Source organism: Protomyctophum parallelum (genome assembly GCF_964188405.1).
Source record: "Protomyctophum parallelum genome assembly, chromosome: 13".
In the NCBI taxonomy this organism is placed as follows: Eukaryota; Metazoa; Chordata; class Actinopteri; order Myctophiformes; family Myctophidae; genus Protomyctophum; species Protomyctophum parallelum.
The window spans coordinates 7,148,350-7,213,349 of record NC_139708.1 but is presented as its reverse complement, the minus strand read 5'-3'; the positions used below and the strand labels follow the sequence as shown (position 1 = coordinate 7,213,349).

At 44.7% G+C, this 65,000-nt stretch overlaps 1 protein-coding gene across 1 annotated transcript; it reads right to left on the bottom strand.

The window, feature by feature from the left end:
- Window positions 1-28,347: 28,347 nt before the first annotated feature.
- On the bottom strand, window positions 28,348-33,110 carry sox9a (SRY-box transcription factor 9a). The gene is made up of 3 exons (XM_083780259.1): window positions 32,239-33,110; window positions 31,370-31,617; window positions 28,348-30,967 (listed from the first exon to the last, which is right to left on the bottom strand). The coding sequence occupies exons 1-3, from the start codon at window positions 32,715-32,717 to the stop codon at window positions 30,213-30,215; spliced, it is 1,482 nt and encodes a 493-aa protein (XP_083636385.1). The 5' UTR covers window positions 32,718-33,110; the 3' UTR covers window positions 28,348-30,212.
- Window positions 33,111-65,000: the final 31,890 nt, after the last annotated feature.

Here is a 65,000-nt window from a genome sequence, read left to right as displayed (position 1 = left end):
ACATGGTTTACAGAGGTCTAGGGGTCTGGGGTCTACAGTAACACATGGTTTACAGAGGTCTAGAGGGTCTGGGGTCTACAGTAACACATGGTTTACAGAGGTCTAGAGGGTCTGGGGTCTACAGTAACACATGGTTTACAGAGGTCTAGAGGGTCTGGGGTCTACAGTAACACATGGTTTACAGAGGTCTAGAGGGTCTGGGGTCTACAGTAACACATGGTTTACAGAGGTCTATAGGGTCTGGGGTCTACAGTAACACATGGTTTACAGAGGTCTAGAGGGTCTGGGGTCTACAGTAACACATGGTTTACAGAGGTCTAGGGGGTCTGGGGTCTACAGTAACACATGGTTTACAGAGGTCTAGAGGGTCTGGGGTCTACAGTAACACATGGTTTACAGAGGTCTAGAGGGTCTGGGGTCTACAGTAACACATGGTTTACAGAGGTCTAGAGGGTCTGGGGTCTACAGTAACACATGGTTTACAGAGGTCTAGAGGGTCTGGGGTCTACAGTAACACATGGTTTACAGAGGTCTAGAGGGTCTGGGGTCTACAGTAACACATGGTTTACAGAGGTCTACTAGAGGGTCTGGGGTCTACAGTAACACATGGTTTACAGAGGTCTAGAGGGTCTGGGGTCTACAGTAACACCTGGTTTACATAGGTCTAGAGGGTCTGGGGTCTACAGTAACACATGGTTTACAGAGGTCTAGAGGGTCTGGGGTCTACAGTAACACAGTGGTTTACAGAGGTCTAGAGGGTCTGGGGTCTACAGTAACACATGGTTTACAGAGGTCTAGAGGGTCTGGGGTCTACAGTAACACATGGTTTACAGAGGTCTAGAGGGTCTGGGGTCTACAGTAACACATGGTTTACAGAGGTCTAGATGGTCTGGGGTCTACAGTAACACAGTGGTTTACAGAGGTCTAGGAGGGTCTGGGGTCTACAGTAACACATGGTTTACAGAGGTCTAGAGGGTCTGGGGTCTACAGTAACACATGGTTTACAGAGGTCTAGGGGGTCTGGGGTCTACAGTAACACATGGTTTACAGAGGTCTAGAGGGTCTGGGGTCTACAGTAACACATGGTTTACAGAGGTCTAGAGGGTCTGGGGTCTACAGTAACACATGGTTTACAGAGGTCTAGATGGTCTGGGGTCTACAGTAACACATGGTTTACAGAGGTCTAGAGGGTCTGGGGTCTACAGTAACACATGGTTTACAGAGGTCTAGAGGGTCTGGGGTCTACAGTAACACATGGTTTACAGAGGTCTAGAGGGTCTGGGGTCTACAGTAACACATGGTTTACAGAGGTCTAGATGGTCTGGGGTCTACAGTAACACATGGTTTACAGAGGTCTACTAGAGGGTCTGGGGTCTACAGTAACACATGGTTTACAGAGGTCTAGGGGGTCTGGGTCTACAGTAACACATGGTTTACAGAGGTCTAGAGGGTCTGGGGTCTACAGTAACACATGGTTTACAGAGGTCTACTAGAGGGTCTGGGGTCTACAGTAACACATGGTTTACAGAGGTCTAGGGGGTCTGGGTCTACAGTAACACATGGTTTACAGAGGTCTAGAGGGTCTGGGGTCTACAGTAACACATGGTTTACAGAGGTCTAGAGGGTCTGGGGTCTACAGTAACACATGGTTTACAGAGGTCTAGAGGGTCTGGGGTCTACAGTAACACATGGTTTACAGAGGTCTAGGGGGTCTGGGGTCTACAGTAACACATGGTTTACAGAGGTCTAGAGGGTCTGGGGTCTACAGTAACACATGGTTTACAGAGGTCTAGGGGGTCTGGGGTCTACAGTAACACATGGTTTACAGAGGTCTAGATGGTCTGGGGTCTACAGTAACACATGGTTTACAGAGGTCTAGAGGGTCTGGGGTCTACAGTAACACATGGTTTACAGAGGTCTAGAGGGTCTGGGGTCTACAGTAACACATGGTTTACAGAGGTCTAGAGGGTCTGGGGTCTACAGTAACACATGGTTTACAGAGGTCTAGAGGGTCTGGGGTCTACAGTAACACATGGTTTACAGAGGTCTAGAGGGTCTGGGGTCTACAGTAACACATGGTCTACAGAGGTCTAGAGGGTCTGGGGTCTACAGTAACACATGGTTTACAGAGGTCTAGAGGGTATGGGGTCTACAGTAACACATGGTTTACAGAGGTCTAGAGGGTCTGGGGTCTACAGTAACACATGGTTTACAGAGGTCTAGAGGGTCTAGGGTCTACAGTAACACATGGTTTACATAGGTCTAGAGGGTCTGGGGTCTACAGTAACACATGGTTTACAGAGGTCTAGAGGGTCTAGGGTCTACAGTAACACATGGTTTACAGAGGTCTAGAGGGTCTGGGGTCTACAGTAACACATGGTTTACAGAGGTCTAGGGGGTCTGGGGTCTACAGTAACACATGGTTTACAGAGGTCTAGAGGGTCTGGGGTCTACAGTAACACATGGTTTACAGAGGTCTAGAGGGTCTGGGGTCTACAGTAACACATGGTTTACAGAGGTCTAGAGGGTCTGGGGTCTACAGTAACACATGGTTTACAGAGGTCTAGGGGGTCTGGGGTCTACAGTAACACATGGTTTACAGAGGTCTAGAGGGTCTGGGGTCTACAGTAACACATGGTTTACAGAGGTCTAGAGGGTCTAGGGTCTACAGTAACACATGGTTTACATAGGTCTAGAGGGTCTGGGGTCTACAGTAACACATGGTTTACAGAGGTCTAGAGGGTCTAGGGTCTACAGTAACACATGGTTTACAGAGGTCTAGAGGGTCTGGGGTCTACAGTAACACATGGTTTACAGAGGTCTAGGGGGTCTGGGGTCTACAGTAACACATGGTTTACAGAGGTCTAGAGGGTCTGGGGTCTACAGTAACACATGGTTTACAGAGGTCTAGAGGGTCTAGGGTCTACAGTAACACATGGTTTACAGAGGTCTAGAGGGTTGGGGTCTACAGTAACACATGGTTTACAGAGGTCTAGAGGGTCTAGGGTCTACAGTAACACATGGTTTACAGAGGTCTAGAGGGTCTGGGGTCTACAGTAACACATGGTTTACAGAGGTCTAGAGGGTCTGGGGTCTACAGTAACACATGGTTTACAGAGGTCTAGAGGGTCTGGGGTCTACAGTAACACATGGTTTACAGAGGTCTAGAGGGTCTGGGGTCTACAGTAACACATGGTTTACAGAGGTCTAGAGGGTCTGGGGTCTACAGTAACACATGGTTTACAGAGGTCTAGAGGGTCTGGGGTCTACAGTAACACATGGTTTACAGAGGTCTACTAGAGGGTCTGGGGTCTACAGTAACACATGGTTTACAGAGGTCTAGAGGGTCTGGGGTCTACAGTAACACATGGTTTACATAGGTCTAGAGGGTCTGGGGTCTACAGTAACACATGGTTTACAGAGGTCTAGAGGGTCTGGGGTCTACAGTAACACATGGTTTTACAGAGGTCTAGGGGGTCTGGGGTCTACAGTAACACATGGTTTACAGAGGTCTAGAGGGTCTGGGGTCTACAGTAACACATGGTTTACAGAGGTCTAGAGGGTCTGGGGTCTACAGTAACACATGGTTTACAGAGGTCTAGAGGGTCTGGGGTCTACAGTAACACATGGTTTACAGAGGTCTACTAGAGGGTCTGTAGAGGGTCTGGGGTCTACAGTAACACAGTGGTTTACAGAGGTCTAGAGGGTCTGGGGTCTACAGTAACACATGGTTTACAGAGGTCTAGAGGGTCTGGGGTCTACAGTAACACAGTGGTTTACAGAGGTCTAGATGGTCTGGGGTCTACAGTAACACATGGTTTACAGAGGTCTAGAGGGTCTGGGGTCTACAGTAACACATGTTTACAGAGGTCTACTAGAGGGTCTGGGGTCTACAGTAACACATGGTTTACAGAGGTCTAGAGGGTCTGGGGTCTACAGTAACACATGGTTTACAGAGGTCTAGAGGGTCTGGGGTCTACAGTAACACATGGTTTACAGAGGTCTAGAGGGTCTGGGGTCTACAGTAACACATGGTTTACAGAGGTCTAGAGGGTCTGGGGTCTACAGTAACACATGGTTTACAGAGGTCTAGAGGGTCTGGGGTCTACAGTAACACATGGTTTACAGAGGTCTAGAGGGTCTGGGGTCTACAGTAACACATGGTTTACAGAGGTCTAGAGGGTCTGGGGTCTACAGTAACACATGGTTTACAGAGGTCTAGATGGTCTGGGGTCTACAGTAACACATGGTTTACAGAGGTCTAGAGGGTCTGGGGTCTACAGTAACACATGGTTTACAGAGGTCTAGAGGGTCTGGGGTCTACAGTAACACAGTGGTTTACAGAGGTCTAGAGGGTCTGGGGTCTACAGTAACACATGGTTTACAGAGGTCTAGAGGGTCTGGGGTCTACAGTAACACATGGTTTACAGAGGTCTAGAGGGTCTGGGTCTACAGTAACACATGGTTTACAGAGGTCTAGATGGTCTGGGGTCTACAGTAACACATGGTTTACAGAGGTCTAGAGGGTCTGGGGTCTACAGTAACACATGGTTTACAGAGGTCTACTAGAGGGTCTGGGGTCTACAGTAACACATGGTTTACAGAGGTCTAGATGGTCTGGGGTCTACAGTAACACATGGTTTACAGAGGTCTAGAGGGTCTGGGGTCTACAGTAACACATGGTTTACAGAGGTCTAGAGGGTCTGGGGTCTACAGTAACACAGTGGTTTACAGAGGTCTAGGGGGTCTGGGGTCTACAGACACATGTTTTACAGAGGTCTAGAGGGTCTGGGGTCTACAGTAACACATGGTTTACAGAGGTCTACTAGAGGGTCTGGGGTCTACAGTAACACATGGTTTACAGAGGTCTAGAGGGTCTGGGGTCTACAGTAACACATGGTTTACAGAGGTCTAGAGGGTCTGGGGTCTACAGTAACACATGGTTTACAGAGGTCTAGAGGGTCTGGGGTCTACAGTAACACATGGTTTACAGAGGTCTAGAGGGTCTGGGGTCTACAGTAACACATGGTTTACAGAGGTCTACTAGAGGGTCTGGGTCTACAGTAACACATGGTTTACAGAGGTCTAGAGGGTCTGGGGTCTACAGTAACACATGGTTTACAGAGGTCTAGAGGGTCTGGGGTCTACAGTAACACAGTGGTTTACAGAGGTCTAGAGGGTCTGGGGTCTACAGTAACACATGGTTTACAGAGGTCTAGAGGGTCTGGGGTCTACAGTAACACATGGTTTACAGAGGTCTAGAGGGTCTGGGGTCTACAGTAACACATGGTTTACAGAGGTCTAGATGGTCTGGGGTCTACAGTAACACATGGTTTACAGAGGTCTAGAGGGTCTGGGGTCTACAGTAACACATGGTTTACAGACGTCTAGAGGGTCTGGGGTCTACAGTACCACATGGTTTACAGAGGTCTAGAGGGTCTGGGGTCTACAGTAACACATGGTTACAGAGGTCTAGAGGGTCTGGGGTCTACAGTAACACATGGTTTACAGAGGTCTAGAGGGTCTGGGGTCTACAGTAACACATGGTTTACAGAGGTCTAGAGGGTCTGGGGTCTACAGTAACACATGGTTTACAGAGGTCTAGAGGGTCTGGGGTCTACAGTAACACATGGTTTACAGAGGTCTAGAGGGTCTGGGGTCTACAGTAACACATGGTTTACAGAGGTCTAGAGGGTCTGGGGTCTACAGTAACACATGGTTTACAGAGGTCTACTAGAGGGTCTGGGGTCTACAGTAACACATGGTTTACAGAGGTCTAGAGGGTCTGGGGTCTACAGTAACACATGGTTTACAGAGGTCTAGAGGGTCTGGGGTCTACAGTAACAGTGGTTTACAGAGGTCTAGAGGGTCTGGGGTCTACAGTAACACAGTGGTTTACAGAGGTCTAGAGGGTCTGGGGTCTACAGTAACACAGTGGTTTACAGAGGTCTAGAGGGTCTGGGGTCTACAGTAACACATGGTTTACAGAGGTCTAGAGGGTCTGGGGTCTACAGTAACACATGGTTTACAGAGGTCTAGAGGGTCTGGGGTCTACAGTAACACATGGTTTACAGAGGTCTAGAGGGTCTGGGGTCTACAGTAACACATGGTTTACAGAGGTCTAGAGGGTCTGGGGTCTACAGTAACACATGGTTTACAGAGGTCTAGAGGGTCTGGGGTCTACAGTAACACATGGTTTACAGAGGTCTAGAGGGTCTGGGGTCTACAGTAACACATGGTTTACAGAGGTCTAGAGGGTCTGGGGTCTACAGTAACACATGGTTTACAGAGGTCTAGATGGTCTGGGGTCTACAGTAACACATGGTTTACAGAGGTCTAGAGGGTCTGGGGTCTACAGTAACACATGGTTTACAGAGGTCTAGAGGGTCTGGGGTCTACAGTAACACAGTGGTTTACAGAGGTCTAGAGGGTCTGGGGTCTACAGTAACACATGGTTTACAGAGGTCTAGAGGGTCTGGGGTCTACAGTAACACATGGTTTACAGAGGTCTAGAGGGTCTGGGTCTACAGTAACACATGGTTTACAGAGGTCTAGATGGTCTGGGGTCTACAGTAACACATGGTTTACAGAGGTCTAGAGGGTCTGGGTCTACAGTAACACATGGTTTACAGAGGTCTCTAGAGGGTCTGGGGTCTACAGTAACACATGGTTTACAGAGGTCTAGATGGTCTGGGGTCTACAGTAACACATGGTTTACAGAGGTCTAGAGGGTCTGGGGTCTACAGTAACACATGGTTTACAGAGGTCTAGAGGGTCTGGGGTCTACAGTAACACAGTGGTTTACAGAGGTCTAGGGGTCTGGGGTCTACAGACACATGTTTTACAGAGGTCTAGAGGGTCTGGGGTCTACAGTAACACATGGTTTACAGAGGTCTACTAGAGGGTCTGGGGTCTACAGTAACACATGGTTTACAGAGGTCTAGAGGGTCTGGGGTCTACAGTAACACATGGTTTACAGAGGTCTAGAGGGTCTGGGGTCTACAGTAACACATGGTTTACAGAGGTCTAGAGGGTCTGGGGTCTACAGTAACACATGGTTTACAGAGGTCTAGAGGGTCTGGGGTCTACAGTAACACATGGTTTACAGAGGTCTACTAGAGGGTCTGGGGTCTACAGTAACACATGGTTTACAGAGGTCTAGAGGGTCTGGGGTCTACAGTAACACATGGTTTACAGAGGTCTAGAGGGTCTGGGGTCTACAGTAACACAGTGGTTTACAGAGGTCTAGAGGGTCTGGGGTCTACAGTAACACATGGTTTACAGAGGTCTAGAGGGTCTGGGGTCTACAGTAACACATGGTTTACAGAGGTCTAGAGGGTCTGGGGTCTACAGTAACACATGGTTTACAGAGGTCTAGATGGTCTGGGGTCTACAGTAACACATGGTTTACAGAGGTCTAGAGGGTCTGGGGTCTACAGTAACACATGGTTTACAGACGTCTAGAGGGTCTGGGGTCTACAGTAACACATGGTTTACAGAGGTCTAGAGGGTCTGGGGTCTACAGTAACACATGGTTTACAGAGGTCTAGAGGGTCTGGGGTCTACAGTAACACATGGTTTACAGAGGTCTAGAGGGTCTGGGGTCTACAGTAACACATGGTTTACAGAGGTCTAGAGGGTCTGGGGTCTACAGTAACACATGGTTTACAGAGGTCTAGAGGGTCTGGGGTCTACAGTAACACATGGTTTACAGAGGTCTAGAGGGTCTGGGGTCTACAGTAACACATGGTTTACAGAGGTCTAGAGGGTCTGGGGTCTACAGTAACACATGGTTTACAGAGGTCTACTAGAGGGTCTGGGGTCTACAGTAACACATGGTTTACAGAGGTCTAGAGGGTCTGGGGTCTACAGTAACACATGGTTTACAGAGGTCTAGAGGGTCTGGGGTCTACAGTAACAGTGGTTTACAGAGGTCTAGACTCTAGAGGGTCTGGGGTCTACAGTAACACAGTGGTTTACAGAGGTCTACTAGAGGGTCTGGGGTCTACAGTAACACAGTGGTTTACAGAGGTCTAGAGGGTCTGGGGTCTACAGTAACACATGGTTTACAGAGGTCTAGAGGGTCTGGGGTCTACAGTAACACATGGTTTACAGAGGTCTAGAGGGTCTGGGGTCTACAGTAACACATGGTTTACAGAGGTCTAGAGGGTCTGGGTCTACAGTAACACATGGTTTACAGAGGTCTAGAGGGTCTGGGGTCTACAGTAACACATGGTTTACAGAGGTCTAGAGGGTCTGGGGTCTACAGTAACACATGGTTTACAGAGGTCTACTAGAGGGTCTGGGGTCTACAGTAACACATGGTTTACAGAGGTCTAGAGGGTCTGGGGTCTACAGTAACACATGGTTTACAGAGGTCTAGAGGGTCTGGGGTCTACAGTAACACATGGTTTACAGAGGTCTAGAGGGTCTGGGGTCTACAGTAACACATGGTTTACAGAGGTCTAGGGGGTCTGGGGTCTACAGTAACACATGGTTTACAGAGGTCTAGAGGGTCTGGGGTCTACAGTAACACATGGTTTACAGAGGTCTAGAGGGTCTGGGGTCTACAGTAACACATGGTTTACAGAGGTCTAGAGGGTCTGGGGTCTACAGTAACACATGGTTTACAGAGGTCTAGAGGGTCTGGGGTCTACAGTAACACATGGTTTACAGAGGTCTAGAGGGTCTGGGGTCTACAGTAACACATGGTTTACAGAGGTCTAGAGGGTCTGGGGTCTACAGTAACACATGGTCTACAGAGGTCTAGAGGGTCTGGGGTCTACAGTAACACAGTGGTTTACAGAGGTCTAGAAGGTCTGGGGTCTACAGTAACACATGGTTTACAGAGGTCTAGAGGGTCTGGGGTCTACAGTAACACAGTGGTTTACAGAGGTCTAGAGGGTCTGGGGTCTACAGTAACACATGGTTTACAGAGGTCTAGAGGGTCTGGGGTCTACAGTAACAGTGGTTTACAGAGGTCTAGAGGGTCTGGGGTCTACAGTAACACATGGTTTACAGAGGTCTAGAGGGTCTGGGGTCTACAGTAACACATGGTTTACAGAGGTCTAGAGGGTCTGGGGTCTACAGTAACACAGTGGTTTACAGAGGTCTAGAGGGTCTGGGGTCTACAGTAACACATGGTTTACAGAGGTCTATAGGGTCTGGGGTCTACAGTAACACATGGTTTACAGAGGTCTAGGGGGTCTGGGGTCTACAGTAACACATGGTTTACAGAGGTCTAGAGGGTCTGGGGTCTACAGTAACACATGGTTTACAGAGGTCTACTAGAGGGTCTGGGGTCTACAGTAACACATGGTTTACAGAGGTCTAGATGGTCTGGGGTCTACAGTAACACATGGTTTACAGAGGTCTACTAGAGGGTCTGGGGTCTACAGTAACACATGGTTTACAGAGGTCTAGATGGTCTGGGGTCTACAGTAACACAGTGGTTTACAGAGGTCTACTAGAGGGTCTGGGGTCTACAGTAACACATGGTTTACAGAGGTCTAGAGGGTCTGGGGTCTACAGTAACACATGGTTTACAGAGGTCTAGAGGGTCTGGGGTCTACAGTAACACATGGTTTACAGAGGTCTACTAGAGGGTCTGGGGTCTACAGTAACACATGGTTTACAGAGGTCTAGAGGGTCTGGGGTCTACAGTAACACATGGTTTACAGAGGTCTAGAGGGTCTGGGGTCTACAGTAACACATGGTTTACAGAGGTCTAGGGGGTCTGGGGTCTACAGTAACACATGGTTTACAGAGGTCTAGAGGGTCTGGGGTCTACAGTAACACATGGTTTACAGAGGTCTACTAGAGGGTCTGGGGTCTACAGTAACACATGGTTTACAGAGGTCTAGATGGTCTGGGGTCTACAGTAACACAGTGGTTTACAGAGGTCTACTAGAGGGTCTGGGGTCTACAGTAACACATGGTTTACAGAGGTCTAGAGGGTCTGGGGTCTACAGTAACACATGGTTTACAGAGGTCTAGAGGGTCTGGGGTCTACAGTAACACATGGTTTACAGAGGTCTACTAGAGGGTCTGGGGTCTACAGTAACACATGGTTTACAGAGGTCTAGAGGGTCTGGGGTCTACAGTAACACATGGTTTACAGAGGTCTAGAGGGTCTGGGGTCTACAGTAACACATGGTTTACAGAGGTCTAGGGGGTCTGGGGTCTACAGTAACACATGGTTTACAGAGGTCTAGAGGGTCTGGGGTCTACAGTAACACATGGTTTACAGAGGTCTAGAGGGTCTGGGGTCTACAGTAACACATGGTTTACAGAGGTCTAGATGGTCTGGGGTCTACAGTAACACAGTGGTTTACAGAGGTCTAGAGGGTCTGGGGTCTACAGTAACACATGGTTTACAGAGGTCTAGGGGGTCTGGGGTCTACAGTAACACATGGTTTACAGAGGTCTAGAGGGTCTGGGGTCTACAGTAACACATGGTTTACAGAGGTCTAGAGGGTCTGGGGTCTACAGTAACACATGGTTTACAGAGGTCTACTAGATGGTCTGGGGTCTACAGTAACACATGGTTTACAGAGGTCTAGAGGGTCTGGGGTCTACAGTAACACATGGTTTACAGAGGTCTAGAGGGTCTGGGGTCTACAGTAACACATGGTTTACAGAGGTCTAGAGGGTCTGGGGTCTACAGTAACACATGGTTTACAGAGGTCTAGAGGGTCTGGGGTCTACAGTAACACATGGTTTACAGAGGTCTAGAGGGTCTGGGGTCTACAGTAACACATGGTTTACAGAGGTCTACTAGAGGGTCTGGGGTCTACAGTAACACATGGTTTACAGAGGTCTAGAGGGTCTGGGGTCTACAGTAACACAGTGGTTTACAGAGGTCTAGAGGGTCTGGGGTCTACAGTAACACATGGTTTACAGAGGTCTAGAGGGTCTGGGGTCTACAGTAACACATGGTTTACAGAGGTCTAGAGGGTCTGGGGTCTACAGTAACACATGGTTTACAGAGGTCTAGAGGGTCTGGGGTCTACAGTAACACATGGTTTACAGAGGTCTAGAGGGTCTGGGGTCTACAGTAACACATGGTTTACAGAGGTCTAGAGGGTCTGGGGTCTACAGTAACACATGGTTTACAGAGGTCTAGAGGGTCTGGGGTCTACAGTAACACATGTTTACAGAGGTCTAGAGGGTCTGGGGTCTACAGTAACACATGGTTTACAGAGATCTAGAGGGTCTGGGGTCTACAGTAACACATGGTTTACAGAGGTCTAGAGGGTCTGGGGTCTACAGTAACACATGGTTTACAGAGGTCTACTAGAGGGTCTGGGGTCTACAGTAACACATGGTTTACAGAGGTCTAGAGGGTCTGGGGTCTACAGTAACACATGGTTTACAGAGGTCTAGAGGGTCTGGGGTCTACAGTAACACATGGTTTACAGAGGTCTAGAGGGTCTGGGGTCTACAGTAACACATGGTTTACAGAGGTCTAGGGGGTCTGGGGTCTACAGTAACACATGGTTTACAGAGGTCTAGATGGTCTGGGGTCTACAGTAACACATGGTTTACAGAGGTCTACTAGAGGGTCTGGGGTCTACAGTAACACATGGTTTACAGAGGTCTAGGGGGTCTGGGGTCTACAGTAACACATGGTTTACAGAGGTCTAGGGGGTCTGGGGTCTACAGTAACACATGGTTTACAGAGGTCTAGAGGGTCTGGGGTCTACAGTAACACATGGTTTACAGAGGTCTAGAGGGTCTGGGGTCTACAGTAACACATGGTTTACAGAGGTCTAGACTAGAGGGTCTGGGGTCTACAGTAACACATGGTTTACAGAGGTCTAGGGGGTCTGGGGTCTACAGTAACACATGGTTTACAGAGGTCTACTAGAGGGTCTGGGGTCTACAGTAACACATGGTTTACAGAGGTCTAGGGGGTCTGGGGTCTACAGTAACACATGGTTTACAGAGGTCTAGAGGGTCTGGGGTCTACAGTAACACATGGTTTACAGAGGTCTAGAGGGTCTGGGGTCTACAGTAACACATGGTTTACAGAGGTCTACTAGAGGGTCTGGGGTCTACAGTAACACATGGTTTACAGAGGTCTAGAGGGTCTGGGGTCTACAGTAACACATGGTTTACAGAGGTCTAGAGGGTCTGGGGTCTACAGTAACACATGGTTTACAGAGGTCTAGAGGGTCTGGGGTCTACAGTAACACATGGTTTACAGAGGTCTAGAGGGTCTGGGGTCTACAGTAACACATGGTTTACAGAGGTCTAGAGGGTCTGGGGTCTACAGTAACACATGGTTTACAGAGGTCTAGATGGTCTGGGGTCTACAGTAACACATGGTTTACAGAGGTCTAGAGGGTCTGGGGTCTACAGTAACACATGGTTTACAGAGGTCTAGAGGGTCTGGGGTCTACAGTAACACATGGTTTACAGAGGTCTAGAGGGTCTGGGGTCTACAGTAACACATGGTTTACAGAGGTCTAGAGGGTCTGGGGTCTACAGTAACACATGGTTTACAGAGGTCTACTAGAGGGTCTGGGGTCTACAGTAACACATGGTTTACAGAGGTCTAGATGGTCTGGGGTCTACAGTAACACATGGTTTACAGAGGTCTAGAGGGTCTGGGGTCTACAGTAACACATGGTTTACAGAGGTCTACTAGAGGGTCTGGGGTCTACAGTAACACAGTGGTTTACAGAGGTCTAGAGGGTCTGGGGTCTACAGTAACACATGGTTTACAGAGGTCTAGAGGGTCTGGGGTCTACAGTAACACATGGTTTACAGAGGTCTAGAGGGTCTGGGGTCTACAGTAACACATGGTTTACAGAGTTCTAGAGGGTCTGGGGTCTACAGTAACACATGGTTTACAGAGGTCTAGATGGTCTGGGGTCTACAGTAACACATGGTTTACAGAGGTCTAGAGGGTCTGGGGTCTACAGTAACACATGGTTTACAGAGGTCTAGAGGGTCTGGGGTCTACAGTAACACATGGTTTACAGAGGTCTACTAGAGGGTCTGGGGTCTACAGTAACACATGGTTTACAGAGGTCTAGGGGGTCTGGGGTCTACAGTAACACATGGTTTACAGAGGTCTAGAGGGTCTGGGGTCTACAGTAACACATGGTTTACAGAGGTCTAGAGGGTCTGGGGTCTACAGTAACACATGGTTTACAGAGGTCTAGAGGGTCTGGGGTCTACAGTAACACATGGTTTACAGAGGTCTATAGGGTCTGGGGTCTACAGTAACACATGGTTTACAGAGGTCTAGAGGGTCTGGGGTCTACAGTAACACAGTGGTTTACAGAGGTCTAGAGGGTCTGGGGTCTACAGTAACACATGGTTTACAGAGGTCTAGAGGGTCTGGGGTCTACAGTAACACATGGTTTACAGAGGTCTAGAGGGTCTGGGGTCTACAGTAACACAGTGGTTTACAGAGGTCTAGAGGGTCTGGGGTCTACAGTAACACATGGTTTACAGAGGTCTAGGGGGTCTGGGGTCAAGAGGAGGGCCGTCAATGAACAGGAGTTCAGTGTTTTTCATCCATTAAGATCTCGAGGTGTTCATTAGGTTTGATTTAGTTTTAGTCGTCCTCTTCTGAATAAAACTCAATTTAGTTTTAGTCACATTTAATAGTCATCTGAAATGTTTCAGTCTAGTGTTAGTTGACTAAATAAGATTTACTCAATTTAGTCTTAGTTGACTAAATAAGATTTACTCAGTTTAGTCTATAGTATAGTTGCCTAAATAAGATTTAGTCAACTAAGATTTAGTCAACTAAATCCACAGTAGATTCTGTTGACCGTGACGGCGTTGTAACGCCTGCATGCCGTAACTAGCTGCATGCCGAAAATAGACCCTCTATCTCCAATAGTCCCTCCCTACAATTGAGTCTAGTCTAGTCTAATTGAGTCTAGTCTAGTCTAATTGTCAATATATGTTGTCCTAGTTTTGTTCATACTAGCTTAGTTCTTATTTAGTTTCCGGTGGTCGACGGATATTTTTAGTCATAGTTTTTACTTGACCAAATGAACCCCGTGGAGGTGGCGGGTGCCTCCCACGTGGAGGTGGCGGGTGCCTCCCACGTGGAGGTGGCGGGTGCCTCCCCCGTGGTCTGACAGACTGACAGAGGGCCTGGGAACGGGACTGTGCAGCACAGTTAAATGCTCAGTGTCGATTTTACACCGGTGGTGTTAAAAGTGGACACACACACACACACACACACACACACACACACACACACACACACACACACACACACACACACACACACACACACACAGTTTCACAGACAGGACAACGCAACTTTACAACCAAGAGAACAATTTGAAATACAGCATGCATGGCGTCTTTCCACAAAGACAAACATCACAAAACATGGAGTAGTTATATTTTGCCTTCTTCGCGTGCGTGCGTGCATGCGTACGTGCGTACGTGCGCGTGTGCGTTTATGTGTGCGGTTGCATATACGTAGTCTCCATGGCAAGAAATGAGCCCCGCTGGGTGCGTAATTAATTGGTTTACTGCCAAGTTAGACAGGGTCTGTCTCTCAGGAATCTGCATTTGGCCCTGAACTTTACTTTGACATGTTGGTTGAGGTATTAACTTATTTGGACAAGGGATTGAGTCTACTGGTTGTCCTATGGATGGAATGGTCAAACAACGTGGGGAGGGAGGGATGTTTGAGGTGCCGGGCCCCATGTGCAAAGAAACAGCAGCTCTACAATACCACCGACCGGAGCCTTAGGCTTTACTGTATAGCTGCACGGCGAGAACTGAAAACACACACACACACACACACACCCATTCCCTTTGCTCCCGCTCCTCCCATCCCTGGTTTGACCCGAGAATACATTAACAGAGGAGTGTTAATTCAACTCTGAGGGTCCCGTGAGGGACCATGTTTACACTTTCTGGGTCGAATTAACACTCCAAATTTTACTGCTTGTAGCTGACTGTTTTCTTAACGCACTATTCTTCTCGTCCCTTTACGATTGTGCGTTGTTTTTCACGCTGTTATGCGATGCAGCGTAAACACCGAGACAGCTATATGACCCTGGTTGACTAACAAATAACCTTTAGTCTAGATTTGACTAGTGCCAGAACTCCCTAAAACCTTGGTGAATACTCATGTAGCTATTTTTCGGTATATTAATCAGACTGGTATGATAAAAAGAATAATACTGTATCAATTGGACTAGTTTGTAGTTGTTTTAGACACAGCTGATGATGTGGTCAGGCTCAAGAACACAACAGACGATGTGGAGGTGCATTGTGTTTGATACCAATGGTTCTCAAATGAGGGCTATTGTCAAAAGATCTTGAAAAATGAGACAATTTTTTAATATTTTGGGTCCATCTTAACATCAACATGTCCAAATATTTTCAGATGGGGTTCCGGGGCAAATAAATAAACAACAAAACGACGTGGATGGTGTCGTGTGATTCTTCTTGCCTCGTATGCCTGCAGGAGCCAGTCTGCATTCCTGCGCTGTGTGTGTGTTAGATAAACTTGACTGTATTGTATGCTACAGTACACTACAACACACCCACCACACACAGCCATGCCTTCCAGGATCAACTGGAGGAGCTCGGCTTACTTCGGGCTTACATTATTATGGTGAAAGGGGGACGGTATCGGTTTTACTGCCATGATGACGATACGCCGCTGCTGCGCTGCACACAAACAACCTGTGTCCACTGGGGACGTTGCACTGTAAACGGATACTGTACGTTCTTCTGGTGGAGATTTACAAGGCAGGGACAGGGGGAGTTTGGAGAAGACAAACTGCCATATATGTCTGTGGGTGGTTGGGGTGGGGTGAGGGTGGGGTGAGGGTGGGGTGAGGGTGAGGGTGGGGGTGGGGGTGGTGGTAGGGGGTATGAGGGGGGTGGATGAAACTCTCCCTGCAATATCTTAACCCATTGAGAACTGATGCCGAATCTACAAATGTATTCTAAATCCTAACACTTTTCTGAAAAAACGTGTGTAACGTCAGTGGTGCACAAACCTTTGCAGGACCTCCGTACTTATATGTATTTGGCCGCCGACCCCCATTTCAAAAGATTTTGTTACAGATCCCCATAAGCAAAGATTTGAGTTAAAAATGTTCACTTTAGAAATATATAAATATTCAAAATGTCAGGATTTTTCTAAAATGGCAGATCTACTAGTTCAAGTGACGCGATATGAGCTTGTATATCTGCAATCTTTCAATAGCCAATGTGATTGATTGAAAATTGTATTCACAGTATGTAGAATGGGTACATTTCAAAGGAAAACACAAGTCAATACAAAACATGCTACGAGCATGAAACCGATAAGACTTTTTAAAAGTTTTTTACATCAGGGTCCTCCAAAAGTCCCCCAATGTACAGCATAAAATGATGGTTAAAATATAGCTACAATCTCAAATGACAGATGCTTTCCCGGCTTTAACGGTTTAATTGGAAACAAATGGAAGAGCTGAATGGAAAAATCTCATTATTATCGCAGGGAGAATCCTCCTGCCGAACAATGACAGATAATAGCGATGAAGATGAGAAGCCTTGATTTTCATAAGGCTCTTCGGTACGCTAACCCATTTACGGGCCCGTCTACTCTTTCAAAGCTCCTGGTTCCAATTACCGGACAGTTCCTGTGCTCATAAAGGCATTTTCATGCTTTTATTTCAACGTTCTTGTTGTATCTTTTGGATAGCGATCGCGGGCCGCCTCTCCCTCGTATCACCAGCTGCCATCGCAGAGTGAGTCACAAGCCTCGGGAACGTCCTCATGATGATGTAGGTCAATACTGATACAGTCGCCACACACACACATTATTGATAAAACCACATATGTATCTAGATGTTTATATAATATAGATCGCTGCTGTCGGGCAGAAACCTCTTAACTCCATGTATTAACTTTTTGTGTGTTTGTTGTAAATTTACGCCCTACTTCATATAGTTTCCAGCGTGATTCGCTGCGCTCCATTATTTTTGTCACTTCGCTACTCAGTCTGGAAAGTGTCTTATCTCCAAGGTAGGCGGGACATGTAAAAGGTAGAAATCGAGTCGAGGCTTCTGATTGGTCTGTGGTAGGGGACAAAAACACCAGTTTGATGTCGTATCAATGCGCAGCTACTGCTGTTGCCCTGCAACGTCCCCTTATCATTCACTAAACTCACCCCACACAGCTACTGCTGTTGCCCTGCAACGTCCCCTTATCATTCACTAAACTCACCCCACACAGCTACTGCTGTTGCCCTGCAACGTCCCCTTATCATTCACTAAACTCACCCCACACATGACTGCTGTTGCCCTGCAACGTCCCCTTATCATTCACTAAACTCACCCCACGCAGCTACTGCTGTTGCCCTGCAACGTCCCCTTATCATTCACTAAACTCACCCCACACATCTACTGCTGTTGCCCTGCAACGTCCCCTTATCATTCACTAAACTCACCCCACACATGACTGCTGTTGCTCTGCAACGCACGTATCATTCACTAAACTTACCCCACACATCTACTGCTGTTGCTCTGCAACGCACGTACCATTCACTAAACTCACCCCACAGCCGTCAGTTTTTTTGTACTACTGAATCTGACATAGTGGACTAGTACTGAATCAAATTAGTGTTTACTTTTTACGGTAGGTTTTACTCTCGAGTCTCGAACTGCCGCAATTCTTTTCAACAGTGAGAAAAGCATGGCGCTGGCTGATGACGTATCAGCAACAACATGGCTACGTAACAGGTGATGAAATACGAGACAAACACGACCCTTTCCAGACTCAAATCATGGCTGGAAACCAGGCTATATACTACAGCGTCACACAAAAGTATCCAGCAGATCTACAAGCTCGTAACGTGGCGCTAAGGGACACCGTTTTGAGTTTGTCGATCTGCAATTTTTTTATTTGATTCCTAAAAAGCACAGTAAAGGTTTTGGACCCCCCCCCCCCCCGACTGAGACGTTATATAATTCGGTCTTACAAGAAGCAGGGATAGAACATTATCCCCATTGAAACAATGATCAAAATGAATGAGCAGAGATGTCAAAAGCAGAGGCACGGATTCCTCCCCATCATCCCTGCCAGCGGATCCAACCCTGTACAGTACATTCCAAATGGCTTACAGTATGTCGAATGAAAACCTCTCCCTCTCTCCTAGATCGTCCACTGAGTCTGAGGTTTGTTTCTTCAGTCAGCGGCACTGCCCCTCACACAGAGAGCACTACCTACCCCTCATCCACCATCCTCCCACCTAGACTGATCTGGGGCTCATGAGGCCTCAGACACACTTAATGGGATTATGGTAATAGAATTTTGCTTGCTGCTGACCCGGGGCCAGTGCCAGGTTTCTCTTCCACATCCTCAGACAAAAGGCAGGGAGCTCAGTGAGGGTTCTAGCCCATTCTGACCTGAGATCAGATTCATACGAGGTTTCCGCCGGACACACACTGGTCTGATGAACCCATTCTGACCTGAGATCAGATTCTAAAAATGTCAGTCGCTCTTCGATTTTTTCAAAAATAGCAGACCTACAAGCTCATATCGCGCCACTCGGTGGCGCGATATGAGCTTGTAGATCTGCTATTTTTAAATAGCTAAAGCATAACATGATTCTGACACCAAAATGGGTGCCTGGTCAGAATGGGCTAGGCTAGTGGTGGGTCGGCCTCTCTCTCTCTCTCTCTGACACATACAGGCCTGTCTCCTCACGGGGCATCCGGACAAGATGGATGGCTTCAGAGGGCCAAAGTCTCACTTCCTACGCGGCGTACTCCTGCGGTGGGCGAAATCACGCGGCGGGCGAAACGAGAGGTGATTGTAAACCATGAATTAATTGTATGTGATTTATAATTTGTTGGGCCGACTTCCGTCCCGAGGGTCTTGTTCAGTAGGTTTTGTTCAGGCGCTTCACAGTCAAATCCTCAATGCCAACGGAACAGACACTCAATCAATCAATCAATCAATCAATCAATCAATCAATCAATCAATACACATGTTCACTCTACTTCACTATCTAAAAAACAGGGGTAAAAAAAGTATCATGCGTGAACAAAGAGAACACCTGGGCGAGTGTGTGCAGTGCATGTGAACCCGTCTTCTAGTTTCGCTTCTCATTCGTGACTTGTATACAGTTTTGCTGTTCATGTTATCCATGAATTCAAGGCTTCACAGGCTTGATTCATTATGTTATATTACAAATACAGTATAACAAAATGGATGTGGTTACATATTACATTCGTACACCACCCCGGTTCCAAAATGGACACATTAACCCATTCTGACCTGAGATCAGATTCATGTCATGTCAGTCGCTCTTCGATTTTTCAAAAATAGCAGACCTACAAGCTCGTATCGCGCCACTCGGTGGCGCGATATGAGCTTGTAGATCTGCTATTTTTAAATAGCTAAAGCATAACATGATGCTGACACCAAAATGGGTGCCCGTTCAGAATGGGTTAACTGTGTGTGTGTGTGTGTGTGTGTGTGTGTGTGTGTGTACTGTACGTCTTATCAAAAAGATCTTCCCTCGGCCAGTTGAATCAACACAGCAGTCTTTCGGCGGAGGCTATGGCTTCCATGGAAACAGCCTCATGGTCGGCCTGTCTATCTCCGTGATTTAGCTGCCGTTTCCTGCGCTGGATGTGTGTGTTATTGGTTTTAGAAAGCCTTTTATGGACTGGACAATTAAAAAAAAGGAACTCGGCATGGGGGTCGATCCAAACGGTCCCTGTGTGCAGTCCAAACTGGAAAATGGCTGCCTTTCGACCCCCGACAAGACGTGCAATACCATTATGCTAGCGTTCAACCCGTACATGTGCTAAGACAATTCAGATGACAGAGAATTGGAAAGCTATGTTGCCCTGAATGTCTTCTGACAAGAGAGATTCTATTATTCTATTATTTTATCTGCCACATTGACGACTGATTAATCACCATCAAAATCTGCCGTCAAAGTATCGGTTTCAGAATGTCACTTTAATCCTTGCATTTGTCCCTTTCTCTTTTCCCTTGGAACAAACTTCAAACTTGTAGGACGAAAGCCTGCAATGCCCCCACACTACCCCCCCCCCCCCCCCCCCCCCCCCCACACACACACACACACACACACACACGTGCACAATTGTTGACGGGTCTATCACTCCGGCCAAGGTACAGCTCTCACAATATGCTGGAAGGCCGCTTGACTGTTCTCTTTGTGGTGTTGTTTTAGATTTTGTTTTGTGTTTTATTGTCGTCGTCAGTCTCCAAGGGTGATTCGCCCAGACTTTCCCTTTTTGCTCTTTCCCTCCCTTTTCTTTTCCTCTTCCTTTTCGCCCTCAGAGAGAGAGAGAGTAAGAGAGAGAGAGAGACCACCCATAGGGTTCGTCGGGGGCAGACGTCTCTTTGGAATAATAATGGGGTCGTCCTGGGAAAATTGCCCGTGGAAAGGCCTGTCTAGCTAGCAAAGAAGAAAGAAAGGAAAAAATAAAAAAAGCAGAAGAAAAATTTGGTCTGGTTTCCGATCCTCCTTGGGGAACATTCATCACGGACGTCCTGCTGTTAGGGGGGGGGGGGGGGGGGGGGGGCTTTGCATCCACTTACTGGCCTGGGATGGCAGACTGGACACTGCCAGGCCAGGACACTGATGCCAAGGTCAGAATGATGGGGGAACAAGTGGCCCTCATTCTGTGACACGGGTGCTGCTATATGTGCTAGCAGTTTAAAGAAGAATTCCGGAGGTGGCCGTTTTCTTACCGAATTCTGGTGTAATTATTATCCATTAAAGTGGTAGAGGCAAAAATTAAAAAATTAAAAAATTAAAGATCGTGAAAACGTGAACCAATCTTTAATATATATTCTTTCCCAGTGAATGTTTTTAACTCAAATATTTGCTTTTTGGGGGGGGGTCTCTGGAACAAAATATTTGTTCTGCTAAATAGTTTGCTGCAAAATCATTTTGGAGGTCCTTGACGTGAAAACGTTTGAGAACCACTGACACAGAAACATTTTCAGTTTTTCAGAAAATGGATTTAGAAGACATTCTTTGAATCAGCTCCTCGGGTCTTAACCCATTCTGACCTGAGATCAGATTCATACGAGGTTTCCGCTGGACACACACTGGTCTGATGAACCCATTCTGACCTGAGATCAGATTCATACGAGGTTTCCGCTGGACACACACTGGTCTGATGAACCCATTCTGACCTGAGATCAGATTCTAAAAATGTCAGTCGCTCTTCGATTTTTCAAAAATAGCAGACCTACAAGCTCGTATCGCGCCACTCGGTGGCGCGATATGAGCTTGTAGATCTGCTATTTTTAAATAGCTAAAGCATAACATGATGCTGACACCAAAATGGGTGCCCGCCCAGAATGGGTTAAGTGGGTAATGGACATTGAGGTGGCGTCCAGTAGCACCATTTTGTGGTGTAGATTGAAAGGCTGGCCTCTCACTCCGCAGCGTTAAGTTGTGACATTGCACTGCAATTTTGCCCCGCAAAGAGTTGAACAAACATGCTCCAACGCTCTGCTCTAAGTCAGCACCCTGTGATCACTTTCATTTCTTGCGAGTGCGGTTCCTCGCATGAATTAAGACGGGATTGTGCCAGTGCTGTCGTTATACCTCGCTCTATCAGTGGTGGAAGTCTGGAAGAATTAAGTGCTCTAGCAGTTTCTACTGTACTTACGTAAATGTACCGATGCTCCGTAACAAGTAATGGTCCTATCTTCAAAATTGTACTTGAGTAAAAGTGCACGACTATATAGGCACCAAAATATACTTGTATACGAAAGTAGATCAAAATAAACCTTTCTAAAATCGGCTATCGGCTATTATGTGTACCGATAGAAATCGGTCAATGTATATAATAATCTAGACCTACAAAACTGTACATTTTCAGGGTTATTCAAATAAAAAACAAAACAGCAAAAGTTGCAGATCTACAAGCTCAAAACGCGCCGCTTCCTACCACGTTTCGAGCTTATGGATCAGCTACTTTTGTGCGTCACACAAAAGTGAATTAACGCCTCACTTGATCACACTACAGCGCTGTAGTATCATCAAGTGAGGCGTTAATTCACGAGAAGAAAAACAAAAGTTAGAATATGCAGGTTTCTGCCCCGACAGCGTCGATATATAACACTGCAGAATACAGTGCTTGAGTAAATCTGTATTACTTAGTTACTTTACTCCCCTGGATGTGGATGTGTCATGTCATGTGACCTGCAAAAAGGAGTCCTCGCCACACTCTGTGGGCAGGGAAAGCCTCAACTATGATGTCATTTCCTGATATGGGCGCTGGCCTCCAATGCGAGGGAACACCACATGACACACTATATACTAATCTGATGAAATCCAATGAAAGTGGCCATCGTTGATTCTTTTTCTCTCAAGGGAGTGTGTTCTCCTCTTGGTGGAGAGCATGTGTCCACGTGCTCGTGTGTGATCTTCATCACCATTAACCCATTCTGACCTGAGATCAGATTCGTACGAGGTTTCCACTGGACACACACTGGTCTGATTATAACCCATTCTGACCTGAGATCAGATTAAAAAAAAAATGTCAGTCGTTCTTCGATAAAAAAAAAAATAGCAGACCTACAAGCTCATATCGCGCCACTCGGTGGCGCGATATGAGCTTGTAGATCTGCGATTTTTCAATAGCTAAAGCATAACATGATGCTAACACCAAAATGGGTTCCCGTTCAGAACGGGTTAAGAATGGATTCTTCAGATTCTTTGGACCCTCGTCCCGTCTACCCGCCGGCTGTCCTTATTTCCTGTTATTGAGAGTTTAAGGTGTAAAATATCCGTCTTTCTGCTGTGGAATAACTCAACTGCGGCAGACGGACAGAAAGAAGACAGGGGAGTTGAAGGTTACGGTGTTAAATAATAAAGTGATAGATAATAAAAAAAAGAATATTTAAATAACTACACTTTTAAGTTAAGTATAGTCTACTGTATACGTGTAAGAATTTCTAATCATAATCTGCTAACTATGCCCGGGGTTTCTCTTTTTCTGTGTTGCAATTTTTTTTACGATTTTCAGAAGTCTTTTTTTTTAAGAGTTCGTCTCGACGATGGAAAATAAGCCTCTCACGTTTTACAGTGCACACTCGTGTGCCAGCCGGCAACCATAGAAAACGAGCCCCTGGAAGTCCATTCATTCTAGCACCATGAGAGAGAGAGAGAGAGAGAGAGAGAGAGAGAGAGAGAGAGAGAGAGAGAGACTGCCATGATCACCTCCTCCACTCACAGGCAGGCCGGCATGGAAAGGTTGGCTTCAGCTACCAGTGCTTTTGGGCAACATCTCTCATCAGCTGCCAGTCCTGCATCAGTAGTTCTGCTTTATGCACCTACACTATACAAAAAAACATTACTGTTGTATTGGAGCAGTGTTTCTCAACCTTTTTGGGCCAGCTGTGCCCCAGGTCCCTTAACGCCCCCCACACCCATACATATATAATTATAGTGTATTGTGTTGCTTTATATCATTTAGAAAATAGAAATCTATTTTGAAATGTCATTAAACTGGACTAGTTTAAGATTATAAGTAGATTTGGCTGTCAGGCTCCTCTCGCAGTACTGAGTGACAGGGCTGCCACAGACTCTGTCATGTTACCATGGTACCATGTCAGTACCATCGCCAGCCTGACATCCCAGTGACAGGGCTGTGGCAGGCCATGTCACTGCCATGGTACCATGTCAGTACCATCGTCACTGCCATGGTACCATGTCAGTACCATCGTCACTGCCATGGCGAGTGTTCCGTATACCCCATGATACTGAATATGATACAAAACAATTTCGGCATTTAGCAGACGCTCTTAATCCAGAGCGATTTACAGTAAGCAAGAACAAATCGAATCAAATATCATCAAGGGTCAAGCAAGCTAAGAACCTAACATCCGTCTACTGTTAGACTAACAGTAGAATATCTGTACAATGAAACTATGAGTATACATAAAAGGCTATCTAAATTACATAAGTTGAGCCTTTGCATACGCCTGTAAGGTCGTTGAGGCTAGGGCAAGTGCTACTGCAGGTGCTACGGGCTAAGATGGAGTCTGAAGAGGTGAGTTTTCCAGACTAGAGAGACGATTGGATGTGGGTCTGCAGTTCTTATTGCAATGGGAAGTTCATTCCATATAGCTTTGGAGCCAGACGGGAGAAGAGTCTGGGACATGTGAACGTTGTCCCGGCTGTTTTAGTGAAGGTTCTGCCAGCCCTGTGTTGGCTGATCTGAGCGAGCGGGGGGTGGTGGGGTTGGATCAGACTTTGAAGATATGGGGGTGCCATACCTTTGGTTGCTTTGTAGGCCAGCATCAGTGTTTTGTACACTGTGCGGGCAGCAACCGGGAGCCAATGATACTGGCATGAATCATGATACTGAATTATACTGACATGATACTAACATGATACTGACCATGATACTGACATAATACTGACATGATACTAACATGATACTGACCATGATACTGACATGATACTGACCATGATACTGACATAATACTGACATAATACTGACATGATACTAACATGATACTGACCATGATACTGACATAATACTGACATAATACTGACATGATACTAACATGATACTGACCATGATACTGACATAATACTGACATAATACTGACATGATACTAACATGATACTAACATGATACTGACCATGATACTGACATAATACTGACATAATACTGACATGATACTAACATGATACTGACCATGATACTGACATAATACTGACATAATACTGACATGATACTAACATGATACTAACATGATACTGACCATGATACTGACATGATACTGACATGATACTAACATGATACTAACATGATACTGACATGATACTGACATGATACTGACTTGATACTGACATGATACTGCCATGATACTGACATGATACTGACATGATACTGACATAATACTGACATAATACTGACATGATACTGACATGATACTGACATGATACTGACATAATACTGACATAATACTGACATAATACTGACATAATACTGACATGATACTGACATGATACTGACATGATACTGACATAATACTGACATAATACTGACATAATACTGACATGATACTAACATGATACTGACATAATACTGACATAATACTGACATGATACTAACATGATACTGACCATGATACTGACATGATACTGACCATGATACTAACATGATACTAACATGATACTGACCATGATACTAACATGATACTGACATGATACTGACATGATACTGACCATGATAGTTTATCACAGACGAGCTTAATTTTAACTTTTGATTTGATCACCTCCTGTCTGTGTATTATTTGATTGTTCCTGATTGTTATTGATGTATTGTTTATATTTGATTGTTTTGTTGATGCTATTTTTGACCTTAGTTAGTTATTAGTGCAGCCGCGCCCGGCAGCTGGTGAAAACTAGAGTTCTCAACAGGCCCATAAATTAAGGCCCTCATCAAACCCTGTACACACAAGAGAATGTCCCCGCTACCACCATATATGGAGCTGACCTGTTCTGACATTCCATATGTTGATCTGATCTCATCAAACCCTGTACACTCAAATCATGCTCCTTATATGACAAGTACAGAATTCATTCCATGTTGATCTGACCCCCCATGCCAAAGCGTCAGCACTCGCCTAGCAGTCTGCCGTCAACGAGGCGAAGTCAGATCGGATTGCATTAAACGTTAAACGAAGTTAAAATCACTTTGTCACTCACTTTGCCACTCACTTAATGCATGCGCATACCCTCTATCTATAGGGCTGAAGTGGTTACTGTATGTTTTGTAGTAATAGTTGAGTATATGTACTGTACAATATTTGCCTCGGAGATGTAGTGGAGTAGAAGTAAAAGTATTGGAAATTGGAAACACTCAAGTAAAGTACAAATAGTAAATACCTCAAAATGTGTACAGCACAGTTAAGTAAATGTAATTACCGGTAGTTACTTTCCACTAGGCTATGGTTATAATAACAGACATAGGCTGCCTGCTGTTAATGTACATGCATAGTATACAGTACCATACCATACCATACCATCTTTATTTCTATAGCACATTTAAATAACAACAAGTTGTACCAAAGTGCTTTACAATAAAATAATAAAAATCACAACTTCATTTAAAAACAAACAACATACAGTACACAGTGTCACTTTCAACATCAAAAAGCTCATACTATGCTAGGAAAAGCCAAAGAATAAAAATATGTCTTGAGGCGTGATTTAAACACCTGAAGAGTGGGGGCCTGTCTTATGTGCAGTACATGCAACAGTGTTATAACAGACATACTGTAGGTAGGCTACCATGTATGCATACAGTGCATGCACACAGTGTTATATTATAGACGGTTTGGCCGAAGGCCATCATCCTATAAAAGACAATCTGACGTGTGTGAGTTATGTTGGGTGACACTAAAACATACATATAATGATATGATATAATACTTTATTGTCAGTTCACACTGAAATTTGTCTTGCGACACAGCAGCCAAGTATGCAGAACACAAAGAACAAGACAATTTACATACATAAAGACATGAGCAATATCCACCGCTTAGATTATCCTGTGGCTACTACATCTCCTGATTAAGCCTCAAGGTCGACTGGTGGACAAAGGACCTCTTTAGTCTGACCTTATTGTATGCTGGTACACCATATCTCCTTCCTGAAGGTAGCAACCTATATTCTCCATACATCACATGCTTAGTATTAGAGGTGATATTCCTTGCTAACCTTAGGATGCTGTTATCATACGTGGATGTATAAAGTTTCTGAAGTTGTTGTCCAACAATCTTTGAACAAATGTTCAGTTGTTGCAGCAGTTGTGACTTTACATACTCATAATTTGAAAATATCGCTGGCCGATTCAGGTGAGAATTCTATAACAATAATAATTTATTTTAATCCACATCCGACTGATTTCAGAAACACCACCGTGAAGACCCAGGTCTGACCTTTGACACAAAACACGGAAGAATTGAGAACCATTTACAATCCTAGGATGAGACTGTTGATAATGCTAATAGAAACAAAATGTTATTTTTGTTTTTACTCACAAGTTAACGTATCTGTCGGGTGTAAACCTCAAAACCAAAACTTTACTTCAAATAAAGAAATAGCTCAAAAGCTCAAACAAATATTCGGGTCTCTGCAGGGGTCTCACCTGATAAGAGCTCATACCTCATAAATAATACTGTCGTTCATTCTGCAACTGACCAAGGTTTGAATCGGACCTTGGCTATTTTGAGCATGCATCTCCTCCACCCCCCCCCCCCCCCCCCCTCTCTCTCTCTCTCTCTCTCAAGGAAAAGGCAAAACACAAAAGAATCTTTAAAATATTTGGGATCTTGAGTACATCTAGATTAGTACTTCAACGTACAGTTGTACAGAATATCTAAACCTCATACTGTATAATATGTCCAAAACTGTTACTTTTCAGGAGTCGTCGTGTTGGTAATAATGTATGGCATTAATGTATGTAAACGTTAGGATATGGACTACATGGACAGAGTACACAGACCCTTTTTGCCCAAACAACAACAGTATGCTGTCATATTCTGTGTAGAGTTTTGGAGTAAAGCTGGTGTAAAAATGGTGTCCAGTCCTGGCAGTGAGAGGAGGTAAAGCCTACAGCAGTGGGTGGTACGAACTGGTTTTAGTCCAGTTGACGTGAAGACAGAGATGTCATCTGAAACGGGCCCAAATTTCAACATGAAGCCTTGGTTCCCAAACTCCGCCATGATTGTGTTTACATTGTCCCTGATTTATCGAGGGGTTGTTCTATTCCTTTATGCTTTTGGCTGGTAACGAATAAACAACATGTTATGTGCAGTTTGTTTCTTTAAGCGGTGAAGTATACAGGCGCGGGGGGATGGGTGCAGACATACGTCTTTTCAATAGGCCGTGGTAATGATGCCCTGTGACCTCATGGTCTGAGAAGCCAGAGGCGAAACCTTTTTGCACGGTGCACCACGGTTTGTCTAATATTACGTACTGTACTGCATCAAATCATCTGTTTTGAGTAGACATAGCCTAATAATGCCAAACTTCTGCTGTAGTTTACTCACAAGCTTATTGTGACCATCTGATTGTTTTGTGTAATCTGATCAGTTTGATCAGATTACCATTCAAAGTTATCCGTAATTGTTATAAAAAGGAACGGTACTGCTCTTAACCACATTAACCCTAGCTGTCCTTTTTTATGTTAAAAATGATTGATATTTACAAGCTGGTCTTGATCTACAAGCAGATCTACAAGCACACAAGTATATACAGTAGAGGACCACGTGGTTATGCTGATGAAATAATTCAGACCTTGTTTAGAATTATGAGAAAAGTCACACATTTGAAAAGCAATATTATTTTCAATATTTTCTTTTTATTGCAAACAATATAATACAAAAGATAAGCTTTTAAGACAATGGCATGTTTACCTAGGGAAACTGCATTAAAAAGATGTCGACATGAGAACTAACGATACAGAATACAAAAAAAGGAACACAACTTTTTTTCCAAAACAAAAAAAGTATGCTGGTGATTCTAGAAAATTCTCTTACAACACAGTCATAGCTTAGATTGCCATTAATTCATTTGTTAGAATGAGAACAAAGACATTTGAAAACTTCCAGTTTGTTGTTGTTTTCTAAAGGAAAAGGTTTTTAAAGATTGGGTTTATCATAATTATAAGTAATCTGTACACAACTAGATCACGTGAGAGAGAAAACATTTAAAAACGGAAACATTTACAAACGATAAATAAACAAAATTTGTACCACATATAAACAGCAAACTGTTCTGCCATGAAAAATGTCCTTTTTTCATCTTAATTAGTTGCTGCGGTATAATAAAAAAAAAAAAAAAAAAAAAAAAAAAAAGATAATTGCAAATAGTTATTTTCAAATAAAATTAATGCTAGAGAATAAATTAAGAAAAGAACAACAACAAAAGTTAGGAAATGGAAGGGGGGGGGGGGGGGGGGGCTTGTGTAGAAATATGACAAGAGTTTTTTCTGTCTCAGGCTCAGCTGAGACCTGCTGGGGGAGGGGACGACGACTGGGGAGGATTGGCACTTCCTGCAGCCCCCGAATCAGGAAGTCAGAAGTCAGTGGCTGGTGGAGGAGGGGGGGGGGGGGGGGGGAAGGGGGTTCGGGGGTCAGAGCCTCTCTTCTATGGCTCCACAGGCACCAATGGTATCAAGGCAGTTAGCCAGGTGAGAAACAAGCACTGCTCGGTTACATCCAGCAACACACTACAAACAAACAAGCCTGAGTTATAGTTGGTTGCGACGCGTGGATGTCGGTGCACAGAAAACTGCCGATCTACAAGCTCAGCTTGTACGTAGATCGGTTTGTTTTCTTTGCACAGACATCCCCACGTCGCAACTAAGCATATAAAGTATAGATCAGGCGTTAAGGCCCCCTGGTAGAAATACATGGCGCTTTAATTAGCTATAGCACTTCCAAACAAAATAAACTTGAGCCAAAGCGACAAACAAAAAAAACAAGAAATATATAATATTTGCCTAATTCACGGATGACACTGTCATATATCATTGGCCAATAATCAACGTCTATTTCACACTAGGCACACCGCTCAATTCTTATATCTCTCACAGGATATTATAACAATAATAACATATGTACAGTACAGAGATTTTCAAAGCAGAATGTTGGCTATTATAAGTCGGCAGTGTTAAGAAATAAGGGACCCTCCCCTGCTACTTCCTGTACAAAAATACATCTATGAGAAGTAAGGCCAGTGGGAGGGGTCGTCACCTCCTTCCACGTGTAGTAACCCCCCGAAAACCTTGATGACAATGACGACCAAGATGACAATAATAAGGCTGACCAGAACACATACACAGTACATACTAAAATATTTATAACCGATATGTCCTCACAGAGGATTTCCAAAATTTCTTTATGTTATATCTAGAAAAATATAATCACAAAACTCGCAATACAAAAGGCACTGTCGTGAGCCATTCCAGATATATTTTCAGTACTATATATATATATATATATATATAAAAAAAGGAGAAAAGGAAATAAAAAAAAGTCCTGGTCATGTTTTTCTGTTGGCAACGAAGGATGCGTTGGCGTGGCGAACCCAGAAAGGTCGCCAAGGGGCGGAGAGAGAAAGAGAGAGACAGAGAGAGTAAAGTCAATGCGTGCGAGATGAATACAGTCAAAATGGCGTTTGGGGCCTGGCCTCCCTCTCCCCTCTAAGGCCTGGAGAGCTGCGTGTAGACGGGCTGCTCCCAGTGCTGCGGACTGTGGGTCTGGGGGACGGAGGGCACGCCGGTGGTGTCGGCGATGGGGGTGTACATGGGCCTCTGGCTGGGGCTCATGTAGCTGAAGGTGGAGTAGAGGCCGGAGCCCTGGTTGGAGGCGGCGTGGCTGTAGTAGGAGTTGGCGCCCGCCTGCTCTGAATAGTCATACTGTGCGCGGGTGATGGAGGGGTAGGACGCGGCGCTGTAGTGCTGCAGGTTGAAGGAGCCGTAGGCGGCGTGCTGCGGGGAGCCCTGCTGCTCGCTGTAGTGACTCGGGCTCAGCTGCTCCGTCTTGATCTGCGTGGTCCGCTGGCCGCTCTGCTCCGCCGCCGCGCCCAGGGCGGTCAGCGCGTGCTGCTGCTGCTGCTGCTTGGACATCCAGGCGGCGTGGGGCCCCTGGGCGTTGTTGGCCCCCCCCTGGCCGACCGCCACCGAGGAGCTGCTGATGCCATAGCTGCCCGTGTAGCCGCCGGGTTGGGCCGCGCCGGCCAGGCCCACGTGGCTGTGCGGCGGCAGGTACTGGTCGAACTCGTCCACGTCGAAGCTCTCGATGTTGGAGATGACGTCGCTGCTCAGCTCGTTGATGTCCACGGCACCGAAGTCGATGCCCTCCTGCATGGGGCGGCCCTCGCGCTTCAGGTCCACCTTGCCCTTGGGCAGGTCTGTCTTGGGGGTGGTGGGCGGTGTGGGCGGGCCCTGGGACTGACCTGTTTGATTTAGGAAGGAAAAGACAAGGGGTTATCATCCGAGCTGTTGTGAACACAAACAGTGTGTTAATAAAGATTGTCCCGGTGTTGTCCTGGTGGCATTTTATTCTCGCTTGTTGACTTTTTAAGACAAAGAGAGCTGTGGCTGCATGGGGCCAGGTGTCACATTTGTGTGCTCACTTGTAAAAGCCCGCTAATCATTAACAGGTGTCTGTCCAATGTCCCCCCCCCCCCCCCCCCACCACCACCACCCTCCCCCCAAAGGCTCTAATATAGGCTATCAATATGACTTTCCCAAGTGTGACAATATATCATTTTAAATACCCTGTCAAAAACTATACTCCTCAAACTAACAACTCCTCAAAACAAACAAATGCTAAATTGGCTCAGACTTGTTTTTACCTGAATGCTCGCCAGGGGAGTGCACTTCGCCCATGCTCGACGCCGGTGAGTCGGCCTGCTGCAGAGCCTTGAAGATGGCACCGGGAGAGATGTGAGTCTGCTCGCCGTCCTCGGGCTCGCTCTGGCCGTTCTTGACGGACTTCCTCCGCCTGGGCTGGTACTTGTAGTCGGGGTGGTCTTTCTTGTGCTGCACCCTCAGCCGCTCGGCTTCCTCCACGAACGGGCGCTTCTCTCCTTCATTGAGCAGTCTGGAGAACAGCAACAACAACATATAAGAATGCATAGAGATACAACAAGCAGAATGCATAGATACACAACAAGCAATCTGCTTAATCGTTGCAACAGATGGTGCAATTAATCAAATCGTTGCACGTACACGATCAGCACAGTCGTACGTAGCCTATGCGTAGACCTATTCGAGTTTATCATAATGCTTCTATATTGAGGGCTCAACAATTAGGCTATAGTTTGTAGTCTACTGTCTACATTTAATAATTGAAAATACGGTCAAATAATAATGACAACAATACATTTGCATTGCTAAAATAGATTTGACTTATAGGAAAGTATTTAGGCAGTCTCTATTGGAATTAACGTTGTGGAATGTGCATTGCGGAACTGAAGCACCGCGCACAGCAAAATCTCTCCGTAAATTTAACCCCGAGATATAGTAATTAAATCATTAACATAGGCGACAACACATTTATAACTCTTAGAATGCACACATCGAACCATGTTGGTTCCATTTTGCACACTAAATGAACACGGATTCTTTGACAGCGCAAGGCGCGCGCATCACAAAAAAGTATTTGCAGCAGAAAGAAAAGTGCATGTGAAGGAGGAAAAAAAAGCCAAAGTGCGTGTCGTACCTCCACAGCTTGCCCAGGGTCTTGCTGAGCTCGGCGTTGTGCAGATGAGGGTACTGGTCGGCCAGCTTCCTCCTGGCCGCCTGCGCCCACACCATGAAGGCGTTCATGGGTCTCTTGACGTGCGGCTTGCTCTTGCTGGATCCGTTGACGCGCACGGGCATGGGCACCAGCGTCCAGTCGTAGCCCTTCAGCACCTGCGACACGGCGTCGCGGATGCACACGGGGAACTTGTCCTCCTCGCCCTCCTTCTTGTACACGTCGGTGAGCATCGGCTCCTGGCCGTGGCCGTGGTGCAGGCCCAGGCCCAGGAGGTGGTTGTCGGAGCACGGCCGCGTGTTCTCCGTGTCCGAGCCGGAGCCGGACGGACACGGCGAGCCGCCGGCGGAGTCCTCGTCGGACATGGTGGGGCTCGGCGCGTCGGAGGAGTGACACTTGTCCTGTTCGTCTGTCATCTTCAGGTAAGGGTCGAGGAGATTCATGCGAAACGGATTACCAAACGACAAGCTTCTGGCGAAATGAAACGTTAGCTTCTGATGAGGATGGTGATGATGAGGAAAAGTCCTTTTATTTTCTTCTCTAAATCCCAAAGTGCTGCTGCTGTGCCAAAAAGACTGTAGAACGACAGCCCGCAAGGCGCACAGCTCGGACCTGTAGGCGAACTTCACTGCTTACAAAAGCAGAAAAATTTATATCAAAAAAAATATTTTAAGTCCCGTCAAGTTTGTTCAAATCACGGTAGCTGTTGTTGTTGTGTTTTTACACCAAGAGGTAAAATGCAAACTGCATGCGCTGGACGCACAAATGAACTGCTTTCACTGGAGAAAAAGCGTGTAAAGTAAAGTTTTAGTGGAAGCATCTATGAGGTCTGAGGCTCGCTGTGAGATGTGGAGACGGCCAGAACTGACGCTGGATTTATCGGTGTCGCTCGACGCGCAGATTGGCTGAAAGGAAAACGAGGGCGGAGACGAAATAGGACTCTGCTGCGCTCTGCTCTGCTCTGCTCTGCTCTGCGCAGTCAGTCAACAACACTGAAAACTTATTTCCAATGAGAAAATGTAGTTTTTCTCTCCCCCCCCCCATTCATCTGTGGTATAATTCACATTTAGATTCAATTATAGCCTACCAAGTTTCATATAGTCTATCTTTAAAGCTTTATACTAATTAATTAATTATACTATAGCCTCGAAGTCAGGCGTAATATGATTAAATAATTGTTAGAATAATGAAAAAAACAACATTATATTGCACTTTCATGACATTAACATCAGCAGCATCTATTCCCATACAAGATGTAGCCTACTGTAGTCTGTATAGGTTAATTACAGCACTGTTTAGTATTAGTACATGGGTCCTCAAAACTTTGAAGGTTACAATGAAATATATAGGCCTACCTAAATAGTTTTTACATGATCATTACATACATTTCTACAGGTTATTCATTCTTATTAATAACACAATGCACAAGATATACTAAGATAGCCCCATCTAAATTCTTAATTTCTGGCACATTTTAAAACGCTTGTATGCCTTTAACTGAGTCTGTCACACTTTTTTTTTTTAAACAGCTATTTCCAGATAAATAGATTTATCTCTAGGTTTCTCGGTAAATATTGACATTGTTTGTTCTAAAAGTTTTTACTTAGGTTTTCTTTCAGTAGACTGTCCAGCGTCTGAGTGGAGTTATGCACTTTATTCACAGTACACTATACAGGCTTCAGTCACTGCAGCTCTGCACGGGGGTAAACACTGACCAATAGGGGGCGACAGCAGTCCAGCATCTCCCTTGCTTGCTGATGTATATTGAGTGCAATAATCATAGCTGTAGTCCATTTGGTTATTTAACGTTAGACGTAGCTTTCTGATTTGTAAACATACAAGATATAAGTTGTAGGTATAGGCTTCTATCATGACAGTCAAAAAATGTGTCATATTTGAGTGAGGCTTTAATTTTGCATACATCAAAATGAATAGGCCCTACAGTAGGTTAAATTGATAGGAAAAACAACATTAATTTATTTCTCAATGATAAAAAGTGATCAAATGATATGATACACACATCACAGATGTATAGCCTAAATAAATAGTGTTAATTAATTGAACTATTTCTTTCTTCTCCCTCTCTGACATTTTGGGTCTGACAGTGAGACAGTGTGGTTTCTTTAGGTTGATTATTCATGTGGAAAGAAATAGCCTATATCAGCACAGATTTGCTGCTGCTAATAATAGCTACTAAAATAATTAGGCCTATAATAGGCCAATAATCCAAATATTAAGTATAATAATGATAATATTTGTGCAAATAAAATGAAGACTAAAAATGAGGATACAGGTAAAGGCTATTAACTTAAATATAGCTCGTGGTAGTCAAATCTGTCATGCTATTTACAGTAATTCATTGACTGCGGTAGACTATAGCTGAAGCGAGACAAAATTGGCAGCAGCAGTAAAAAAAGAGTACCTTGTTGGATGAGTTCCAACTCTTGTTTTGTGAGTGACAAAGGACGCTTTGTTGGGCTCGTTCTGTCACTAATCCAGGTATTTAATTTTAGAAAGTAAATCTGAATATATAGCTCCAAGTTCACTTGTAGTCCTATAGTCTAAACTATTAGAATGTTACCCTCGCCATGCCCCCTGAATGCAATGAACTGAAAAGGCTACATTAATAAATGTAACGAGAAACCTTAAACGTTTAATTTCTACAATTAGGCTATGCAGCCAAAGCATGGCACGCACAGTGTAAAACATCATTCTTATTTTAACCTTTGAGTTGGTGGTAAGCCAAAGTATTGTTTTATTTTATCAGCCTGCTGATATTGCCCTTAATATAGTTTGTTGACACTCTTGATGTAAAGATTGATATCAATGTTTCCTCTTACTGCAAAGTGTGTAAGTAGCCTGCTATATTTTGTGCCTTGTACCACTCAGCACTGCGGTTTGTGTGTGTGTGTGTGTATTGTGTGTGTGTGTGTGTGTGTGTGTGTGTGTGTGTGTGTGTGTGTGTGTGTGTGTGTGCGTGCGTGCGTGCGTGCGTGTGTGTGTGCGCGTGCGTGCGTGTCAAAAGTAGCAAATCTACAAGCATGCGTGTGCGCGCGGGCACACACGCATGCTTGTAGATTTGCTAGTTTTGATGCTATTGTGTGGCGCAGTCAATTTACAAAAAACAAACAAAGAAAAGTTAGAAAATGGAGATGGTTTCTGCCCGTCAACAGCGTAACGAATACACACGTTGGAGAAGAGAGGACTGGTTGAACCGTGGGGCTTAAGTTGTTTTGTTTTGACAAACCCTATTGAACAGTATACCAATACCATAATCCACATTTTACACATCAGAGTAACTAGATTCTCATAACTTTCTCTGAAACCATAACCTCTGAGATATAGGCTACTCCTGAGTGCTGCAGTTCAGTGAAAGGAAAATTAAATTGGATTAAAATAGCAAATGTACACAGCGGCGACCTGGGGAAACCAAAGGTCCCAGGCTTGATTCCAGGCCCTGAATGTGCCCAATCCATGAGAAATATATGCAACCCCTAACTGTGAAATATGGCCTCAAATGGACCATACATTTGGCCACACAGGGTTAAAACATGCAAATTGCTGATCTTACTATGTGTTCAGGGTACTGTGGGCGCTTCCATTTGTTATTATTTCATATGATCGGTGTCCTGCATGAGGCTGCTGACGGTCTCATAATGCAGGGGGGGAAGCCCCGTCCATGGCTAACACCCGAGTATCAGAGGCGTGGACGGGTGTGCGCTTGGCCCCCGGGGGCCATGCAGAGCGCAGTGTGGGCCCCGTGGTGTTGTCTGGAGGACCATGGGTCCTGCGGCGGGACAAGGGGCGGATGCACAAACTCGCGTTCGGGGCCGACTGTATGCACGAGACACTTGCCTGTCAACCCCAGCAGGCCTTGGGAAACTTCTCAGCTAAAGTTTGAGCCACAGTGTTAAAATTCTGGGGCAAACACTGGGGGTAAACTGCTAAATCATGTCCTCCACCTCCCCTTACTCTCTCTCTCTCTCTCTCTCTCTCTCTCTCTCTCTGTCTCGGATTCCACGGCAAAGAGCAAGCCGTGTCCACCTTTTGAAAGTTCGAAATGCATATTTAAGTGTGCGTGTGGGTGCTGTTTGTTGACTATGTGTCTACTTGAGGTTGTGCTATGTTTTACACTTTTAAAATCTCCATTTCCTACTAAAATGTTCTTGTTCCAGTTTATATTTTGGTTTATTCAGATGTGTTCTTCAAACCCAATTCTGTCATGCATTTAACTGTAACATTTGTATGTTTTTCAGGCACGATTATGCACCTTGTGCAAAGAAATAATAAACGATCAGGGTTATAAGAGTTTCAACAATATTTCCTCTCAAAGTGTGAGTGAGCAGTCTGAGATGAAATGAATCCATGGCTTGTAGTAGCAACAAGGACTTTAACCAGTTAAACCCTATATTCTTCGTTGACCGGGCTCCCCCAGGGGTCTGCATTTGGCCAACTCCTCGTTTCCACAGTACATGCTCAGAATGCGTATGTGATTCCAAAATCTATTGAAATTCTACAGTCTATGGAGTAGTAAAGGCTACTGTAGCTATAGTTACTGTATGTTCTAAGGGGATGTGCACTATTTTGTTTTGTCAAAATTAATGTTCCCCTATTTTTGCCGAATGTTGGCCTGACCACCAGATCATTTGAAAAACTTCCTGTGATATTTGTGAAGAATTAGAAGAATTTCATATAGTGATAAATGATGCCGCGGAGGTGGGCTTGGATCATTCTCCAGCTGACATGACACCTGTCTGACACTTTTCCTCCTCCACCCTGGTGGGAGCTGGCAGCAAGCTAGGGCAGTGTGCTTCTCAACTGTGGGTCGGGATCCCCCAAAGGATCTATCTATCTATCTATCTATCTATCTATCTATCTATATATATAATGGGGGGAGGGGGGTAGCTTAATGTGCAATATTGTCTTCTCACTCAACCAACAACATACAACTAGTATACGTGTACACAGGGTATCTGCACAGACTTTTAAGACCTTTTAATACCCCTCAAACATTGGCCAAATGTGTCAAATATTACCTAAGAAAGAGGCAATGTTCAAAATAGCCAATCTATAAGCTCACAACGTGTCGCATCATGACATATTGCAAAGCTTGTAGATCGTCTATCTTTCGAATATCTGATGAAGTATACAATATGGCTTATTGGTCAATGTGTCTTTTCTAAAAAATAATTCATAAAAATAACTTGTTACTAAAGTTTTCAAATAATTGTAGTGAAGGCAATATTTGCCTCTGAGGTGTAGTGGTCAGTATCAAAGTAGCAAACAATGGAAACACTCAAAGTAAACATACCGGTACCTCGAAATTATGCTTAAGTATAGTATACGTGAGTAAATGCAGTTAGTCATTTTCCACCAGTGGAGGAGGGGAGACACTGAGAAAATCCCCTCTGCGCACCGTTTGAACTTTCCTCCACATGTTAGTGTGTCAGTGGTGTGAACTGTTTGTTGTCGTTAAGCGCCACAACATTCGGTCAGAGGCGGAGATCCACCGGTGTTGCTAAACTGCTAGCCTGGCCCTATAGCCCACACTGTCAGCCATGGTCCCTTCAGGATGGATGGGCTGCCCTGGGTATTTGCCTAACCAGATCAGAGCGCTCTGGCCACGGGGCAGTTGTTGACACATGGCATTTTGCAAAGGGTAAAGTTTAAACAGGACTTATCAAGAGCCTGACACCTTCAGAAGGATGGGATGATTTTCTCTTTTTCTGACTCTCTCTCTAACACATCCCTGAGAGCTCATGCAGGACCACTACAGGTTCCCATGGCCTTGCCAAAACGTCTGTACCTATAAGTGCTGGTGGCTGGCTGGCCGGTGGGACGCTGCAGTGCAGCATTTTTTAAAAGCAGCTACCTAGGGTGCTTGACTGTCCAAATGTGCATTTCTGCACATTTCTGGACCCATGCAGGGTCCAGAAATGGACCCTTACGGTTCTGTAACTCTGAGAGTGTACTGTATGTACAAACGGAACCGTTTGTTAACACAAAGAGTCCCAAAGATACAAAAGGGCTCCAATTGTAAACTCTTACAGTTAAAAATTACCCCTACAGTAGGTGGGCCCAGGGCCGAACGTTGAGAAATGTAAACCCTATATTCTGAATACCCATCTTTTTTCCTTCTATACACCAAAAATATTTGGCTGAAAATAGGCTGATCTACACGCTTGGCTATTGAGGTAAATATTTGCCTAATGTATTTTCACATACAGTTGGCCTAGAATGGGATGCTCAGAATAGGGACACAAGGGTTCATGTGGTTAACTTTCATGATTTGTGGGGGAAAAGGCTTCAAAACTTCAAAAGGATAATTAAATTGCAAATGCATCGCTTCTGAATGGCACACTGCAAAGTCAGCAAATATAAGGGTTAGGCCTACCTTATAGATCGTCTCTGGCGGGTGGAAACCTCATACTCTGTCCAAAACTGTAGAAAAAAAAAAAATATATATATATAACAACAATAAAGTTAACCCATTTAGGACTGAGGACAAAATAAAAAAGATCCTGACCTATAGTTTTCTGAAAAACAACAAATATTTATTCAAAATTTTTATACTGCGAAGGGTAAAAACACCAAAAGGCGTTCCCATCGTTATAATATGGAGATATGGAGAGCAAAGATATACAGCATTGTACTTTCAGTTATCCTCTCCATCATTAGATCAGATCAGATTACATGTGAGATAACGACCTGTCGTGGTGCCAGGAAAGGCACACGTTTTGTTTGTCCTTCACCCCTTCCGACTGACCGGCAGTGAACGATACACTTTCTTGTGTCTTCCCCTCGCTCTGGCCTCCCCCTGAAGATAGCACCACTGTAAACCACTGTAAACCCAAGCCTTATCTCCCCGTGGGCTCCTAGCAAAACCAAACACTTTGAGCACTCGTTGATACCAGAGAGGAAATGCAGGCTGACCTGGCATCGCTACATGTGTTTATCAATAGTTCCAGATGCACTTCTGTGTCTTTGAAAGGTATGTGCCCCCGCGTTCGAATGAGGCTTAATTGGTTGTTTTGTAATAATAATCCAAATCTACTGTAGACCTATAGTAACTTGTAGCTAAAGTTTAAAAAAACAAACAATTGTGGAGTAAAAAGTTAAATATTTCCCTCTGAGATGTAGTGGAGCACTCAACCCCAGCATCCGTATCGGGAACGCTTTCACGGAAAATCAAGAAGCTGTGAGCTTGTCGATCGGCTATTTTTCAGCGGGAAGTTATGCGGGAACCCGTACTGAGTGGCAAAAAACCTACTTTCTTGCTTTGACAGTACATCCAAACAGAAAAGTCCTATCTGATTGCATGAAATGATGTTAAACAACGTTAAACTCACTTTGTCACTCGATTTTGCCACTCACTTTATGCATGCACATACCCTCTGTAGAGTCTATAACAGAAAACAGAAAAGACTAATATAGAGCCCCGAGGGTCTCTGGCCAACCATATAAGGTTCTAAGTGATTAAGTAGGAGTATCTCAAAATCGCTCTCAGTACTTGCTCAGTACTCGGTTACTTTTCCACCAGTGTTCACAGTTTTGTGTCATGTTGCAGATGAAAGAGGAGTGTGCAGATGGAGGTGCGTTCTATGAGTACCGTGGCTAGGAATGTATGAACCACATGAAGCCTAGCGTCCCTCCTTCCCTCATCCACTGGATGCACTGCTTCCTCAGCAACACGCCACAGAGCAGGGATGTGCCACATGACGTCAATTCAACCATTGTACATACAGCAAGTGTTTCGTCAGAATCATTTTGTATATAACAAATCTGTTAAATGTTTGTGTCGCTTCTTTTCAGATGGGGGCCAAATATATATCAATCCTTGGCATGAAGAAAGTTTGAGAACCACAGTTATAGAAGGATATAGGGCTTAGGTGGCTAACCTTTCAGACAGCATACCCGAGTGGCCGCGTGTTTCATTTCGTGTGCAATATTGAACTCCGCTGAGTGACTCTCTGAACTGAACCAAAGGCATGGTCCATGCCTGCAGGTGGACTGACCTCCAGCTTCCATTTAAAAGACAATGGACTGGCCAATAATGAAGAGCAGTGTTCTGGTGTGTGATCCGTTCTGTGCAGGACAGGTCACTCTTCTGCTGGTGCAGTGGAACCTGTCATTATGTCTGCTGCAGTGACAATGGCTCATTCTCAGATAGAGTGGTGACAAAATGGCATGAGTTCATCTCATTGTTGGAGCCAACACACACACACACACACACACACACACACACACACACACACACACACACACACACACACACACACACACACACACACACACACACACACACACACACACACACACACACACCCACCCACCCACCAGGGGGTCAGGATATGTAGAGGAGAGGAGGGAAATATTTTTATTTTTCAAATGTAATTTAACTCCGTGGTTCCACGCCAAGGACCCCTAAATAGCCATATAATGTAATCTATTGTAAATGTATTGAAACAGTTATGTATGATGCCTTTTGTACTGTACACGTGTGATGTAATGCTTATTGTGGAATATGGTGGTTTTTATTAATAAAAACTTGCCAAAATTCTATAAAATATCTAGAAACCCAAATAGCCCAATATGTATAGCCTGCCCCCCCCCACCCCGGCTTCACGCCGCGTAGCCCCACAATGCACTGTGTTTTGAGCTTGTGGAACTGCTACTTTTGATGCTTTTTGTGACGCTGCAGTATGATGAAATTTATGAAAAAATAAAACACAAAAAGTTAAATTAGGGAGATAAGAGGTTTCTGCCAATATACCGTACAACATACATGTATATATCCATTTTCCTCTCCTTTCCAATTGGACAAATCTCTCTCTCTCTGTCATGCTGTCTGTCTCGTAGTAGCTTGTGTCTGCGGCGCAGCGCTGACTCAGCTAGTGTGACGGTGCTAGCAGCTCCCTGGCACCACAGCACATCAAAAGGGCCATCAGCAGCTCCACCATGATGTCAGTGTGCACAGAGACACACAACCTTCTCACAAAGAACCTCTATGCGCTCCACCGTGCACGTCATGGAACATTAAAAAAAAACTCCTACCTGTGTGTGTGTGTGTGTGTGCGCGCGCGCGCGCGTGTGTGTGTGTGTGAATGCGGGTGTGTGCGTGCATGTGTTTTCTTTAGGTCAGGTGTAAACGAGACCACTGTTGTCTCTACAATAATCTAAAAATAAAGAAAACCCTCCAAAGAACCTAAAAATAAACTAGTATTTCTTAACTTCCTGAAAACAAACGCCAGTTCTTTCCACTGGCTTTGTTTACAACCCAACCCCATTGCTCCCTCCAATGATGTTTTGGGTCAGTCCAGCTATAATACATATTAGGACTTGCCATGACAAGTTGCCATGGAAATTATTCATATAACCAGTGGTGGACTGTAGCGAACTACACGTATTACTTGAGTACTAAAGTAAAGTAAAGTAATATTCTTTAGTAGGCTTGTAGATACTTTTGCTACTTTTGTGTGACGCTGTAGTGTGATCAAGTAGGGGCATAAATTCATGATTCATTCATTTCTGCTCCGACAGCGACAGCAAATTTAGATTTTAGTTTTAGTCATAGTCTTTTGAATAGTTTTCATTTAGTTTTTTATAGTCACCTGGAATGTTTTAGTGTTAGTCTACTTTTAGTCGACTTGACTCAACTATATCATAAGATTTTTTTAAATATATTTTTTATCCCACGATTTTGTAACCCATTTTTCACCCCTGTGTCAATCATCTAATGTGATCCTGGGCTCTACACACCCTCCACCAACCTAGTCCCCCCGGATTTTATTATTAAAATGTATCTTGGCGGGCCTTGATGCCGTCGTAATGGCTGATTTTACACTTAAAATAGCTCACAACGTGTTGCGCTGACGAACATTTTTCGTCTTAGCATTAGTTGACAAAATCAACACTTGATATCAAACCGGGGGTCCTTGAAATCAGAAAGGTTTGAGAACCAAACAGGATTGATCAAAACGTTGCTCGCCGCCCCGCCCCCTCATTGTAACAGGACGCTGTTCCAAAGCCCTCGAAGCATGCCATTGTTCCCTTCACCCCTGCCCTTCTCCCAACGCATTAATCCCATCGCCACGGTCTAATGCCGAAATCCCTCGTGGAAACACCTAAGACGCCTGGCCCTGCTCGACCACACAGGATACTCCCTCTTCCCAGTGGTGGAACAGGTACTCCAATGTTTTACTTAAGTATCAATACTGCAATGTAGAAATACTCTGTTACAAGTATTATTTGAGTAAAAGTACAAAAGTATTGGCATCAAAGTGTACCAAAAGTAGAAAGTATACTCGTTATGCAGAATGTCCCATTTCAATTCAAGTTTTCAAATGTACTGTATAAAACATCTTTAGAAAATAGCTGATCTACAAGCTCACAATGTACTGTGTTTTGTAATAATAATCAAAATCTACAACATTTGTAAAAAAACGTATTGGAAATTGGAAATACTCCAGTAAAGTACTATTACACATTTTGATGTACTTAGTTACTTTCCACCACTGCTTCCCTCCCCGCCGTGCGACGAGCGATATCTAAAGGTACAAACCGCGGCCTGGCGGCTGCACGGCAGAGAGGAGGAAGTGGCTTCTGTCCGTAGTGCATCTGTTTGGAACTATTGAGCGGAGGTTCTTTCGGGCCGTGGGGTGGTTTTCGGAAGGCAGGTGCTATCCTCTGGAAGGTGATTGGATATCATCACTCTTTCATTAACTCAGCATTTTCTGGTATCACGGTGACAGTGGAGGGAAGAATGGGCCTTTTCATCGATCGACCCCGGGCCAATGAGCCGCGTTGAAAGAGCCGGGTTAAGGTGGGAGGATAATGAAATAGGAGAGGAGCCAAATGGAGAGAAAAAGAAACTGAGGAAATCTGACAAAAACACCACGAGACCTGTGAAATAAATAATGTATCGAGCGAGTTTGCAATACGTGGATCATTTCCATGGGAAATGTTCTTCTGACACTTTGTGCCGCAGGTTGTAGATCTGTTATTTGGACAATTCTTTTAAGATTTTGTGCAAACTTTTTGAACACAGATATTTGCTTCTGGGATGGGGGATAATTCAGGCTTTCTTCACAGCTGCAATTTTGGTGAGTTTAATGTTGTTTAATACAAGCAAATTGATTGTCAATGGCTGGTGTTGCTCTAGATTCAACCCATTATAAAAAATCTAGTGTTGCAAATTGTGGCCAGTCCACTCCAATAAAATAATTCAAGATATTCTATTTTCTAAAAATCAGGCAATCCATCAAATAAAAAGGTTATTGCTTACATTGCTCGAGAAAGGAAAAAGATATATTCCTCACCCAAGCCTCACTTCCTGTACCTTTATAACTGTTCCTGGTACCTCACATCCTGGAACTATTGCTAACATGCTTTTTCCCCACAACTCCCCCTATGTAGTCCACTTGCCAGAATGTGAACCCAGGCATGTTGAGTACACCAAAGTTTTATGTTAGAAATGTTGAGCATGTAGAAACTGCCGGACGTTAACTTGCATATGTTGAGCAATTTTCATAATTGGCATAATATGTGACCACACCATTAACAACCTATAGAAGGCAAAAAAACTCAAAATTTCATCATGCTTTATGTAGCATATGACATGACAAACTAGGGGGTTTTCATGATGCTGAATCCATTCCAAGCAATAGTTTTGCACAAAAAACACTCCTTGGGCTAAAACGGCCATAGCCGTCCTCACAAATGTGATGATGTCAGCACATTTGGGTTTTTAGCCTAATGAGATTTATTTTTGCAAAAAACTATTGCTTGGAATGGATTCAGCATCATGAAAAACCCCTAGATTGACATGTCGCATGCTACATAAAGCATGATGAAATGACGTATTTGCCTTCTATAGGTTGTTAATGGTATGGTCACATATTATGCCAATTATGAAAATTGCTCAACATATGCAAGTTAGCATCCGGCAGTTTCTACATGCTGGGGACCCATACTAAAACCTTGGTGGTGTCTGGGTTCACAATGGGGCTCTATGGGCTTGCAAGTAGACTAATCATGATCAAACCTTGTCAACAGAAAATGAATGACCATGGTTTACCTACAGTAAACAAAATATATTTCAGGGTTAAATATTCAACCATATTTTAACCAATATATTCCTTTGTTATCACCCAGTATGTTATGTTTCATTTTCTTCCAATACTCATACCAGGACAGGAAATACATTTCTTCACACATTTATGTGGCAGTGTCACTGATAATACTGTTGTCACATTATATTGATATCAGTCCTCCTACTCTGCATCTGTACTTAAAACACCTTAAGGGCCCGGGCCTATTTAATCCATTAATAAAATGTAAATTTATAGCGCCCGGAACACTTTTACAGACGGACCGGATGTTGTTGTGAATGTGTGTGTAGCAGCTAACAAGCTTTTCGCACGTCTCAAGCTTGAAGATCTGCTACGAATGATGCTTTTTTGTGACGCTGTAGTATGATCAAGCAGGTTGTTAATTTACACAAATACACAAAAAGTTAAAATGTGGAGATAAGTGGTTTCTGCCTGACAGCGACGATATAAGACAATAAGATACTTCCAGTTGAAAACTGACAGCAGGCAGGCTGTAAAAAGAAAAAAACAAAAACAAGAGTGTCCTTGACTCCTCGGTGCAAACGTGTACATTTCAAGTAGATTGTGACACAACAGGGGTTGCTTTCGCCTCTCTACTTGTCTTTCCAGTTACTTTTTCTTTTTCCTCCCTTTGCGTCGTTCACTGTCTAGCCGTCACTTTGCAGAGTGGTGGAGGGAGGCAGTGTGATCGGGGGGTCGAGGAGGGAGTGCAGACAGGGAGAGAGAGAGAAATATGTGCCAAACATAATACAAGTACTCTGGGGCACTGTTGCCAGATTTCGTGGGAGAAATAAGCAACAAGGTCCATGAAAGAAGCGAGCCCAAAAGAAAGCGACTAATATGAGCACTTAAAACATATTACGAAATTGAAAATAGCCGATCTACAAACTCACATCACGTCGCGATGACATGGCGTTATGAGCTTCATGTAGATCTGCCTATTTTCAAACGAATATCTTGAAAGTAAGTGAATGATTTTTGAACATTTTAACAACACAAAATGGTGGACAAATGCATAATTAATGATTATATAAGCAACTACACTTTAGAAACACAACAGGCAACTAGCAATATTTAACAAGCAACCTCACAGAAACACAAGCCCAAAGTCGCGTATAACAAGCGTGACATGGCAACTCTGCTCTGGGGCTGCGTGGCTATCTCATCTCCCCTTCCTCCTCCTCCTCCAGGTTGGTGCTCCCGTGTTTCAGGCCTCGGTCTGGAAGCCACAGCGGGGAGGCTCTGTCTAATTGAAGAGACCCAGCGGTGGTGGCCCCGAATCTCCAGGAGCCAGGCTTCTGCATTCTAATGTTACGCTCCAAGGAAATTGTCCTCCTCCATTTCCTGCAGCTCCACTATACTGTGAGCGAGTGGGGGTCACTTATACTGCTCTGGCTGAGAGGGGAGGGAGGGGGAAAAGAAAAACCCTGTAATTGGTTTATTAGATTTGCAGAGGAGTTCTGTGTGCTGTCCTATAGTCCCGTCTGCTATCGCTTGCTGTGTGCTGGCGCTGCACACGTGCTGCTGATGAGGTCACGGCAGCAGGACTGAAAATATTGATTGTTATTTTTAGCGAATATGCTAGCGGTCACGTCTTTCAATTAAGCAAATAATAATAATAATAAAGCACAATTTATTTTGTGTTCCCACAAGAACACACCTTTTGAGCTCCTCTGACCCCACTGAATATCGTTGTTTTTGCAATGGAAACCTGTCCCTGTGACTTTTTAGTGTTATACATTTTGGCCTTAATGTCTGACATGCTGTTTACATTTCTGACTAATGAAGTAAAGTCAATCAAAAATGCTTCAAACATCAGTGATACACCTGACCAAAAATGCGATGTGATTTTAGGAGTGGGCCGGGAGTTGTCGACACCAACTCAGAACTCCTGAAACGCCAACCCTCCTCCCCCTCTCCAGCTCCGCTGTCACACCACAGTGGCCCGTTCTCCACCATGGTTGGAACTGGTTCCGTTCTTTTCTCCCCACTCGATTTTGAACCAGCTCAGCGTGTTTAGCTGAAAATGATTTGGTTCAGCACCTTAAAAGTTAGTTTGGAATGCTGCTGCTTACAACTTGTGGATACGCAGGCTGGTTCATAGCCGTGTCCGTGAAAACACAGAATCTAGAACGGAACCAGTTCTAGAACCATGTACGTTCATTTGGTGGAAAAGTCTTTCCCCTGGCTAGCTGCATGTGCTTTGGGCAGAAACTATGGCTCACTATATACCCTGCACAAAAATGAATCATTGAAATAATATGGCCAAGCTTATAATAATTGACTAATACGTTTACTTATGATGCGTGCATGCAAGAATCCAACTTTCTAATAAAACCCCCTTGTGATTCATGACTGTGTGTATCATTGTTGGGTTGAACGTTTTAGTGGAAATGACAGTGAACAGAGCTTCATATTCAGAGCCACTGAGAAGAAAAGGGTGGAATTACTACAAGAAAGAACCCTCATTTAGATGCATTTGAGACAGCAACGTATACAGCAACAGCATAAGCGTACAGTACATGCACGTTTATGCTGCAGTACGCGTGTGTGCGCACGTGTGTGTGTGTGTGTGTGTGTGTGTGTGTGACATGCATGCGTGCGTGCATGCGCGTGTGTGTGTGCGTGTGTGCGCTTGTCTTTGCACGTGTGGGAGCTGAGTACAGCGGAGACAACCCCATTCCCACACCCTGTCACATCAGCCCCTGATATAATAGTGACAGGGAAATAGGGGTTGGTGTGTATGTGTACTGTATGTATGTGTGTGCGGGGATGGCCACAGAAGCAATGAGCTCATCCATCGTGACGCCATTGGCCCCGATACTGCGGTTCGTCCCAAACATGTGTGAACACACACACAGGCGTCACCCACTGTCACCCAAGCAGACAGACAGCCCCAACCTCCAGTGTTTAGAGAGCGGCCCTTGGATACCCCCGTATCGATTACAGCTGTTAGCTGCCTTGCAATGCGAGGCCATCCTGGTGAGACTGCCTATATGTGTATGCCTCAACACTGGCAGATTAACACAGTATGCTCTCAAACCTTTGTAATTAGAAGGACCTTATAGTCTTTAAGAAACAGTCTGCGCTACTTCCAAAATAAATGGTGTTTGGCTTTCGTTCAGTTCAGTCAGACGGCAGGACAGAGTGTTTCATCATTAAGACTGTTTTCTGTGAGTCTGCAGCAGCCGTCATTCCTTAAACTACTGTCTGTTGAGCACGCCTAGCTCAGGACTTTTGGGGGTTTTCATTTAATTTCAAAGACCCACGTTTTTTGGTATGCATTTGGGACCACGGACCATCTCTGACGGTGTGCAAATCACCAACCATTTGCACACCTGTAAAAGGGTATATGGTTATTATTTTTTTGCACACTGTCAGAGTTACAGTCCTGTAAGAGTATATATACATTTATGAACATTGAACAATCAGTTATGGACCCCCCAAGGACCCCACTTGGAGAACCACTGCATTAACAGAATAGCTGATCAGACAGGAAAGGACCTGACTGAAGCGCCCAGACGGTTAGTGTCACGGTAGACTGAGGAGCAGAAGGAGGCTTGATTTCATAACTGTCATCTGCTCCTTAAAACACACACAACCAGTGGTGAAGAAGAAGTACTCTGAACGTTTCCCAAGCAGCGTTACCACAGTGTAGAAATACTCTGCCACAAGTACTCCATATATGGAGATAAGAGGTTTTTGCCCGAAGGCAACGAAATGTACTTAGTTACTTTCCACCAGTGCACACAGCCAACGCTGGGCGTGTACTCTGTAACGCACCACCTGGGTGCTGATGGAATCCAGATTGGACTCTGTTTGGCTCGGCACCCTGCAGGATACCGTGGAAGCATGCTAAAACGGCTTATATTGACCTCCGAGCTGATAAATATTCATCAGGAGTTAGGCTAATATTAAGAAAATAAAACGGTTGCCATGACAAATACACTGCATTTTTTTCTTTTCTCCCTCCTTCACTGACTGTATCATGTGTTTGGCTTAATGTCGTTCACGCTACCAGAGGTCCAAGAGAAACGTGGAAACATAACATTTTGATAGTCGTTACCACACTCGGAGCTGTGGTCCTCGGGTCAGTGCAGTGGTCTTAACATGGGAGTCATTAGTCAAGATATAAACGTCCGCACTACAGACGTCCTGGGCAGCAGTGATTCAGGAGGTAGAGAGCCTGTTGTTTGGCGTTCCGGTTCGATCCCCAGCTCCTCCTGTTTCTCTGTGTCCTTTGAGCAAAACACTGAACCCCATAGGCCATAACTGCTGCTCCCAATGGGCAGGGTGGTGCCTCGGTCAGAAAGTCGGAGCCAGTCAGCTCTTCCACAATCTTTCAAGTTCTGCAGACAATCAGTAACTCTGCCGTCGTGTTACAAAGCTGTCATCTTTTTGTCGTTTGTCATTCCCGTTCATGAACATATCATTTTAAAATGTCTTATTTTTTTCTCAATTTCCATTTCTGCTAAGCAGCTTTCTCACTATAGGCTTTGACTAATTTGATTTCCAGTAGGGCTTCTTTATGCTACTGCATGCAAAGGTGAAACGGAAGTGTGGTGTGTGGTGGGACGTCCGCTTTACTTTCTGTCTCAGCGCTTCCCATGTAGACTACACTGTTAGGTGGAAGGCTGGAAGCATTTGAAAATTGTGTCTTGAGAGAGTAGGTAGTGTGTGTGTGAATGTTACACACATTTTAAAACACTTTGGATAAAAAAGCGCTATAGAAATGCAGACCACATTCAAGTATTCAAATATGCACCTGCGGTGCACCACGGTTGTACTGTAACAGTTAAAAGGCAGACTGTTAAAAGGCAGAACAAAGCAAAACTAAAAAAAAAGAAAATTACTAAATTAATTTGATATCAAATCAATCCGAAGAATAACACAACAAGCTTTTTGATTGGTTGAGCGAAGCAACCACTTAAGTCTTTTCTTTTTTTGGCAGGTCATTAACATTCTCCAGAGAAAGCTCTCGTGGAAAAAAGAAGGGGTCGACGGGGTGAAGTGCAGCCCCGAAAGAAACAAAGTCAAATAAATGCAATGTTTTAAAAGCTCACACATATTTATTTTCCCCCAAAATAAAAGCTGCAGGTATTACTCCTTTATAATTGAGCCTGCTGCTGATGGGAGATCTTGGGACGGAGCCGCTATAGAGTTACCTGTTTTCATTCGTGTCAATGAGAAATGTATGCAGGACCCCAGAGATCAGCGGGGCAGGGGGAAGTGGAGTCGCTTTTCAGGAGCGATAAAAATCAGCTGGCGCCCGTTGAGGAGGTGCTTGTGTGTATGTCCTGCCACTGGCGGGGACAAAGACACTCACTAGTCACGCGTGAGACAAGGATTTCCACCTTAACGCCCAGCATATCGTTGCTGTCGTGCACAAAGCTCTTATCTCCACATTTGAACTTTTTGTGTTTTCTCGTGAAATGAACGCCCTACTTGATCACACTACAGCTGCACACATCAGAAGTAGCAGATCCACAAGCTCGAAACGAGGTGCGACTCGACACGCTTTGAGCTGGTAGATCTGCTACTTTTTAATTTTGAATCCTGAAAAGTAACAGCTTATGAGGTTTCAACCTGACATAGCTAAAATCTAAAATGACGCTTCCATGTTTTAACGGGTTAACAGTGTTATGAAAGAGGGTTTCCATTTGAACGAGATAGCTGTACAAACGTAAGGTTAATTGACTTGATAGCCGATAACGAAGACCTATAACTGAACCGAAGAAATGACTGTACGTGGGCAATACATTTTCACAACGTGTTTCATTTTGTCGTTAAAACAATTCAACAATTTAGCCGGTGGGTTGATACGATACGTGTTCGCTGGCGGCTTTGTTGTTGACTTCATCCCATGACGAATTTAATATGTTCCCCAATGTGCATCCATCGCCTTCAGCACGGAGGCAAATTAAGGCCTGCACGTGAAACACCCAGATCAATCAGGGGTCACGTCAACGACGGCAGCATTCACAAACGGTAATCATCGAGCGACGCGTTTGAACGACAATTATAAATGACTTTGTATCCACCATCGGATACAGTATAAAACTGCACCTTACTGCGTTCCAACATCATATTCACTTTCCATTATGTGTGTTTTGTTGTTTTTTTCCTCGCCATTAGCCTCCACCCCTCCACTGAACACTCTAGCCCCCAGTGGGATTGCACCCGCCTTGTCTTGGGTCCCCCTCCCCCTCACTCTCCCCCCTCCTCCTCAGGCTTGTGATCTGCTTGTGATCTTTAGGCCGGTGAGAAGCATTGAGAGGTGTTCCTTTTCCTTCCTGCTCCATGCACCACTTTAAGTGGTGACCCAGGAGACTTTGGATCGGGGTTACTGACAAAACTTTCCACCCCCTCATCACCACCCACAACCCCTCAATCACACCCCCACCCCCAAAACACCACCTTCCGTTTTATCCATCAGACGTCTTCATCTCGTGCACGAGGGTCCCGCCATCTGCAAAGGTTCACAAGAAGAACCCCATTATTAAAAAAAGAGTTAGGCCTCAGTGAGTGACTTCAACCAGAGCTGAAAGGTTCTAAACAACCAACGCCACTGGTCTTCCTTCCAGCTCCACACAGGAGTGTGCGCTGGGGTGTAGGTGCTGCTGGGTAACTCTAGATTTTTAATTACAGAGCATGCAACGGCGCGATAAGAAGGTCACAGTTTCCCTGATAACCTGTTTGGTGAGTCAGAGGCCCGGCTTGTCACCCAGACGGAGGGCGAGCTGTGAGAACAGGACAAAACCTTGCCTTTGTGTCAATATTTCCCTCCCGACATCCCTTCCCCTCAGCAGCCTCCAACCTAACCGCATACCTGAGTCACCAAGCAAAGTCTGCTTCTGCAGCCGGCCGCCGCGCCGCGAACAACAGACACACACACTGCGGAAATGCGCTTTTGGGTTTGCGAGGATTTGACCGTCTCAGAGTTAAATGGACCCCCAAATGAATATCTTAATGCATTTGGTCGCGGACCTCCATCTGAAAATGTTTAGTGCCAGCCCAGGGACCCCCCCCCCCCGAAGAAAATCTAAATTACACAACACTTGACAAGCTTGTAAGATCTGCCATTTTCGAATACCCAACATATTAATGGCTTAAATGATTGTCATGCTGCTGTATTAATTACTTTTGCTAGGGACCCCCTGGAACCAACTAAAGGAACCCTGAGGGTCCCTGGACCCTCAAGAAAAGAAAACTTGCGTCAAACGGGGGTCCGCGGTGGCCTAATGCATATCAAAACCGGGGGTCCTAAGATGGTGAAAAGCTTTGAGAGTCACTAAATGTTCAAGTAGCGCTTTAACCCATTCTGAACGGGCCTGAACGGGCACCCATTTTGGTGTCAGCATCATGTTATGCTTTAGCTATTGAAAAATAGCAGATCTACAAGCTCATATCGCGCCACCGAGTGGCGCGATACGAGCTTGTAGGTCTGCTATTTTTGAAAATTCGAAGAGCGACTGACATTTTTTTAATCTGATCTCAGGTCAGAATGGGTTCATGAGACCAGTGTGTGTCCGGCGGAAACCTCGTATGAATCTGATCTCAGGTCAGAATGGGTTAACACAAAGTGACAGTGGCGTATTATCTGTGGCACACAGCGAGGCTGCTCAGTGAAAGTATTATCTGTGGCACACACAGTGAGACTGCTCAGTGAAAGTAAAGGGAGTCCATACTTGACACGGTCTGTACTTTGGACTGTCACCGAGGGGATTGGATCGGCAGACGGCAGCAATTAAGGGAAGCACAGACACTTTGCTCTGACATCTCGGTCCTGTACGAGCCAAGACACCGAGGAACGAACGAACACACCAGAGATGATGTGTGACTGGACGGGGTAGAGGGGGACGTGGAAATGAACTCCAATACATGTACTGGTACTGTACTTTATGCACACTTTTCAGGTGCTTTACCTTTTCTTGAGTATTTACATTTTTCAATACTATACCTATCGTGGCCTCCTGGTGGCGCTATAATAGGCCAATGTGAAAAGGGTGGGATTTATTCTTCGGCCTAGTAGGAATGTGCATGCAAGACTTCCCTCAAATTGCACACTGCATTCTTGATTTGAGGCATTTTGTTCAAAATGGACCAATCCTGCAATCTTTAATCCAATCGGGATGGAATATGGAAAATCAGACAGATCCGTGTTGATCACAGTTTCTCGCAGGAGTGTTGAGTAGCACTTTAAATTGAAAGCGTGTCAGTCTATAATATAAAATTGTAGATTTAACAAGTTGAGATCGACCAAAAACAACAGGAAACAGGAAACATGAAGTAAACGTTTGTTACTATAATTATTCCAATACTTTAACTCGAGTACAATTTTGAGTACAGGACTTTCACTAAGTACATTTTCCACCACTGGCTACGGGGATGTGGAGGGCAGCAGCAAGCTTTCTTCGCTGATCAAGACCATAAAATCCCACTTCTGATTAGTCAGACAGTCCGGAGCGGCCGCATTAGCCGGAGTAAAGGCCCCCAATCATTGCCAGCCTCTTCTCTTCACCCCCCCTGCTGTTAGACTGGGCAGAGTCCCATCCCATCTCGTCCCGTTCCGTTCCCATGTTTTCTTTTGCCCCGCATCTCTGTACAAGTACGCCTTTCACCAATCAAATTCAGGGGGAAAATGGCTTTCCTTTCAACAGCCTGATTTATAACCACCGGACACAGCCGATCTGCAAGCTCACGATGCATCACAGACACCATGCGGCGTGCGCTTGCAGATCCGCTGCCATGTTCGGCGCGCGCCCCCGTCATACGACAAAGCCTAAATGATGCATTCCACTGCTCTGAGAGCCACCTCTTTTCATGATCCACCACCTCCCCCTTCCATCCCTACCGCCACCCCCAAAGCCGTCAGCCGTCAGAACCCCTCAGGGACTGGGCCAGTCTGCCCAATCCCAGCCCCCAGTCACTCAGTCAGATGGACGGGCTGGCTGGCTGGCTGGACGGACGCGGGGCCTCTATCATTGCCGTCATATGGTTTCTATAATGCGGGGCAACTGATCAGCATTTTACAGTTGTCTCCCCAATTACAGCTTATCCTCTGCGAACTGCGAGGAATTGCATATGAAAGAGTACAATAATGTAAAACCAACAACAGATGTGCACATACAGGCCGTCTGGCTGAGATGGCTTCATTGTTGTGATGTAGTAACTACCGCACTGCTCAACGCCGGGGCTTTTAGAGTCTGCAGCGAGTTTAGGCGGGGAAGTCTTGCAGCAATGATTCTGCCAAGAAACTGTACGTGAACTCTGAAACAATTTCATTTTTCATATAACACTAATGTTGCATATTTGCAATGTTCGAAATGCATTATGGCAATAGGGGGGTCCCGCCTCGTAGCCGCTCCTTGAATAAAAACAAAAAACGAAAATAGGTACAAATAGAATGGGCCAATATCATGAATCGATATACTTGCTGTTGATTGTTTTAAAAACTATTGGCATAGACCAACATACAAAGAGTCAAATATTTACAATGCACACTGTTTACGAATGACGAATGACGCATGAAAAATAAAAAATAAAACAAACAAAAGGGTGGATCTCTTCATAACTGAGCAGAGTTCAATTTATTCAGGACTTTCTTCTTCTGAAGCCTCAAGTTATGTGTTATTTCTTCCCAAACAATCTACCCGTGACCGAAATGTTGGGACAGTTTGACCTATTCACAGTGATTCTTTTGATGGCTGCTGCTAAGATACTAATTCAAAAAAGATACGACTGATTTTTGCCTTCAGTTCCTTCAGGGATAACTCCCAGTACACTAGTGGTTCTCGGTGGATTTGCACTTCAGAAAGTATCGTATCAAATCGTATCAAAAATATAGTTTTCATTCAACATTGGAATATGTTTCTCCACATTCCTCCAATAATTGCTGGAAGATGAGAGGCTCTTTCTTCTACATTACAGTCATCAGAAATCCACAACCAACCAACAAATGCAGAACAAAAAAGGCATCATGAAGGCAACTCAAATTGGAACTGCATATTGTCGGAACTGTACAGCAAACCTCCAAAAGCACTTTCACTCCTGGCCATATAAAGGGCACCACGAATGGGAAGCGTTGCACCGTATGTCACATTATGCTATTTCAGCCCCGCAGCTTCCTTCAGTTTTGACCACTGCAACCCACGACTTATACAGCTCTGGTTAGGCAACCCAACCTGGTGGAGATATATGCTCCACACGGAGCGCCCCTTTCTAGGTCTCAGACTACTGGCGCGACAGAACATGAGATGTGTATGCAAACATAAGTAAACAGCATGTGTTTGCATGTACCTCCTGTACATTTTCTTGTCATACTTGACATGCAAACATTTACTCATAATCATCTATTTATTCAGCCGCTCGTAAATACTTCACACACTGTTCTCACACGCACATTGCATGTCACTGAAAGATATTTTGCGATTTCTTTTAAATAATAATGCTACACTGCAGGACCAGGAATTCATCGGTTCAATTAAATTCATTTCTTCAAGTCCCCACAGGGGTCCTTGGGGAGGTTACAGGGGGTCCAAAGTATAGTTACAGTAATATAGTATAAAATCTGTTTAACCGATTTAACCATAACAGCTATTTAACAATAGCTGCTCTTGAAGCTCGCAATGCAACGTGTTGTGAGCTTGTACATCTGCTATCCTCAAAGAAATCACGAAAGAATGTGAAACATTTTGGAATATCTTTTGAAAACATTTCACTCAAACACTTGGCTCAAAATGTTTTCAAGAGCGGGTCTGCGCGGCCAAACACATTAATTTTGGGCTCCTTGACATGAAAAGGTTTGAGAACCACGAGCAGTACTACAGAAAGCACTTAGATCCAACGTGTCAGCCTCTCTCGTTAAGCATGCAGAAAGCACTTCAATGGCACAGCCAATCACCTCAGAGTTTACCTGAGGACGCTTATTCACTGCTTTCCTCACCCTCATGTCTGTGCTGTGGTCTCTCTTCAGTAAAACACTATCTAATAACATTCCCCCTATATGGCAAGTTGGAAGAGCTTTATGCAGATATCGTCTCTGTTGGCTGCAAACTTCACTGTGTCCAAAACTGTTACGTTTCAGGATTCAAGTTCAAAAACTGCTCGAAAGTAGCAGATCTACAAGCGATATATATATATATATATATATATAGAGAGAGAGAGAGAGAGAGAGAGAGAGAGAGAGAGAACCTTTTTTTACAATACACAAAAAAGTTGTAGCTTGTTTCCATTGTGGTCAAGCTTGTGACATAAGAACAAGCATACTGCACAAACAACAATGAAACAAAGAAACCAAATTATACAGTATATAAAGTTGAGAGCAACACATCCACAAGAGGTACCCTAAGAGACAATAATCCAAAGCATGGAGGGGTGGGAGGTGGGGGGCAGTTAGTGCAAAGTGCTTAAGTTAGGAAAAAAACTAAAACAAAATAAAAAAAAACAATGGTAAATGTACTTGTGAAATACCACCAAACTGGGTCACATCAGTCTCACAGACCTATGTTCGGGAGACACATGCTTTAACTTGATGAAGGGTAACTGATTCACCACAGAGATGAAGTTTACGAGTGAGTATCTGAAACCCAACCCACGGCACAGTTTTACTGTGATATTGTATTCCTCGGCCCAGTGAGATGCTAGACCACTCGGCAGGTGTGACATCATTATCCAGGGTTTAACGGAAGCACACGAGCATGGTACGTCTCCTTAGGAAGCCCAGTTAAGAGACGGAATGTTCTTTAACACTCTCATGCTTGAAATAGTTTCATTGTTTGGGGTGTGGGGGGGGGGGGGGGGGAGCTTTCACAGACTTCATAATGTGCAGCATTTGGGAGCTGCTATCTTCTGTTAAGCCATTTTCAACCTATGTTGTGCATATTGTGCATTTGTGCAACATTTTTGCCACATTTTCAAAAATCGCCTGTCTATTTTGGCATGTCAATGATACAAGCTTGCGTGTGTTTTGGGCATGTCATTATAGCCAAAGGTCCTTCAAAAATGCTGACAAATAACAATTTATAAATGCAGGGAATCTCTCTCTCTCTCTGTGTGTGTGTGTGTGTGTGCGCGTGCACGTGTTTATTTGGCTCTCCGCTGCACATCATGAGAACGGTCTGACAGATCAACCCAGGGGCTGATTTGTCGAGTGGGATCGCTTGGATCAGGTCGGTTGTCCAGAAATATCTATACAACCACATCTGTCTGTCTGTCTGTCTGTCTGTCTGTCTGTCTGTCTGTCTGTCTGTCTGTCTGTCTGTCTGTCTGTCTGTCTGTCTGTCTTCCTTGGCCATATGGAGATCTCTGTATGTGTCTGTCTCCCTTTGTCCCTTTTATGACCAAACTATGGCGCTCCCTCATGTCATCAATGTGACTGAATAGGACTGGTCTCCCAGTGCTACCGTATGATAAATGGTGCTGCTCCAAGTACTCACAGCACTATGACAAAGGCTTTGCATAACTTGAGGGGCATGCATTCCCAATGGGCATTGCCCTAATTTAAAAAAAATAAGACATAATAGCCGCATGTGACACATTGTGTGCTTAAAGATCCCCTATTTTCACAGTTTGTGAAATAAGTGGTTCAGTGGTTGAATATTCCTTAACATTTTGTGTGTGTGTGTGTGTGTGTGTGTGTGTGTGTGTGTGTGTGTGTGTGCGCGCGTGCATGTTTTTTGTTGTCCCCATCAAATTGTGTATCAGCATGAGCATGGAAGACTACTGTATGTATGTACTGTATGTATGTATGTATGTATGTATGTATGTACGTATATGTACAGTATGCATGCATGCATGTGGTCATGATGGCAGCCCCTCGTTAAGTTACCACGTCCTGTAAAAGGCTGAAAGGGATACTTATTATGTCTTTATGTGTTAGTGAACTATATTTTATGAGGATTTAACGCTTCCCAGGGGTGACCATAATCTTTCGTTTTATTTTAAGGGCGTTTCTCTCTCTCTCTCTGTCTCTCTCTCTGTGTGTCTCTCTCTCTCTGTCTCTCTCTCTCTGTGTCTCTCTCTCTCTCGCTCTCTCTCTCTCTGCATTTGTGCAGCCTTTCGCATTAACCATTCCTCCGAACGCGGCGGCGTAGAAAAATCATTGTGCAGAGCTTGCATAATTTTGAATTATCGCTTTGCATGTGGACGAGGAAGCAGAGGCGCTGTAGCGGACAAAGAGGACACTGTTGCCGCTGTGTAAGGGCCCTTACAGTACGCCACTTTCTCAGCTAATTTTCAGCCTTGCAGGCATCTTCCTGCAGAGCGAGAGAGAGAGAGAGAGAGAGGCTTTTTTTAATGCATGTTGCTTGGCAGTCATCTGTCTGTTTGTGTCCAGATGTTTCTTGGCCGGAGCCACAGCGCACTTGTCAAATGAAAACCTAGTGACGTTTCAGTGGCAATTATTCTTGCTGTGCTCAAGTGTAGCTACACAGATGCGTGTGTGCGTGTGTGTACGCTCTAACACTCACTCTCTTTCAAGCCAGAGTTTAGTTATTTATGTTATCGCACGACAGTGTCGTGGGGCTGAAAACTGCTGACCTACAAGCCCACAAGGCGTCGCATCCGCGTCGCCTTGTGGGCTTGTAGGTCAGCTGTTTTTGTTGCGTGACACTGTTGTACGACAAAGCGTAAATTAGGTGTCTAACACACACGCGCGCGCGCGCACACACACACACACACACACACACACACACACACACACACACACACCGTCCTCAACGGCACAGGAAGGGATCTGCCAACGAGGCCGTGCTTTGCCAGGAAGTAATTGTTTCCATGTTGCTCTGTGATGCATAACTGCACTTTTTCTCTGGTATACAGGAATTGCTTCAGCCATTGCATATTTACACTGCATAAAAAGTAAAAACTGCCAATGCCACAAAAATATTGCTTTCATTTGAGAGTTTTTCTCTCACCAATATTAACACACCGTAGTATAATTCTAAATCCACTACAGGTTGACGTTTATGACATTCCCGTATCTGATAATAATAAAAGACAGAATTTTAAACTTGCTTAAAACATTGTTAAAGAGACCCTGCTATTGTTTTGCCTACAGAAAAAGGAACGCTCAGTTTCACGTGGAAGGATAAAGGAGCACTTCGACCATTTTCAACCTTATCTTCAGAGCCATGCTCATTACACGATGGCACCATTTTTGTCTACTTGGTCTGTGTGTCATTACGTGGGCTTTGGACACTTCAGAGCCCTGCCTACCAATGACATCATCAACGGGGATTCCAAGCTAATAGGAACCACCTCCTTTCGCTTCCTGGAAGGTTAGCATGCTGCAATAGAAGCCATTGTTCTTCAACAATAAATAAATAAAATAAAAGCAAAGGAAAATGTCACTGGCCCTCCTCTGAGACACTGAGTGAGAATGAATAGACTGAAAGGGTGCCATCGTTTAATGACCATCAGTGAGGACCAATTATACGAAGATAGGTTGAACAACAGCACTTTAAAATGTATTGGTGATGAATTGCATCATCTATAAAAGATGAAGATGTTTGTCTTTAGTCGACTCGGTCCAGCCCACAGGGGAGGGGGAGGGGCAGGGGGTGGGTGGTGGCAGAGGAGAGAGGAGAAGGGCGGGGTGAGAACGCGGAGCGGGGGGTGAGAGAGAGAGGGGGGGGGGGGTTGATCCACCAGGGACTCGTTGTTTGCTCTGAGATCCACACTGCAAAAAAAAGAGTGTTAAAAGGAGTTGACACGTACTCCGGACTGGAGCATGGTTACTAAAGATGTGGGCTGTTTACTCCCTGTCGGCCTATAAGCAGAAGCTTCTAGTGGAAGATGTTCCCAACCCAGGTCATAAAAGTGTCCAGTCACCCTGCTGTGTTTACTGTTTGGTGCCAGAGCAAGCACATTAGGGGAGGGACTTTCTATGTGCTCAGTGGAGACGACTAGAATGTTTGTTTGTTTTTTACACTGAGTCACCATGATGCCACAGAACTGTAAATTGTCTCCGACGCTCCTGTTTTCAATAGAAATTGCTTTAACTGGGGGGGTAATTAGCAAGACTATACAAGTCTAAAAGCCCTGATAGCGCCATCTAAAGGCTGTGTTGCTGCTCACACCCGTCCTGACCGAAGCCGTTTGAACTGACCGACATTGTCGTCTATGTTCTGACTTGTACTGTTAAAGGAGTAGTTCACAAAAAAAAAACATTTTCTATCAATTATACACCCCATGAAGCCTTGAATTCATGGAGATTTTAGTTTTTTGTCGCAATCCTAAGACAATAATTTGATGAACGGCGGAGTCTCCGGTAGGAGATTCAATTGACTTGCATTTGTTAAATTGTTTAATTGTGATGTTTTCAAACAGGTCTACATTTTTCTAAAAAAAGAAATGCACATTTAATTCAGCTTGACCAGAAGCAGGAATAAAACATATCCCCACAGGCCATAAAAATGAATGTCCAGATGGAAGAATTTCAAAAACAGAGGCATGGATTTCACCCCACCTCCCCTTCCCCCCCTCTTCCCCAAGAAAATGGAACCCTGGCTGGTTGTACTGAAGGTACAAGATAAATATAGCCTATCTAAACTTCCTATGATGAGTCACATGACTGTTTAATTAGCTACTGCGAAACCCTAATGAAAGATAATATCACGACATCCTCTTATACGGATAACCTAAATGTCATCACAGTGAAAGAAGAACACATGGATGGTAAGAATGAAGGTAACGGGTTGGTTTTATGGTCCCTGGGTTTATAAGGCAGCAGGGGTGCGGCGCTGGAGGTGAGCAGGAGTCAGTAAGTTTTACAGGCACTTGGGGTTTGACGGCTGCCGAAGAGCTACTTTAGGAGTTGTGTCATTTTACATCTGGGGTTTATGTAGCAGTTGAGGTGGGGCTAGGCTGCAACGCAGGCAGGACCTCAGCTGTGCTTTTCAGCAGGGTTATATATACGTCTAATTTGTGCTCCGGTGTATGACGGCACCGTGGACCCGAAGTAACTGAGCTATACGCTCAGAACTAGGACGGAACCGGATCCAACATTGAGGAACCGGAATCGGTTCCATCCCATTTGGAACCATTTACAGAACCTGTTGTATCACACTGTCAGAGCTGGTACAGTATGTGGACTTCACGTCTGCTATACGATTACAATGCCAGTGGTTCTCAAACCTTTTTAATTTCAAAGACCACGATGACTCTCAGAGTTACAGACCTGTACCTTGGGTCCCCTTATAGCAGTGGTTCGTTTTAGCTCAAGACCCAAAAGAGAAATGAGATGTTTCCCAGGACCCAAACTAGTGAAAGCTCACAACACATCGCTTCGAGCTGCGTTGTGAGCTTGTACATGTGCTATTTTCACTACTTCTTAAACATATTTTTCTAACTTATGTAATTTTCCCTTTTTTCGGAATGTGTTTTCAAAATGTTTTGACATAATAATAATTAAAAACAAAATGCAGGAAAGGGTGACAAAGGGACCCATAAAAATGGTGTCCGCGACCCACATCCTGACCCAGTGTCTGGGAAACAGCGCCCTATAGGAATCGTGAGAGGGGAACCCGTTAAGGAATCGGACAGCTAAGAGGGAATTATTAAGGAACCAGAATTGTTAAAATCGTGTCGCGGATTTGGCGCTTCCTGAGTTTATATAGCTCCTCAGCTACCTCCGGGTCCACGATGTCGCTGTCACAAGCTGCGACCAAGCATACAGTAAATACATGCACGGGGCTTCACTTTAGACAAGTATACAGTAAATGCACGGGGCTTCACTTTAGACAAGTATACAGTAAATGCATGGGGCTTCACTTTGGACAAGTATACAGTAAATGCACGGGGCTTCACTTTGGACAAGTATACAGTAAATGCACGGGGCTTCACTTTGGACAAGTATACAGTAAATGCATGGGGCTTCACTTTGGACAAGTATACAGTAAATGCATGGGGCTTCACTTTGGACAAGTATACAGTAAATGCACGGGGCTTCACTTTGGACAAGTATACAGTAAATGCACAGGGCTTCACTTTGGACAAGTATACAGTAAATGCACGGGGCTTCACTTTAGACAGTGATGAAATGTGAGTTACGCAGACGATGCCTTCCTCCTGCGGCTGCTATACGGGCCAGAGCAGGACCTACACACGACGTGGATGTAGTCTGTGTGTGAAAGCCTAAATAAACCCACTGGGGCTTTCAGGAAGGGAAACGCAAACACCTGTCGCCTGGGTGTCAAACACCAGCAATCAATTAGAAGCTGGTGCGGAAATTAGGAAATGGAAGCTTTCCATCTCTCCCAGGAATTGCTGACCCTTTTATTTTCCGGGACATTTTTTGTTTTGTCCTCAGAAAAAAACTAGTTCTGTTGTATATAGTTGTGTAGTTTTGCAGTGATTAGTTTAGATGATTGGATTATAATTCCGTGATTGTAACTCAAGGTCAACTTTGATGTCGTTTGAAATGCTAAAAATGTAAAAGTCGATGCGCAGTGACAGTTGCTCATTACATGAAAGGTTAAGGCTAAATAAACACTTGGCACACGCCTGCGATCATATCAGCAAAAGATCAAAGCCCTAAATGACATTGTCCACTTGAAAAGCCAAGGAGACACTGAGCTCTCACTTAGCACTCAAGTGTAACCTAAACTCAAAGCACTGAAACGGTCTCTCCTTTGTGTTTCTAAACAATAACCTAATCCCTGAAACAGTAACAGGCTTCTTCGCTATTATCCTTGACTATGTGATGCAAGATTTGGATAAGGAGAAACACATTACATATTTTTGAAACCAGTTAGTAAGATTTACTATAATAATACTTCAAAGGAGTACACCGGTGGTCTGGCATGTTTAGACCATTAACTGTGAGTTATCGTGTACTGTACTTGAAACACGACTTCATGATGCCTTTATATTTCATCATTATTATTAATAGTGTGTGTAAAATTGATTTACCTACAGAATTTCCAAAGGTCCATTAATTCTTAACCCCCGGAATGACGCTTAGCCAACACTGACTCAATTATTCAGGCGAGTTTGAAATGTCTATGGAGAACATGTGGACAATGTGAAATCTAAAATTAAAGTCTTTATTAGGGAAAATGTTAACTGTGTATGCATGATAGCCTATATATGCTATAGTTTTAAAGAATGCCTGCAGTGTAGCCTATATTCTATAGTTGTAAAGAATGCCTGCAGTGCAGCCTATATATTCATGTTAAATTCATATTCATAGTAGGCCTATTTATATTCAACGATCAATCCACGATCATTGTGCAGTTTGAGTATCAGTCTCTCAAATTCAAAAGTAGCTTCGAGCTTGTAGATCTGCTACTTCTGATGTATTTCTGTGACATTGTAGTGTGAAGAGGTAGCGTGTTCATTATAAAAAAAAAATCACCCCTGTGCTCATCGTACATCATCATGACGTAAAATAGACCCTATGCCTATTTGCTCAGACACTATGATGTAAAACTCTCCATTCATTGTCAACGGGAATTTAATGTTTGTGTAGGAGGGAAATCTACACTAATAGCTGAATACAGGAGGGGCTGGCGCCCCTAAAAAATAAACACAAAAAGTTAGAGAATGGAGATAGGAGGTTTCTGCCCTGACAGCATCGATATAATTATGAGAACTTGCAGCCAGTCTTAATACAGGGAGGCTGTTCCAGATGTAAGCCACCAGGAGCTTAGTGCCTAGTTAAAGGTCAGGAGGTTAATGTGGTGCTGGAGGCCATACAAGACACTGTCCTAAATATAGTCCTTTATTTGTTGTCGAGGTTGTCATTTGACCTCCAGGGAATCTGGAATAGACATTTAACGAGGTGTTTTATCACAGGTTGTAGATGGACGACCCCCGGCGGCCATTTTATCATTTCTTTTAGCGGAAAACGCCGTCGGTCGTCCTGTCTTGCAAAGCGATCGGGAGATAGAGAAAGATTGATTTTGGTTGTTGTTGTCACTCGTGTGTAGGCCTGTTTGAAACGCAAGTCCCCAGAGCAGCTGGGTCCTTGATTGCATACAAGAAAAGACAGTTTATCCACTTTAACTTTAATGTTATACTTTCAAAAATAGACCTACAAGCTCACAAGTCTACTTTAGAAAATCTTGAAATATTGTGAAACAATTTGGAATAACTTGGATTATAAAAACACGACGACAGTAATTTTCTCTTATGGGGTCCCTAGTTGGCACATTGTTCTTTTTCATCTGGAGAGCTGTGGTCAATTACTGTATACATTTGGGGGTCGTGGGCATGAAAATGTTTGAGAACCAGCTGCCTCATAAGTGATAGTGTTAAATCAGTAAAAGTAGTATAAGGCCATCAGAAGAATGATGACTTCTACACAGGACAAATAAATACGTAGAGGGGGGAACCGACCACCTGTTTGTAATTATAGTCACCGTGCAAGCGAAACATCTCTGCAACAGCTTTGGAGACAAACATTTTTCTACCATTCCCCCCCCCCCCCCCTCCCCGGTGCAGCTGGTCTGCAGAAGGCAGACGCAGGCAGGCAGAAGCAGTGGTTTCCAAATGTTTTAGCTCTCAACACCCAAGAGAAATTAGACGTTTGCCTGGAAAAAATAACAAAAAATAGCAGATCTACAAGCTCATGATGTATCGCAATGCGTCATGTTGCGAGCTGGTATACATCTGCCATTTTCAATACTGCTTGAACGTACTTAATTGATGAAAAGTTATGACTTTTTGTTTTGTTTAAACCTTTTTAAATATTTTTAAATATTAATAGGCTATATATTTATTGTGGAAATGGAAAAAAGGGGAATATTTCCTCGCGACCCATAAAAATTGGTCCGCGACCCAAACATGGGTCATGCGACCCACTGTTTGGGAAACAGTGTTTCCAGTATATAGCCTACGCAATAACAGACCACCAGAACCGCTGTGTGGAACAGAACAGCACTGGCCTGATGATCAGGCCTTCCTGTTTCTCTCCCCGTGTGACTGAGGCACCGTGCATGGCTCAGTGCAAACCAAGCAGAGAGAGATGCTACGTGTTGGCCTCGCCTCAGCTCCCACAGGCAGCCAAGTGTGTTGAGACAAATTGCACTCTTGCTTCGGCCTGACATCTTAGGGCCGCCTGCGTTTTGCCAGCGAGCCCCACGTCGGAGGCGGAGGCCGCGGTGAGGGAGAGAAGGCGAACTGCCCGGCCGAAGAAGCCTGTCTCGTCTCAGCGTCCAGTCACCCCTCGCTCCGGACCCGGGCCGCTTTTCCCGGCCAAGCAGGGCTCCTAATTGTGTCTCATGGCGACGTTGGTGGTGGTGCATGGTAGCCCCCTCGGAGGGGGGTGAAGTGTGATGTGAATAAGACCACACACACAAAACACACACAGACTACACGCACACACACACACACACACACACACACACACACACACAGTAATCCTGTGGCCTGAACAAATGACCACCACGGTTCTAATTAGACATGACTATATGGCATGTGGCTATTGGTGGACAGATCCATGGGACAAGGCCACTGACACAGAGCAGGAGCTAGCAGCAAGCAGGGAGACTAAAGGATTAGTCCTGGGCTTGGCTAATACCTCGACGCTTCACCCTTAAGCACAGGCAGATACATTTACAACGTGATTCAACATGATCCAGCAGTCATTTCCAGCATTATGTCAATGCCAAT

Bases quoted from the DNA above. Each gene is read 5' to 3' on its own strand.
- sox9a (XM_083780259.1), bottom strand. From the start codon at position 32,717: ATGAATCTCCTCGACCCTTACCTGAAGATGACAGACGAACAGGACAAG. The intron at 31,618-32,238 runs GTACGACACGCA...GCTGTTCTCCAG, and splicing joins ACCCTGGGCAAGCTGTGGAG to ACTGCTCAATGAAGGAGAGA. The intron at 30,968-31,369 runs GTAAAAACAAGT...TAAATCAAACAG, and splicing joins CTCCCCTGGCGAGCATTCAG to GTCAGTCCCAGGGCCCGCCC.